Below are 72,089 nucleotides of genomic sequence, written 5' to 3' on the forward strand. Positions count from 1 at the left end.
AGAGGGCACCAAATATAATAAGGACTGAAGAGTTAACAATAATGCTAAATATTGACATCTTTGCTGCTAAGCTCTTCCTGCCATATCGCAAACTGTAACTGATGCATGTCAGACATAAATTGGAGATTCCATGTATACTCTGGAAATTTCTAACCTACATTTTTGTCTTTATAAAGCCTTATAGACTGTTCTGATTTCCTTAAATGTGAGGGCCAAGTAGAGAATATGAAGGAGTCAAGACAAACAAACAAACAAACAAACAATAAAATGGTGGCCACAGTTTCCCATATAAAAAACGTGAATCATCAACGAACATTGACACTGCAGTGTGCAAGGAATAAGATCTAGTAGTATACTGGTAACATTCCACTGTTTATTACTGGCCTACTGTGTTCAACTTTTTTCCCTTTTTATTTTTTTTTAAGAAAATTCTGTCATTAAAAATCTTTCTATAGTATATTTTTTTCTTAGAAAATATAGAAAAGACTAATTTACAGTTATTTTACACATGGGATATCCTCTGGCTTTTGTTTTGGAACAGATATGACTCATTTTGTTCTTTTGCAGCACATGGTGTTACAGAATATGCATTGAAACAACAAACATAAGTCACTACAGCGTAGCCAAAAATGAAAATACGCAGACTTCATACAGAAAAAATTAAATACATGCATACATACAATACAGTGCCATGCAAACACAGTCCATTTTGGGAAGTAAATTATTTAAGATTTGCATTTCTTTCCCGTGTTTCAAACATTTCATGCCTTCTTGCTATACATACATGACATGGCTTTTACATAATGTGACGTTCACTGCAGCTACTGCAGGAAGTGGCTTGCCAAAAACTCCTCATTTCTAAGTAGGGCATTGTTTGGCTGATGGAAATATAAGGTTTTTTTTTAATCATTGACAAGTCAGCACTTAAGACTACTTTGTAACTCCACAAAAGCAGGGAATGTGTTTCAGGGAAAGTATGACAGTTAAAATATCATTCTTTTCCATATTTGTCTCACATTGGTTTCATCGCTTTTTTGATATCTACTGATTTCTCACTTGACACTGAATGACAATCTTCTTCCCTCACACACTCCATTTGTCCAGCATTCACGCATATTTTCTCACTGACATTTGGTCCAATATGAGCATTCCAGTCTCCCCCTGCCTGGTTAGCTGTCCTATACAAGAGCAATTCAAATTCTCAGTGGCAGCACAAAAAAAAAAACAAAAACAAAAAAAACCCCGGCAGTGTCCCTACAATGACAACCCCTTAAGAACCAGCCCATCGCCTGAGAAGGTATTGACTGGTCTGCAATCAGCCACATCTGCTCACATATGGGGCCTCTCTATCACATGCCACCAGCTAGGATCTGCCTGCCGGGGGTCAGTGAGAGATAGGTATCTGTCAGGGCTGTTGACCTTGAGTGTGTTTGTTTTGGGACTGCAACAGAGATTCTTATCAGGCCTTGGCACACAGAGATAATACTGTTTACCCTCTGGGGAGACAGAAGCCATTTAGGACTTTTAAGACTGAATACTGAAGAAAGGTATTTGTGGAATAGAACCCATTTTTGATGGAATGTTGCTTTGAAGTATTAGGGCAAAATAAACTGTTACTTCATGGACAAGACCAGCTCCATACCTATAGGTGGCAGCAGTAGTCTGCGCCTTCCCTTTTGCAACCAATAAAGAACTGAAGTCTTGACGTCACTTCCAGGCCAGATAAGCATCATTAGCCTCCATAGATCAGTGGAATCTCATTCAGGGTGTCTGTTGTCTGTTGTCTTTTCTGGAAACCTGATTTCCTGTGGTCCATGTTCTAAGATCAAGAAATGTCTTTTAAACCAGTGTCATTAGCATCTGAACCAATCGTGACTGTAAAAAGGTTAAACAAAGAATTTATTAGCATTGAAAAAACTGTTAAAACTTAAATTTGAAATCATGACCTTATGCATTTAATATATAATTGCAACTGGTTCATTTCATAGCCTAGCTAGTATTTGTCCCATCATTAACCAACTGCAGTCTAAGGCATGGGGAAAATAGTGTTCGTGAAAGCACCACTAACTTCTATCCGTCAAAAACTGCTCTTTTAAACATCCGGGGGATACAGAGCAACATTAGCATTTGGATTGAGTGCCTGACTAATTATAGCAACATTATGGAACTATTCTACCTTAAAGGGTTTAAATTCATTTTGATGGTACACTGACTTGAAATGTTGTGAGTGGTGTCTATCTCAATCACACTACACAATGGTCTTTCAGCACTATGTAACTGCAGTGAGCAGGTAGCATCACAGCGCAAAATGCTGTCAGGTGATAAATCACAGACAGGACCAACTATCATCATTTGTATTTTCGACGGTGGTGTTCTCAAATCTCACAAAATACCAAGGTTCACCATTCCTTTAAGCGCTTTCCTGATCTCCTCTGACTCAGGGCCGAATGTGGCCCTCAGCTGCTCAGCTGCGTTCACCACCTAGTTGATAAATTCGTCAAGAGGATTATGAATGAGGTTTCTTACTTCTGCAACAAAACCTGGAAGTTCCAGTCTGACTTTAGCTCTCTATTAGTTTATTTTACACTATTCAGAGACAGTACTGTACTTTACAAAAAAGTGCCTCACTGTTTAATTGAAGCCTGTTATATGATCTGCTTCACAAACCTGAACATTAAGTCACTAAATTGTCTTGAATAATTCGTGATTCATGACTCATGTGAAAGTTTAAACTTACTGAAACTTTTTTTTGTTTGTTTTCATAGACATGTGTCAAACAAAAAGAAATTCTGTACACTATTTGGCACCGCTGCAAGTTTTGAGTCACATTCAGACCTTCCAATTGCCAGTGCCATACCAGTCAGCTTTTATAAGTGGATCACAGAGACATCCTTACTCTCACAGAAACGTTTCATTTATCAACCTGCTAGAAAGTCCAACATTTCAAGCCTCGGAAACGCTTCGCTTTTGGTTTTTACTGCTCTGTTGCGAAAACAGTTAAGGATTTACTTAAGTCACACTCAAGATTACCACCTTTTCAAATACTGCTGCACAACAGTCACTTATCACTTCCTGTTCATACATTGCAGCCCGCCGCGGATTCTTTTGCCATTGCCAAGACCTTACATGACCTCAGAATTTAAAGCAGAAATATTTAGCTCCTGCTACTATAAACCTAGACTGTTCTATTCATAAGATGCAATGTGCAAGATAATTCTTCATTATGGACACAGTGTATGCCATCTGCCCAGTTCAGCTGTTCAGCTTTTACAGAAAAGCGTGCGGTGTGCTTTCTTTCCACAGTTTCTCTCTTTCCAACAGAATTTGGTTACCTTTCTTTTTTCGCCGTTATCGAGGTGTGCACAGTAAGGTGCACAGCCATCTCCTGCCCTGACTTATTTATACACTTTTGTATGATCACACTTACCACCTCCACCAGCTTGTCTGAATGTCCTTGGCTTAACAGACTGCTATGCTCCTCACTCTCTTGCTTTGAGATAAGGGCTGCAGGAGATGAACACTGAATTGCTAATATTTAAATGGAGTAACATACTGTGTGTTTAGAATTTACTTTACAGATTTAGCAAGCATACGTTCTGGTAACTAACTTGTTTTTATACACCAAATAGTTGGGAAAGAGCTGTAGAACCATGAGCGTGTTGCAGTTTGTGCAAATGAGATACACTGTCCAGACTGAAGGGCTGAATGACCGACCAAAGGGGCTGCGCTCTACTCTGGCCAGCTGAGCTGCTATTTTGTGGGAGTGACCAGTGCCCACTCAGCAGGGGACATCTCGCACTGCCCCCGCACCTCAAGAAGTGCCTCACCGTTTGAGAGCGCCTCTAATCCACCAAGAACTGACGGATACCCACTGATATTCACTGCTAAAATTACAAACTACTCAGACGTTTGTCACATGATCAGGATTCTCCCTGACTTCGATGCACTCTATCTCCTCCCGTTCTCTCTCCCTCTCCCTTTCCCGCTCCCTCTCCCTCTCCCGCTCTTTGCGCTTGGCCCGTTTCTTTTTCTTGTGTCTCTTTTTGGACGGCGGGAAGAAGGTCAGGAAGACAGGCAGGATGACAAAGCAGTGCAGCACGGTGCAGCCCGCGGTGAGGAGCGAGCACTTGAACAGTGTGTAGGTCAGATTGGAAGGCACAAACACCAGGGGCATGATACCAATCACAAAGCAGGAAGTGTTCTGCAGGATGGCTGCCCCGTGCTCCTCCAGTGCCAACTTGATGCACTGCGTCCTAGTGTGCTCGGTGGCTAGCACAAAAGTGTACAGGTGTGGTGCACAGTGATCCATGGCGAAATTGAGGGTATAAATAAGGCACAGGATTGAGATGCTGTCCATGCCAACGTTCCAGAGGGTCATCAAACCCAAGACGCCCAGCTCCACGGACGTTACAGTGAGGATGAGCCAGAAATTACCCAAGGGGTTGATGACCAGGAAGAAAGTGAGGATGAGGATTGTGAGTACGCTGAATCCTGAGGTCAGGATGGGCGAGATGACGGAGGAGCTGTAGCGGTCCATGAACACGAACGTAGGATTGAAGGCAATGAACTTGATGCTGTTGATCAGCATCAGCGGGCGAAGCTTTTCTAGAAGCTCCACCACCTCCTCGCGCTTCTTCTCCGTCGTCCGTGCCACAAGGTACATCCGCGAGGCAATGATGTCGTACTCATCGGTCTCGCGGTTCTTGGTGAATATGATGTCCTCAGTGAAGTGCTGGTACTCCGGGCTGCGTAAGAAGGAGCCCTTGAGGATGTTGATGAAGTCGCTCTTGGTTGACGCACTCACGTTCACCACCCGAAGGTAGTGGAAAAAGTTGTCCATCCAGGAGATCTTGTTGAAGCCGTGACTCAGAGTCTTCAGGTGCTCCTGCACCGTGGAGTTCCAGTACTCAATGGGCTCATAAATGTAAAACCCAATCACAGGACTGTAGTTACTGAAGTATTTTTGCTGGGTCAGAGCATACGACACACTTGGAGAGTTACTAGCCAGCAGGTTCACAATATTTGATCCATCACTGATTTGTAAACATCCCATGAATGAGAAAGAAGCATAGATGAGATACAGAATGACCACAAAGGGTTTGACGTAAGTATTGGTGATCCATTCCGTGTAGTGCTCACGCAGGAAGTGTTGGATGAAGTGATTCTGGTAAGGGACGCTGTCGTGGTGCGTGGACAAGTCATGGCCGTCACTCATCATGGTTTTAAACCATGTGGGCTGACGGTCCAGATACTCCACTGAGGGGATTTTACAACAGAAAACACTGTGGTAGCGGTTCTGCTCCAACTGTCCGGCAAACACCAGGCAGGAGCCGTAGAAAGAGAAAACATAGAAGTAGTTGACCAGGATGGCAACACACATGCTCTGGCAGAAGATTTTCACAGACTCAATGTTGGTAAAAGGGCTAGCTCCCATGCCAAAGGTGATGATGTAGAGCGAGCTGGTCATGGTGTAGCACACCATAACATCAGCGAAAGCATCGGCAACGCGCTCCTTGAAGGGAAGGTTTTCCCTTGTTCTCCTCCAGCCCGCCAGCAGCTCGAACACCCCTTTAGTTCCATGGCCTGGAAGAAAAGAAAGAGAACGGATTCAGTAAGAATGTTGTTTGCACTGATGTGTTGGCATTGTGTTCACCTGAAATGACACTGACAGAAACATTTTCTATTTCCATGATACACAGTCCTTCCTAAGAAGTGAAATGGTCCATTTCTCTGAAGGTTTTCAGAATATTTCTTTGTACAACTGAGTAACATCATTTGAATACCTTCCCTGAAACACAACATTGGTTACTGCTACACCAAATCGAGATTAAAAAAAAAAACTTTCAATTATAGCATCAATAGAAGAAATATAATTTTGACAATAACCTCTCTTTATTTTAACATAATTGCTGTTGGACTTTGTGGGATGAGTGCAAGCACCGCAGCGCTGCAAAGAGGAAGAGTGGTGAACAGGTCGAAGTGACTGCCCACAGTAAAGGAGCTGCTACAGCCAAGTGATGATGTCAACTCTCACCATTTGTTCAAATTTTTCCATTTGAGTTTCTATGTGTCTAAAACTGATAATAGCCAAACAGACAGAGTGACAAGTCCAAAAGAGAATTTTAAAAGATTGTTAAATGCTCAATATGTAATGTCTGCCAATTGTTGACTCGACCAGCTCTGAAGGAGAGAGTCACGTACAAAGCCAGAACTTATTAGAGGAATAAACACCCCCATTCCCCTCAAATTCTGCTCTGATCCAGAGCCATTAACCAATGAGAGGAGAACTAAGGGATTCGTTTTGCATTTTTTGAGATTCAAAAGTGGATTCGTCTTTATCACTTAACCTGACTGCAGCAGCGTTTTGCAGAGGTGGCCATTGTCGCTGCTTATGTACTGTAATGTTGCCTGCTCACTGGAGCTGACAAGGACATGTACTTTACTAGGCAAATGACTTCACAGAGAGGACAGGGGAAAAGGAGAGAGAGCATTGGAGTCTCTCCAGGCTCCAGTCTGAGTGCTGAGTTTAGTTAGAGGTTGACCTGAATTCAAACAAACTGACACACGAACCCTCTGTGAATGCTTTTGCTTGTTAGCTTACAGCTAATGTACAGTCATCTAGCTGTTCGGGACCAAATCAACACCGCCGTAGCTTACTCAGGCACAAATGTTCACAGATGAGGTAATGTTTTAAAGTTTTATTCATGTTAAGTCTTTTGTTCACAGACTTCCCTGTCCCAAAAGTAGCAACGCATGACAAAATGAAACGCACCGCTACCCCGAGCGAACACAGACTTCTCTGAGTTTGAACATTACTGGGAACATGATGTGAGCAACAACTCAAAAAAATACATGGCAAAGGTATAGTCCTTTTGTTGCATGGTGAATGCTTACATGAGAAAAACTTTAACAAAATCTCCCCTGGTGCATTTTAATAATGAGCTTTATTAGCGACCCTGGAATTCTGCGGGTTGGCCCACTAACCTCAAGCAAAGGTAAAGGTTTTAAAAGAATCTGACAACCATGCTGCCACATTTTAGTCCCGACTGCGATGAATAAATGTTCTGGACGGCAGTCTTCAAGAAAAATATATGTAGAAACATAAGTGAAATTATGTTTTTTTTTTTGGTATTATGTCGTTGGAGATGTCGTTGAAGAACATTGAGGAGATAACTAAATTAATATCAGAGTCTCATCAGCTAAATTATTGGGCCGATATGTTAGGGTTAGAGTTAGGGTTCTATTTAGATGTCTTGTTTTAATATGAAGATATATCTCTGTGGGCTTTCAACCCTCCATCACCATCCATTGGTGTGCGTCAATAAAAGCAGTAAATGTGTATGACAGCCCCTGATTCTAAGACTCCATTAATGGCTCCTAGGGGCTGCCATGTTAAATACAGTCTTTAATACGCATCTGGCGAGGTGAAAAACGTGTCCTGATGTCGTGTGTATTTTTATACCAGCAATGGTGCGCCTGCTAAACAATTTGAGCATGACAAGACCGATTAAACATTCAATTAAAACATACATTCGCGCAGCCTTGGTCTGACTCCTCTAATAGAGACACGGGCTTTCCTGTTTCTCTTCATATCTGAAATAGACCTGCACACTGTCCTCTCTACCATGCATCAGCAACCAGCATCCAAATCTGTCTGCAGCAGGTTCATTCATGTGAGTCAAATCTGTGGGATTTAAAAAAAAAAAAAAATATATAGACATGAATACCCAACATTCAAAGGCATATGCTCCATAGTGCAAAATCTCCCACACAGGAACACCCGCCCACCCACGCTCGCTGCTCATTTATTTGTAAAATGCCGGAGCGGTGTTTCTGGTGGGGGAGAAAACTGCTGCGAGGGAATGTGTTATGAATTCGTGACCACTTGAATCAGTTCAGCGTTCCTTCCAGCATGTAAATATTTCAGTGCGAGTGAACACTGGATCTGGCTCATCCGTATGTCTCACTGCCGGCATCGGCTCTGAAATATTCCTTTCTCATGTAGCAGGTGGACAGCGCTAACCCTGACAGCATTATAAATTTCCCCTTGTCTGACTCAGAGAGAAAAGTTAATTAGCTATAAAGGATTAGTCGTATGTAATGAGTCGGCTAGATGACTCTTCCCACTTTTAGTTTTATTAAGCAGTGCCGCAAGTCAATTAGTTAGCGTCAGTTGGTTTAGAGGGTGTGGAGGGAGAGGGAATTCATGCCCAGGGTTTATACAGCATTACACCAGGGGAGTCCGCATGCGTTTCCCTTCACCAGTTACCGAATAGAATGTTAAGTAGTGAGTCACTGCCGAGACATGATTAGAAAAGCTCCGGGATTCATTACAGTGATTGATCTGGCAGGTGAAGATGGATGACTAACAAAAATCTGTTTACCTCGTATTTAATAGCATGTGTCTTATCAAAGCTGCATTTCTGCATTCACTCATATCTATCAGCTAATAATGTATTTGTAAAGATTTAGAAATAGAGTACTGCAATCATGTATTTTCTGAGATATACTAAAAACATTGAAAAATTAACCAAAAAAATAATTCTGGCCCGTACATGTGACACAACACGCATAATGATCTGGTCTGCATGTAGTTACTTTCATTTCTGAAACAGACAATTTCTCAATTCAAACAATTCTTGATTCGGAATTGATTGTCAATCGAATGAATAGAAAAGCGAGCTCTATTTTCACTGTTTTGCTCCAGTGTGTTGTGCTTTAAACCGTTAATTGGGGTCCTTAATCTGCTGAAACACAATATGAACCCCAACTGGAAATTAAGATAAACGATCGGCAGCCTTTTAATTAAAAGAATTAACAGCATCAGTTAATGAATAAATTAATTTGAAAAACATGCATGTATGTGGATAACAAAGTAAAGGGTGTGCTCTACTGTGTTATTAGTGTTATAAGTCCAGCAGTGAGAGTAGCCTCTCTGCTGCACTGTTAGCTCCGAGGGTCCGTCACCGTATCATACTCTGAGCAGAAGCAGAGTTCTGGAGCGGAGTTGTTTTCTTCACAACAGAGTTTGGTTAACGTGTTGATGCTGCGGTGTGTTTGTGAGCTTGTGAGCAGTTGTCAGCTGTTCTTGATTGTTGCTGACCGCTGCTCTGCTCTTTGAACGTCACATCATTACGTCTGGTGACATGGACATGTGGCCTGCTTAATGTTCATCTTGCAAAGGTAATTAGCCAGTCATTAAATAAAATAAACGTTTTTTCGACCGCTCCCTTGTTTGAGGATCCACTTTAAGGTAACTTTAGCTTCTGCACACTGTAAACTGTCCGGATGCTGCACTACCCTCGCGGTTTCATTTCACATTTTTTACTCATACTTATGAACATTTAGACAATGGATTTTTGCCAATTGTGAATAGATTCTAAATCGCAATGCTTAACCATAACCACCCATGACATGCAACACAGGTCCCTGACTGGAGCTGATCACCGATGCCATGGCCTCATGGTATGTGTCCTAACCACTAGGTCACCAGGACGCCCTGAGAATTTGTATGCTTAATGGAAGATAATGAAAACTTTTTTTTTCTGTCTTGATGACTAGTTTCCTTTCACAATATTTCCATACAAGATGTTGTACATTGTGTAGCATTATCTGTGATAAAATATCATGCATCGATAGTAAGTTAACTGCGTCCTGCTGGAGTTGGATGTGGGAGGAGATACAGGAAACGTACATCGCGACAGCACTGTGATTATTTTCATTATCAATTTATGTGTGGATAATTGATTAATTGTATGGCCTGCAAAATGTTAGGAAATAAAGCCCCCCTTGAAATAAGAAAAAGAAAAGCAGCAAATCCACACAAATGAATAGGCTAAAAGAAAAACAAATTATCAAAAAAACTGCTGATTAAATGGTTAAATCTGCTGACTGAAAGTCTTTACTCCAATTCCAAACAACAATAATTTCAAAGAAACTTGAATATGAACTGGGTGGACTACTTGTACCAAGCAAGATTTGTGTTTCGGGAAGTTTCATGAAATTATTTGAGACCAACAGCGGTCCATAAGATGTAACACCATCAACATTTAAAAGCAGATGACAGTTAGTATACTCATAATTTTAGTAAATAGGATAAAACATTCCAAAGCACTGGTTCAAACCCATCAAACAGACCTGATTTAAAAAGCGTTCAGACTAGTGTTGGTACAATGTTTTGATCACGTCAGCTTTCTAGAAAGCGCAGAACATTTTTTTCTGACGACAAAGGCTTGGGAGATTTCACACCTGTCTTGTCTCTCTATTAAACCACCTCTGTCTTTGAAAGCTCCGTGCTCAAAAGTGAGAAGAATCCCAATTAGAAGGGGTGAGAAGATCAAAAGATCAAAAACAGCAGCACACTCACTGGGGTGATGTGTAGGTCTATTCACATCCATGTCAAAGTAAGACAGACGCTTCAGTGAGTAACATGTTCGAACTGAGCAAAGGAAACAGCAAGGATTGGATGTCTCGTGAATGTAAATGTGTTGCTTTCTCTTGCATTTCCCTAAATCTAACAGGACATGTGGCATAATGTCTTTATTTAAATGAGGAGTACAAATAACTCTGAATTATGAAACATGTTTCCTCAGGTGACGGTTTATTCGATTCATATCTCAGTACTTTCCTTGACATAACAGAGAGAGAGCTGGACTGAAGGTACGGGATGCACCTTTTAAAAATTCTATTTTGCACAAAACAAAATGGCTCTGAAGTGTAAGATGCACTGTAAGATTTGGTCTGGTGACTTTAGCTGAGCATTTAACACAAACTCACCCATGACACTGATTACACAACTAACTAACATAACTAACACTGGACACTGGAGCCCCCCAGGGCTGTGTGCTCAGCCCCGTCCCATTCACGGACATCAGGAGCACTCTATTGTTAAGTACGCTGCTGACACCACCAGCATCAACTGCATTATAAACAATGATGAGAGCTTGTATCAAGAGAAACTCAACAATCTTGCAGAGTGGTGCACAGGCAACAATCTACTGCTCAACGTCAGCAAAACCAGGGAGTGGACTGTTGAAAGGACACAAAGACACACACCACCGTCTACATCAGTGAAGCTGAGGTGGAGCAGGTGAACTGTTGCAGGTTCCTGGGAATCAACATTATAGAGAACCCGTAGTGGTCCACCCTGGTAAATAAAAGCACAGAAAAGTCTCTTTGTAAAGGAATTTAGGGTGGCAACATTCCACTGTCAAGAACTCGGCAACAAAGAAGCGATAGAAAGCGACCTGACTGAGGACACCACTAACTGACATGGTTCATCACTGCTCAGGATAGGAAGGCTCTACAGCGGCTGATTAAAACCACCAATACGTCACTGGTACCATCTACAGAGCATCAGTGAAGTGAGATATCTGCACAGAGCCCAAAGGTTAATAAAAGACCCACCCACACCCACCCACCCAGCCACAGTCTGTTCACCCTGCTGCCATCTGACATCAGATACAGAAGTACCTGCTGCCGTACCACAAGACTGAGAGCAACTTCTGCCTTCAGACTCCTAGAGCCATCTTCAAAATCTGGGACTACAACTTACTTTGTGTTGTTCAGCCCTGCATTGTAAAATGAGAATTAACTGGACCTTCAAATTTGTGTTAGCATAATTGAATGTTCAATATGTTAGGTCTCCTAAAACTGAGATTACTGGAAACTCTAGCTGGGTGCACCAAATAAGCTACTCATTGCGTAGTTATTTGATAGTAATGAATTGAACCAACTGACTGTTAAGTGTTGCTATTGCATGGTTAGCATAACTGATCGAGCAGATTCAGCTTGCTGATATAGTACCCACTTAGCTAGGAGCGAAAGAAGTAACAGGGGACATGGGCAACATATGTAACCTAACACTAAACTGGTGTTAAATGCAAAACACTAAAGCAACTAAAGTATATATATGTATATAAAATTACAAAATCTTATGCAATAACATCTAAATAAGTCATTTAGAAAGTATTGGAATTTTATCTAAAGCTAATATATAGCTATATATTACTTAAAAAACTTTGGTTTGAAGTAAAACATTAGTTAGTCAACTTGCCAGTGGTTAAGTAATTTTAAGAAATTTAGATGCAAACTTTCATCCAATGGGCAAACACGGGAGAAGTTTGGTCAGTGTGGACAGTGCAGGAGCTTAAATCAATGAATTTGTGGGGGGAAAAAAAAGCAGGAGAGAGAGAGAGGAGCACATGGCTTGCAGCATGACTGCCACTCAATGCTAATCAGCTTTGGAGGACACTGACAGTTCTCTCAACGTCTGAATGCTGATAGATGCAAAACTCAATGTCCACTTCTTACTCGGGCCTCTGCCTGTTAGGAACTACGAATGGATGCTGGAGGAAGAGCGGGGGTTGAGGTAACACGGCAACGGAGGTAGAGAGAGACTGCATTCCCGATTATTGCGGAGATAAAACTCAACCAGTGTCGCCGTGATGTCCCCTAAACAGCAGCAGCACACACACAGACACACACAGTGCATCTATCCTCTTAGAACTTTACAGCCACGGCTACGAGTCTGCAGGGAGGACCAGACTCTCATTTGCTGTTGCTCTCGCCATCTTCACCCACACAGAGACACCCCCACTGAAACACACTCTGGAACAAACACAATCACATACAGACAGAAAAAAAAAAAATGAACAAGTCTGCCTCCTATCACCTCCTGTTTTTCTCTATATATGAGACTGCAGGTGGCAAAATGCGCTTTGTGGCAGCTGCAGTGAAAGCCTTCACGACTGGTCTTCAATATCGGAGAACAGCTGAGTGCAACGACTGAGGATTGTGTTACAACAGTAACAGCCTGTTAGCAGCGGTGTCAACTAACAAAAACAACAAACAAAAAAAATGTGCTTTTCAAGCTGAGGCTACTGTTTAGGGCAATGAGGTCATGTAATCTGTATTCCAAAGTGCAATTTTCTCATCAAAAAAAAAAGTGTTTAATAGCTTTATATTATAGAAATCACTGTTTTAGAGTGTCTGGTCAGAGGGCCATGTCACCCCTCCCTTGATTTATGCAGTAAAAGAAAAAAAGTTGTTCTAGTATCCCTGCCCTCTTTATCAAACCAGGACAAAGAACCTCACAAAGAGGCGGTCCTGTCTGCTCGGTGGGATTGGTGGAGAGTAGGATCCAGATCCAGGCCAAGTGATGGAAAAACCCTTGAAAGCTGTCTGGAATAAAAGAGCAGAGTCGTGCAAGTGTGGCGACGTAGAGAGGAGAGACGGGATTGCTTATCTTAAAACGCACACACAGACACACACAGTACATCTGTCCTCTTGGACCTTTATAGCCACGACTATGAGTCTGCAGGGGAGATCAGGATCTCATTTGCTGTTGCTCTCATCATCTACACCCACGCAGAGAGGGGATAGTTGGGATGGTGCCATGGAACAATTCTCTCAGTGTTGACTGCATGAGAAGACGTAGTCAGTTCTGGTGGGTGTAGTCAGTTTCGTTTGTCATTTCTTAACATTAGTCTGTTTAACAGGTAGACTGATCGGCTCTGGACAGTTATCGGGGCCAATATTCAGCATTTTCTGATCATCTGTATCACTCAATACATTTACATGTTGTTAGAAAAAGTCAGACGATTGTGTTAGTCCCACTTAACAAGACTTTTAAAGTAGATATAAACAGGTTAGTCTCGAAGTTGGACTAACACCCAGATTATGCTGTTCGAAGTTGATTTACACTTTCATGTATATGTCTTATTTAGACCTGAACTGGCCTAGGTGTTCTGCACAAGCACCGCCGTCCCTGCAAAGGGCAATGACCCAGATGTCGTCCATGGCATAAATCCATGGCAGGAAGCCGGGAAATACAAAAGAAGACGACGACGAAAGTATTGATAAGTGGATGCTTGGGCTGACTTTTTTATCCACACACATGCGCCTTATTACATTTTACAGTTCACAAACATCAAACGCGAGTACAATGCTTACACTGTACAGCCCTGTTAGGTTTAGACAACTACTTTATTAGGGTTAGGCTTGAAAAATACTTCGAGTTAGGCAGTGATGCCAGTAACGGGTTACTTAGTAACGCCTGTCTGACCACTTTTTTCAGTAACGAGTAATGTAACGCGTTGATATTTCCAAACCAGTAATCACATTAACGTTACTTATTCAAGTGACTGTGCGTTACTATTATTTTTGTCATTTTCCTTAGTAAGAATATATATTTGTTCTTTCTTCTTGTCTAAGGGAGTGATGTCACGTATGTGACAAGTCACGTTTTTCAGCACGAGGACGACTCACGTGTAACAGTCCAACTTTGAGACTAACCTGTTTACATGGGCTTTCCATGGACTCCTCTCTCGTGTAACATCAGTTTCAAGCTTCAAAAACAACTTCAAATCTGAAGAAACATTTGGAGTCGCCGCACAGTTAAGCTTACAGAGCATGTCCCAGTGGACTTCGGTGCAAAAGAAGTAAGTGGAGGAAAGCTGAGTAAGTTGGTCGGGCTGTATGTTGTAGAAGAAAAGGCTGCACTTAAACGGCTGACTCGCCCTCGATTGGTGCCATAATAAACAAGATCCCTATGCCATCAATGCCGTGCTTGGCGTTACTGTTAAAAATGCACTTACAATAAAGTGATTATTGGCAAAACCGATTGTCATTTTTATGTTGCCGCGGCAGGCGTGTTGTCGGCAGCTGCTGAACGTAACTAATAAAGTTACTTGTAATCTAACGTAGTTATTTTTAAAAACAAGTAATCAGTAAAGTAACTAAGTTACTTTTTCACAGTGTAAGCAGTAATCACATTACTTTTTCAAGGTAACTGTGGCAACACTGGAGTTATGGGTAGTCAACTCGAATGTTTTATAGCCCTTGCAATAATAACTAAGAAGGCAGGGGTTTACTGAAGGGTCAATTGTCTTTCCCAATGTAGCCTGGTGCTATGGATCGGTCCCCCATTATCTCCTACATTGCTGCAATTAAGTGGTGACTGTCCATTCAAAGATCCTTATAATTACTCCCACCCCTGCTCCCTGCACCTGCATTATTAACAGTCTAACATGTATTCAGGGTGCTCTATCTAAATGAGAAGCGTGTAATCTTGGTGTAATTTTTTTGACTCCGAGCTGTAATGCGATGCTGAGGTCACTAAAGCACTGCGGTCTCTGTTTGAGACGTATCACCAAAAATCAGGCCACGATTCCATTTGCAGATGCATAGAAGGTCACGGCTGCTTTTATCTCCTCGAGTCCTGACTATTGTTACACAGTTTTTTTTCAGCCTCAGCAGGCACTTCCACTCAAGACAACAGTATTTCTAAATTCATGACTAGGGCCGCTGCTGCTCTTTCAATATGATTCTGGCTATTCCCTGGCCGTGAATACTGGCCTAACTAATGTAAACCTAATCCTTGCCAACAACACTGATGAACTTTTGCAATAACACAGCAGGTACAAAACTTGAAAACATCTGTACAACCTCCGCAGGCTTTTACTGGATCACCTGTTCCCCTTCCCTCTAATGGACAACAACCTGTGCTGTCTGCCAGCCACTACAGCAATGTGTCAGGAAGCAGGGATGGCTAAAAAGAGAAAGAAAGATGAGAAGCTGTAGCTCAGAATGAAAGGAGGAAGAGGCAAGAGGCATCGTATCTGAAGCCTCTCCCAGATGCAGGTACAACCCTGAATGGATTGTAAGAGGGCAGTTTGTCACCGTCTGTCCTGCAGACTATTTTCTGCCGAGAGGAGAGGCGGGGGAAGAAAAAAAAGCCTATAGTCTCACAGCCTGACCACGTTGCTCCGATAATGGAGGCCGAGGCTGCATTTGCCCTCCCCTTCTCCCCTGGCCCACACCAAAAAGCCACCGAGTCATTAAACTAAATTACTGCTGTAAAACTTCTGTGGCACGCAGGCCCCTAAAATACATCCATCACGTGGCGAGAGAGTGTGTCAGGCGCTCCCGCCCACCCTGGATTCTTCCAATCAGGAGGCCTGTTAACCATGCCGGCTTGTCACACAGGTAGGAGATGACAGAGGAGCCAATATCACAATGAGGAGGTCTCGGCACAGAAGGGTGATCCAAACTCAATAAAAACAGATGATGGGAGTGAAAGTAAGGGCGAGCACAGGGGAGCCCAAAAGCAATCTTCACATCCAAATCAATATTTAGGTGATAACACTCTTGAGAAAGCCAAGTCTCTTTAGTTTCTCAAAAACAAAGGAAACTTATTAAATCAATTAATGAATTTCAGCAACGCTTCCTTTACTGATTGGCCTGGCAAATTTTTTTTGAAACATACATTTTTTTTTTAAAGTTGGAGGTGAGTTGAACTGTTTTACATACAGAAGTAACAACTGCTGAAAGACAGTGTCATTGCCCAGACTGCAGAATGAGTTTCACATGGTGCTCTTGGGAAAAAGCATCCGACAGCAATTAACGAAAACTAACAAGTTCAGGGACTCATTCCTTTTTTTGGCTTCAAATCCAGAAGGCTGTGAAAATGTCACAACATTAAAAAGACTGACAAATTTGCTTGTTACAATGCCATGCTGCGTCTGGAAACCTTGGGTCCTGGCTGTCACGTGTAAGTGACTCTTTGTTCACTTTTGGCTTCGCACTGGGCACCAACAGTGGTTTCCTGGGTGAAAGTCATGTGTTTGACCTATCTATCCACTCTGACCCCCTCCGTATGTGGACTTCGTCACCAATTATGCCTTGTCAACTGACTTCCTCCTTTGCTCCCATCATAATAACTACACCTATTGAATAAACAGAAATACACATCATAATAATCTGCCAGCACAGACATCCTATATTGTCATTTTATTGACATTCAAGTCCATTTTCTGATATTTTTGGCATGTTTCAGGGTAATTTCTTGTTTTTCACTGTGTTTTATGATGCTTTGTATGCCTGCTGCTGCTTTCGATTGTCCATGTTTTCTTAACCAGTCCAGTATATATTGGACAGTTTAATTGAAATCAAATTCAGTCCAAAACAGGCCGAGGTTTGCATCATTGACCATCTTTATCTTTCTAAGTGATCTGCGTTTTAGTTGCCTTACCCTAAAACTCTTACCCATACCATGACTTTGTTCGGATATTGTATAAAGCACAAAGGTAAAGAACGTCATGAAGCATAATCTTTTGCAGAATTGTCCTGTAGCCTATGTTTTCTTGTCCCGCAATAGGGTTGGTTTCACATATTGTTTCCATGCAATTCACTTGTTTAAGCCTGATTCATGATAATTATGTAGGCTCTGTATCATTAAATAACAGTCACTTTACTGCATACAGAAATATGCAAACCATATTGAAATAAAATTCCACCAAAGATAAAAAACAAACAAACAAACAAACAAAAAAACTGCTCAGCTTTTAATATCTGCGGGTTTTGCTGCATCGCAGATTGCTGTCTTGTATTTTATGATATGGGACACACTCACCCACATCCACTCACAGCCCCTCCCCTCCCAGAAACTGTTCAGCAGCAGCAACACCATCCTGGATTTTGAGTAGGAGTCTGGTTCAGTTTGAAACAGATTCTCTGGAATAGCCCCCAGGTGTGAAACAGCAAATTTGGTCATTTGCATTTTCAAGTCCTCTCCTTTTGGAAGAATTATTGCTACGGCTTTCCTGCAGCAAAAGATGGCATTCACATCTATGGGTTATTTTGTTTATGCCTCTCCAGCGGCAGGTTTTGTTGTACAAACCAATTAAAATGCACAAGAAGTAACCACGGTGTAATTTGTCAAAGAAGCTTCTCTATGTGTTGAGTACTTCCAGCGTTGAGACTAGGCTGTGTGGTTATCTTTGTTGTTAGGTGAGTGAGCTACCTACAGTCGTTTGTATGCATGACTCCATTTCTTTATAAACTTTTGCCTCTGCTTGTGTCTGCCTACAAATACATGACTCACAAATTGTCTCTGTCAGTCTGCCACATTAGCATGGCACCTAAAACATTAGCACTCCCAGCTGTATGGCAGGTAAATAATCCTAAATGTTTAACAAGATATGTGTTTTAGTTTGTTACACCTCACATCAATAAAATGATGCAAATAAGAACCTTTTGTGTCACTGTTGGGTATGGCATCCCCTATACCAACGCTTATACTTTTAAAATAAAGGTATTACAACTACTAGGTTAGGGTAAGGCACTAAAACTATATTGTGAGGTTCAGGAAAAGATAACTACATCCTTAAAATCATCACTGCAATTTGGTTAGGTTTAGGAAAACATCACACTTTCACTTAGGACAACTTCTTTCTGAAAAGGAATCACTACTGACTGGCTCTCACAGGACTCAAACCCTGATCTACTCAGTAAAAGTCATAAGGATTAACTACTAACCATCCCCAACCTTGTCCCATCGCAGAGTTTTCGCCTCTTTTTACTTTGCATATGACACTTAGACGCTGCCCTCAAGTATACTGGTGGGTCTGTTACACACTTTGTCACGAGACTAGGCTAAGTATTTGTGCTTTGGCTGTATAGCATTTTGCTGGAATTGTATTTAGCTGTTGGGATTTTCACTGAATTCTGAAAACAGAAAAAGAAAACAAGAAGCCAAAAAAGACTTTGGGACGCTTTAATTAAAGAATAATTAATTTGATGTGTTCTCCCCCTTAAAGTGTTCCTCCTGAGGACGACAACAGACGCCAAAGCACAAAGAGTGCAGGGTTACATCCAGCCCTCTAACCAATCAAATGCCTTTTGATTTCAAAATCTTTCCCAAGTGACTATGTTTTCACAGAACTGTCAAGTAAAACCCACATCTACCAACACGAGGCTGAAATAACACAGGAGAAAAACATTGCTGTCACTCTCTCATCTTTGATGTAAAATGACTTCACAAGCAACCAGTGACATGCCGTGCACAAAAATACCAAAACAGGCCAATATACAGTCGCAGGAAGTGTGATGTTCAGCGAACAAAGGCTGGACCTTTTTTTTTCCTGTTGATCCATTAAAAATGCATGATCTCACAACTCTTTGATGCTATATTTAGCATTGTTAAGAGGGGTCCTTTCAAGACCCCACTTCCTGAATACTGAATGTTCCATTAAAAATGGATAAGCCCCCAACTCACCTGCTCATTGACTCAAACAAGTGAAAGTAGCCCTCATCCAGGTCAATATCCGTACAATCGCACATATGGCAAATCTAATGAGAAGGTGGAATGTAGGGGGTGGCATAATGTGGCTTGTTCAAATTAATTACTGGGGCTTGTTTTTCCATCCTGTGCACAATATAATATATCGATATAGCATTCATAGAAATGGTTAAGAAGCATTAACCCAAAACGATGCATAATAATCTAATGTTACTCTCCCTCAGTGAGTGAAAAGGCTTTAATCTAAGGTTGCACATGTATTCCAATCATGACTGCCAGTCAGTTTGCCAGGCTCAGTCGCGTACTCCCAAACTGGGCTACTGTTTTATTTGTTTGGGCATGGAAAAATTGCATGAGTAGCATCAGATCATTTTACCGTTTGTGCAGTTTTTCAAAATTAAAGGTTAAGTTACTTTATTGTGCCTTCTCTCTTCCATTTACTGTGATTGAGATGAAGCGTGAACACTTCATTGACTGAATTTATGGCGAACAAAACCAAATTACATTTCAGTTAATTACAGCTTCATTGAATCTCTTCCTTTCAAATCTTTATCTAGTCGGAGCTTTCTGATAAAGGCCTTGCAAAGCTGTTGCGTCTCCTAGACGGAAATAAAGACCAGGCAAGTTTATGGCTCTGACTGGGCTATTGGTAGATGATGAACCAAAATACATTTTCTGTTACTTTATACTTCCACTTCTTACTGATGGGTTTTTAGATTAAATGCTGCATCAGAGCCAGATGAGGGCATGTTTAAATTAACTTGTCATGTCGACAATAGCATTACAAAAAACACTGATTCAAATAATTACAAAAATGCAAACTGGTGGATCTGATAATTGGCCAGCCTGATAATTGGTCGACCCAAAGCATACAATATGCATATGTGTAAATATATGTATGTCTAATTGACTTTTATCTGTGCCTTTGAGTTCATTTTTTGCAAGAAAATTACTTCTGATATTAGAGTAAATTTTATATCTATTAATAATAATAATAAATCAATAATATTTAATATGACTTTTCAGCTAAATTGCTTATCTAGGAAAATTCCATGAATCTTATTTACAGCTGATAAACACAATCCACTCAAAGTTTCATCCAAATAATGTAGAGTTCTGTTTCTTTTGAGATAACCAGCACAGATAGTGTCAGAAAAGAATACGGTGGCTATAAATCAAACATCCAAGAACTGCATTTTGCAGTTTTGCCAACTCTTAAGCCCAGCAGGCTAGACATTTAAGCTAGCAAAGTTGACATCTTTAAACGCATCATCATTAAAACGCAATGAACAATGCAAGGTGTAGACAAAGTTGTTGCTCTTGCAATTTGTTTATTATTGTATTCTTTACTAAAATTGACTGTTCAATTTTATATCCATACGCAATTAAAAATAACACAACACACACTAGTATTCATTGTGTACTATCATCACTTTTCACTTTCCACCAGTTGTTGGTCGTTTACACTCGACAAGTAACTTACCAATCATGCTGCTAATTAACCAAAAATTATGAGAACTGTGTTTCTTTCCAAGAATACCAACCATAAATACTGACACCAGTCAAAAGCTTTATTTTGCCACCTTATAAAACTTGATTTGTCACCAACAATTGTCATTTATGTTGGCAAAATGAAGGAGTGTAGACTAAACCTGTTACCACTTTCAGCTTGGTTATAATAATCAAGACAATCATGAATTGGTGCAATCAAATGTGTGTCTCTTGTGACTTGGAAACTGCTCCCTTACTAATTGACTTTAATTAACTGTTCAGCCATCTCAATACCAAAGTAAAACGATGCAATGATTGCCACCATCTCTTCTCTTCAGGCCAAAACATGCGAGTGCTGTTCTTGCATGATACAGACCCGAAGCCATCAGCTGGAGCAGTGGACTCCCCATTACTCCCCGTCACACACATCAATGAAGAATAATCCAACTGCTTGATTAATGGCACGTAATATGTTACACTTGGAGGATCTGTAATAAGAAACTCAGTGAGGATACCTTGAGGGTTGATTAGAATTCAGCCACATTTTACTGCATACTGGTAAATCAATAGATTACAGTTAAACCACGCCATGCTCTGAATATAAATACGTTAGCATTGGCAGCATTAGCCTAGAGATGCACTGACCTGTACGTATGCTTGAAAGGAAGGAGGTGTGTCAGAATATACGTGTTCGTGTGTGTGTGTGTGTGTGTGTGTGTGTGTGTGTGTGTGTAGGTAGGTAATCTATCAGTCAGGCTATCTCCTGACCAGGGAGCACTGACAGTAATGTGAAGATCAATACATTCTGACGTAAAGAGGAGGAGCCGCTGCAGTACAGGAGAACATTGCTCTGTATGACACATGTATAAATCTGCACACACAGACATGAACACACACACTTTCATTCTTACCGTCGACGCCCAAGCCCTGTTCAGACCTTGTATCAACCTGTGTCCCGAGTGATCCAATCGCTAGTGGACAGTTTCAAGTAGAGGTGTGAACATCTCCAAGACACATTGAGGACGCATTTGAGATCCGGTCACTCAGACCACGTTCGGAGATGGTCATACTGGGCCTCAGCGAAGGACTGCCTACTCAAGTGTAGTCACTATAGTACTCAGTGACACAAGAAGAAAAAAGCCACACATGGCAGAATGGATGTCACACGATCCGATTTTCATGTAGTTCACTGTAATTTGAGCTACATGTGAACATTTCCATAAGACAAGATCAGATGTTCCTGTATTGACACTCCCCCTTGGGAGAAATCCACAAGTAACACAGCTGAAACAGAGGGAAATAAGTGGCAAAGAATAAAAAAACAATTTGAAAAAAAAAAAATACAATAAAAACTATAAAAATAAGCATTTCATATACTGTCCTTATGTGCAATATATGTCCCATGAAAATAAGTGCAATGTGTTTTTATATGTTGGGGATTTCCAATAAAGAGAGGCTGGTGTACACAACACCTCTCCCAGCAGCTGATTGAACACATTGTGTCACCATTTAATAAGATAACATTTTATTGATAGCAAGCATGTCACACAGCAAACAGTAACTAATATAGGCTACTCATTTGATGCCCGTGGAAAAAGTCACCACAGCTCAATTTTGGAAAGTTTTGGGTCAAGTTGTCAAGACAGGAGGAATTTTATAAACTTTGTGAAACCTTGTCTACAACAAAATGTTAATTAATTTGTTCTCCCTGTTAATTCAGCAAATGCTAAACAAGATATGTCTTTCTTTGTGTAAAAAATATTGTGACGTTATTAACAGCATAAACAGTGTGGAAGTGAGATCCGATCACCACGTGGTCATTTGATATGCATGTAGAGATGCAAAATTCCACATGTGAACTGATGTACTGAGAGCTGTTCTTTTGTAATCAGATCACTCAGGACAGATGTTAATATTCCCTCTGACTCACCCCCCAAAATTGACCAACCCAGGTCTTCTGAATAATGGTATGTGAATGGAGGTAGATGTACAAGCATGTAAGAAGACACACACACACACACAACACCACAGCCGGATCAACTGAGTCAAGGTTGGTGGCAGCAGGGAATACAAATGACTCTCCTGTGATGCAAACGGGCTAACAGATCAGTCTGCAAAGAGGATAATCTGATGTGTCTCCGCTCAGTTGTGTAGCTGCCGTCTGAGCAGCAGACACCGCACAGTGTCTCATGACATCCGCTGGGAATTCATGTTTGGTTTTGAAGCTCTGTTAAGATGCAGAAGTTAGGAATAGAATGCTATCAAAAGAAAACTCTTGAAACTTGGGAGAATAGAGCCATACCTAAGTTCTGTTTCGACAGTGAACATTTTTTTTTTTTTTTTTTAAAGTTCTTACATAACAACGAAAAAAAAAAAAAAAAATGCCAGAAACTACAATAAGTAGCATTCTGATGACCTATTCATGGTCGGACAGTCATATTTTGATTTTGGGGAACTTGCAGGATTGTGTCAAAGATGTATAATGCTGCAATATTCACAAATTCTGCATTGCTCTTGAGTCCTTACAAATCCCACAGCTCCCTCAAGTACACGCTGCGTGACGGGTGGGGCTGCCAGCAGCGCATGCACGAGAGTGATTGACACTTCTCAGACACTCCCCTTGACTCTGATTGGTTGTATTTAGCCAGGAGCAGTGGATTCTTGCAAACCAAATTACAGCCACTGGGTGGAGCCACAGACTTTTACACAGCTGACCTGTATCTTATTCTACTGCCAGATCAATTTGAGCAAATATAAGAAAAAAAAATGGTACAGACTACAGCTTTAACTATGTGCCTTATATAATACCAAGCTTTAAAAAATTATTCTATGTTCTGTTTTATGGCTTTATGGCAGGTTTGGTAGGCTACTACTGTCTCTCTGTTGCTGTAGCCTATATGTGACATACCATACAGTAATAATAACGCATTAAAATTAAAGTTCTCATCTAGATGACTTCTCATCTAGATGACGCTTAACAAGGATAGTTGGACCAAGTTTATGCATGCCAGTTAAAAAATGTGTGTCTCCCTGAGGGCAAATGACAAACTACGCCTATGGTTTATTCTCTCTATTGTTCAGACAAGCTAATAAAAAGAAACATGCAAAGCGAAGGGAAAAACGAGGGGTTTTGCACCATTACAGCACGGGTGGGTAGTTCCTCTGTGGTCGCTATGTTTCACTTTTAATGAGAAACTGCTCCAAATGATACATGGAGTAGGACTCAACCACAAAGCAGTAAAGCACTTTAAATTCCCGTTCCACTCTCTAAGAGAAAATAACTGCACTACTGTGTTGACACACATATGTGTTACCATGGTTACTGAAGGGCCATGCATACAGATTGCTTTCTTTGACAGGTCTCACACCATGTCACAGAAATGAAGTGGTGCGAATGGCGTCTTGAGGTAAACAAAACATTAAACCTCGTCTCTCCTGGAAACATGAGGTGTCCTCCTTACTTGGCCTATGGATGCGATTCCTGCATGCTCTGATGAAACTGCCACAAGCAGAAGCAACATGGACGCTCCTCCTTCTATAAATAACACGCATTTCACATTCATCAAGTGGAGAAGGCAAGCTACCGAATACCAAACACTGAGTTTTATAACTGTGAGCTGAGAAGGGCCGAAACTAGTGGAAAAGCTACATAAAATCAGCCCGAGAGCAAGAGCATGGGAACGGGACCAGGAATAAATCTAGCTCCCAGAATAAAAAAAAAAGATTCTTAAAAAATCCTGCTGTCCTCGACCACATTACATTCTGGTGGAAACATTTGTTCGAGTGTACTGTATGACTCCAAATGGCCTGCTCTTCCAGAAATGCAATTTTTCCATCTGGGACCGTATCACCATAGAGCTATATTAATTGATGTATAGACATGGTTTATGATTCCTCCCTGCCGTCCTTAATAACGACCCTGAAGCTGTCATACCTCCATCATCCCACAGCCACTCAAGGCAATAACATCCATAGATCGATCATAAGTCATCCAGCCCTGTTTATTGAAACAGGCGGGAATTCCCAGAAGGCTTTTCACCGTCGGCTGAGATGGCCACTGCGCGTGGCTGGCTGTGAATGTTGAGTGTCACTATTTATCTTTTCATGGCAGGATAGAAAAAAAATGAATAAATAAATATATGTATATATATATATATATATATATATATATATATATATATATATATATATATATATATATATATATATATATTCATTCTATAAAAACATTGAGGTTCAGGAAGAGAAAAAATAAAAACAGCTTGTAAATCATCAATCAACACTGGCTCTGATAGATGTGGGAGAACACAGAGGGAGGAAACATCTTTAATGACCCAAACATATCTATATATGGTTAGAATAGCACCACAACTTAACAGCTCCACTGTTTATGGGAGCAACCCGGCACATTAGTCCTATGAGAGCCATCATTCGGTACATATATAGACTCTTTTCACACCAGACATTTTGACTCATCAAAGCAGGAAAAGCGCAGACGTAAACAGATAAAATTAACGATGGCTCCATTCATGTCAAAGCCGTGGAACTGGCTCACCTGAATGGAAAAGATCCATTATTCATGTCATTGATTCCACCTGCTTTGACAAGTGGGGTGTCTGCTGTGAGAAGCGTCTAACTACTCCACTTTCCAGGTGGGCAGACATGTTTGTATAGAAAAGACATAAAAGAAAAGGAGCCACTTTTTTTTTTTTTTTTTTTTCAAGAGTATTCAATTGACTGGGGCGAATAAAGGAATAATTCAACAGTCGAGTCTCCACAAAGAGCTCGAAATGACTCGTTTTACTGTCAGAATTCGATCCAATAAAATTTCAATAGCCATCCGCATTTTATCCCCAGCCAAGTTAACTTGGTGTTAAACTGGATGTTATCCGACTTGGTGGAAGCGCGCATGCTCTATGGCACCCCGGCTGGAAAGCCAACCCCAAACATTAAAGTCTGATTCTGTGGGAAACACTGCAACATGTTTTCGTTTTATGTAATGTTTTGTATCATAAGTCATTGTATCAACCATTTATTGGGTTGATACAGTGACTTCCTGTATGCCTGATAATATCATAGTGACGAAGAAGCTTTATCACAACCAAAATTTCAAACTTTTACCATTTAAACTGGTTATGGAACTGTAGTATACGCAATGTTAATGGATTCTAGGGCTGAAACGACTCCTCTAGTAATTTGTGTAACTAGATTACAAACAAAAAAGCCTTGAGGCAAATCCTTTGTTGGAGTCAGTGAACAGCAGGGCAGACGGGGCAGTGGTGGAGGCAGTGAAGTGAACCGGGTGATGATTACTGAAGTTTGCTCGAGTCGACAGCAACAACGCTTAAGTGCAATACAACCTTGACAGTACTCGATCAATACACCTGTTAAAGCTCACCAGTGTAAACATGTAGAAAGTGATATTTTAACCTTCGCTATCTGCAGCCTCTCATCCACCACAAGCACAGAATGGCAGCTTGGCTATTAGTGAATGTTACAAACAAAGCAGCTTCAGGAAAAAAAAAAAAAAGCTGTCTGTATGTTGTAGCTGTTTAGCTCAGTTTTATTTTGTAACAGTATCTTAAAATGTATCTAGACTCTTGTGAACTTTGCCTCCGACTGACACAAACTGGCCCTCCTTCCTCTACCAACAGTACCTGCAGGACTGATCCTGACTGGTGTGTTCTTCATTGTTTCTAAACTTCATTCACAGTTTCTGTTTCCATGGAGATATTGATGAGTTTACAGTGATTTTGCTGTTGTAAATATTACTGTTGCTGCTCTAGAAACAATATAGATGCATGTGCAAGATGCACCATTTGATTTGTCACACTACAGAAAGACATTATTTACATGATTCTGACTTTGTGTTTATGGTTTCCTGTTTTATTTTGAAGTTTTGCCCTCTTGTGACACGTGTTGCTTTTCATTTCCTCCTATAGTGTGATTTTTCCCTCCTGTTTTCTTGCAGTCCTCACCAATGTGCGTTCTCTCCATGCTTGCTCTGCATCTCCCTCTTTAGCTTTTCCCTCCAGAGTCTTCAGCTTTTTGCATTTGTGCTCGTGCTTTTGTCAGTTCGTCCTGTCTTACCATCCTGTATTTCTCACCTTTTCACTGTCTTCTATTGTCTGCCCGTGGTATGTTTTCTGTTTTTTGTTCCTGTATGTTTCTGCTCATCTTTTGTGATTAAGGTTTAGCACTTCTTGGTTTTGTTGGTTTCTTTGTTTTTTTGGATTAGGTCAGCTTTAGTTCATAAAGCTCACCTTTTGTTTCTTAATCCTGCCTGTCTCTCGTATGTTTCTGTGTATAGTGTAACAATTATTGTAATTTAAGATATAAAAAAAGTTAATTTAAGAGACATTTCAATTTGGTTTTGTATGTTAATATTGTTCTTAAATAAATTAAAGCAATTTAATAAAAAATGCCAGAGAGTGCATGTTTTTCTTATCCAATAACTCGATTAATCGCTGGAGCAATCAGTAGAATACTTGATTACCAAAAAAAATGATAGCTGCAGCTAGTCCCAGTATATTTTGAGCTAATTTAGCAGATTCATGTTCAGTCATGAGACTTCATTGACCTTAAGCAAAAACAGAATATTATAATTCAAAAAACACTTGCAGACTGAATTGTAAAAATGTTATGCAAAAAAAACAAAAGAATCGATAAAATGCACATATTTTAAGGCGTTATATTATAAGGGTTTGGTAGTGCTGACATTTAAACTGATACCAGTAACTGGAATTTGATGCTGGTACACAACAGTACCTACTTTAATCTCTCTGTAATGACAAAAAAGCAATTTTCATTTCTAACTAGTCAAATCATTCACTTCTAGGGACACCATATCATGAGTCATATTTCCAGTAACAAAACACGTCAGTCAGTCCTTCTAAGATGTGTTGATTGTAAGATTGAATTAATAATGTGAAGTCAGCAGCTCATTTCTTTTCCAGAACATGTAAACAAATATTGTATAGCAATATATTGTATTGCAGTTTGTATATTGTTTTTTTTTTTTTTTTTTTAATATATCAAAACATGTACTATTACATAAAACCAAACAGCTAAGGAATTTCAGATGCAGTCAGTGGCTGAGTTTAGAGATGTCTCACTCTGTCTTTCTCTAACGTTACTATAAAGATGTGCACACCAAAATTTGGCACCATATGATTTAAAGTTAGTTTGTACTTGGTAGTACCAATGAAATTTGTCGATTACCCTTAACAGTACCAAGTTCTAGTACCCAACTCATTGCATTAAGACCATTAGAGAACTAATGATGATGATGAGGCCCACTGACCTTCATTACATTACAAACAAGCATGGAACACCTGCTATGAACTTTCTAAGGGAGTGCATGGCAAAACATGCAGATTTCTATGTTCATGTCACTTTTCAGATAATAGAACTTGGTGAAATAGGTAAGTTAGTGAACAGCGTGGTCAGAATATTTACCACAGCTATGTTCTTATCCCCGAGGTTGAGAATGAATCCCCACACTCTAACTAACTGCTATGTTTTGGTGGCAATATCCCTCCATACATTCAAAAATGCTGGGACCACAAATGGCATTTTTAGTGCGAAAGTAAAAAGATTTGTGTCTACAAATGTTGGAAGGCATTTGTTGTTTGACTTTACACCTACAATAAAACAAATACATCTGCACAATAGCTCATGTGAGTCAGCCATTTGAAACAATTTATGCTCGAAATGTCAGTCGAGTTTGGCTGAGATGAAAAAGATTGGATTATGGCTCAGCGGCATGGAGCAGCACCATGTCCCAGTGGGATGTACAGCGGCTGCATGTTGTGGTCAGTAAGTTAAAAAAAAAAAAAAAAAAAGCATTTGGGCGGATCAATACACTGAGCTGATTTAGGCCTGACACTCAGCATGTATGTTTCATGAGTCCTGCGACGCTTTCCTTCCTCTCCTCCTCTCCCGGCAAGTTTTTACACTTCCAACAGCCGTCACATATCCAGAGAGAGAAGGAAGTGACAAGCTCGGCTCAGCAGTAATTGGCCGGCTCAAAGATGACACGGCAGAAAGACGCAGGGGGAGACGGACAGGAGGAGAAGCTGCTCCATATTAAACAAAAGGTCCACCCGCACATGGCGGTGCCGGCCCCGTGCAGAACGTCTTCCTCTGCGCGATTCAAAGGCCAGAGATGACACCAGCTTGACTGTTCAGACGGCATTATGGATCAGCTTCACTACGACGTGGAAGGAGGCTTTGATGAAACAGATAAAGGGAAACCATGACACAGCTCTACTTTAACAAGCCACATCCAACTTCAGAGGAGAAACTTCTCCCTCACTTGGACGCGATCAAACTTTGTCCCAGTGTTGCAAAAAGCATCTTTGAGTGTTCCATTACTGCCTGGCTTTAGGGTTGTGGTTGTACCGGGATGTCAAGTACCCGAAAGTCGTGCAGTTTCTTTGTTCCAGCGCTGACAAAAGCCCACCAATGGCATCATAGTGCAACGGCAACACCTTACAGAGATGAACAGCCCCTCACGACACACAGCACTTACCACTTGGGTCAGAGTTTAATTTCTGTCTCGTCAGACTCAAGAGATTTTTTGGCTTTAAGTGCTCACACATATACACCGGCTGCGTGGTTAGCTTTCACTCAGGAGTGGCTTTCAGCTGGCCACTTCACCAAACAGACCTGATAGGAGAGGTGCAGAGATGGATGGAGGTGTTGGCTGTTCCAAACCTCTCCAGCTGTAACCCTGCGTCCTGCGAGGAACCGTTGGTGCTAATGCATTTACATATTCTGTGTTAGAGAGCTGTGTAAGAGTTAATGTAGCTTCACAGCTTAGGTGTCACTGGCGTATGTAACCACACATGGTTAAAAATGTGTCAGCCAAGCCAATTTTCTGTACAGGTCCGTTCTAAAAGTGATTGGAAACTTTTTTGTAAATTCTACTCTGAGGAATATCAGAATATTGGTTCATTCATTGTAAATCATGATAGTCAAATAGCATGCAGTGGCTCATTCTCTGAAATATCTCCACAGTGACCTTTACTTTTCAAAGTATTCAGAACTTTAAAGGTTCAGTGTGTAGGATTTAGGGAATCAGCTGGAAGAAATGAAATATATCTTAGTATATATAATGATGTTTTAGTTTGTGTATAATCACCCAGAATAATAACATTTGTTTGTTATCTTAGATTGAGGCCTTTATATCTACAGTGGGAGCGCATTCTCTTCCAAAGAGTTTGCCATGTGGCACTACCATGCTTCTATAGTAGCTCAGAAAGGACAAACCAAGCACTGGCCTTTCAGAGGGCATTTCTTTGCTGCTGTTTGCAATTAGCCAATGTCTACCTGTCCATTCATATTACAACGAGAAAGGAGGCAGCTCCAGACTGTAGCTGTCATTTGCTTGTTAGCTCAGCTAGCCGTGCAACTAGTGGCAACTAGAAGCTGAATCGGCCCCAGCAAAGACACATAGAGACGGCTGGCTCAGGCAGAGACAGAGGGGTGAAGTGTTAGTGGAACAAGAGAGAGGTTGGACATTGTCAGCCCAGTGTTGGCCTGGTCCGCACGCACCTTCAGACACCTGAGCTATATACCAGACCGTCGGCTCTTGAGGTACAAAGTGGGTTTGATCGATATGTTAAAGTTTTCCAAACACCAATCAGCCCATCCAACAACAAACCAAGCAGTGATGGGTTGAGCCTCCTGCCAACTGACAATAAATTTGTCCAACTGCCCAACCCTAGTACAAAGAAAAGTCTGGCTGAGACAGACAGGCTGAGGGCAGTTGGTCTGCATGCTAACTTCATCTGACACCCCTGCAACAATAAAGACAGAACTGACATAAAATACAGTTCTTCATATTTTGCTGGTAATTTTAGTTAATTCTAAAATTTTTAACCTATTGCACCTTTAAAGGACATCCATAAAACAGCTTAACAACCAACTTGGAAAGCTACTTAGTTAAGATACTGGTGTGGTCTTTACCCAGTAGGTCCTACAACTGCTGACAACATTGCCCATGACTTGTAAGCTGCCAGCACACATTCTTTGGCATCTTTTCTTCATTTTCTTGCCAGCTGCTGTCAATCAAAAACAAACACTGACACTGCCATCAGAATTACTATTGTGAGTGCAAATAGGTGATTTAGAAAGAGAACCAGACTTTGGCACCTTCAGCGGTAGCACAAACAAAAGACCCAATGGCAATTAACAACGCACGATAACCCTGAGGAATACTACAAAGAAAAACTACCAGAACCTCCCGAATAATTGGAAAGATTCTATAAGGACGTCTAATTCTACACATAGGATCTTCAAATAGCACAATATACTCCCAAGAGTTACTGTAGCCTCCACAGAGAAGATGAAGGGAACAAGAACCAACTAAAAAGCCATGGGGCTGTGTTCAGATAAGATAATTAGGTCTGTGGTGTATATAACCAGGACCATGCAGAAGGAGGCCCAGAAGTGTCTGATTATCTCTGCTGCAGGAATGTTTGTTAGCATGTGGCTAACAGAAAACCAGATGCTTGGCACAAAAAATAGAAACTAATTTAAGATAAAACTGGGCCAAAAGACCGTTCACACCATATGATCATTTACTGTAGCATTGTACGACCATCTTGTTGAAATCCATCCATCCTTCCCTCCATCCATCCATCCATCCATCATGATATTTGGAGACACTATTGTGAGATTTAAAGTCCACCTCACAATGAACAAACTGTACTGCAAGGATGAACATTAATATTTGTACACTGGTGAGTGATCGGCCTTAACTAACAACACATAGCCCTCCTCACTGTGGAAAGTTTGCTATCAAGCAGACAAACAAGTGGTAATCCCCTAACAGGAGCGTCAGCTTGCCAGGCTAGTCATATCTTACATTGTTCATCATATTGCTAACTCCTACCTATGATCACGATTGAGAGATTAAGATATATGAGAGAGAGCCCCATGCATTACTGTGGTTTCCTATTCATGCTGGTGAACTCCCATCCCTTCTTCTTCTTCACCCACACACGGACAAAAGCTAGGGCTGCTACCTTTACTGGCAAACTTGAGACTTGAGCTAATAGACTGCGTTTCATAGGCATATTGTTACACTTGATGTCTAATGAAACTGTATCTTGTATCCGTTTTCTTTATCAATTCACAAAGATAGCATACAATCTGCCTTGTTGCACAGCCTCTTTTTTAATTCAGAGTGTCAGATTGAATTTAAGAACATTGCACACTGACTCTCCTGTTTTGTTCCAGCCTAATATAGCCACTCCAATCGAGTAATCCCACAGAGAAGAAATGTACTCATATATCCAATAATAGTAAAAACAACAGCAACTACTGCTACTAATATTTTAATATAGGACTGACTAATACAGCACTTTTAAAAACCCATCCATGTTTTCTTATAGTGTGCGTACACGCATTCACTACCAGTACTATAGAGAATAAGGAGAAATAACCACACATGGGGAAACTGATTGGTTCAATATGTATCTAATGATAAGTGACTCATTTACCACTCATTTCCACCTCTACCTAAATTGCCCACAGTCACTAACAGGCACTGCTGTATGAGTGTTCGCAGACTCGGTGACGCAATCTAATTGCTGTGCCATTTCTCCAAATCTCTGCCATCGTTGCTTGTAAAACTCTGAAAAATCAAACTGTAATTACGTATTAATGCATTCGCTTTTAACGTGATTTCCATTTAACCTCAATGTTGAATTCTTTAAGACCTGCAAACCTACAAGTTGCCTCTTTAAATAATTTTAAAAAAAAAACTTAACAAAGCTTTAAATAGCGATGACATCTCAACAGAGGACGCCACGCGGTCAATTACAGATGGTGGATCAGTATCCATTTCACCCCTCAATGTCTGGCCTGATGTGGCGTTGATATAGTGATAGGGGTGTGTCTCAGTCAGGACCTCCCAAGAGGAGGGTGGACATCTGCTGCCTCTGAGGTCCTGTCACATGAAATTACAGACTTAATCAAGTCCTCTCCATCTCCTTCGCCCTTCTCCACCTCCCTCTCTCTGTGTGACTTTCTCTCTTTCTTCCCCTCTCCTCCACCTCTTCCCTCCGTCTGTTCCCTCTTCCTCTGCACTCCCGTCTCCTATACATCACATACATTTTTACTCGCCGCTCTTTTCTCCTTGACTCTCCTTTTTAGCCTCTCTCCACCACCCCTACCCCCTCATCACACCCCCCCCTCCTCCCCCGCCTCTAGGTCATAAGGAGCGGATCCAGCCTCCTGTTCCCGAGTCTTACTTAAACTTCAGTTATGTCAGCCGGGCCTGCAGCAGCGCTCCACCAAAAGCCCCAGGGATCCGGTGACCTTAGAAGTGCGCGGGGGAAAAAAATGCAAGATACACTGTAGTGTAAATGGCCAAAGTACATCAGATATAAGAAGGAAAGGCAGCACTTGAATCGGACACTTTGTCGTTTGGTTTGTGGACTCAAACAAATAATTAGAAATAAGTCATTTTGCTCCTGAAGGGGATTTCAGACACCATACGATAAGTGTTTTCGCAGCGCTTTTTAATTTCCGCACAGCAAACGTAGCCACTGTACAGATATAAGCCGGAGTCTGTTTAATATCTAATGTCACTGGCACACTGACTGAAGTCTGTTTATTCAACTTGTCACGCAAATGTTGCTTCAAGCGTGGCCACTTCAAAGACTCCTAGGAAAAGTTTTTTTTTAGGCAAAACAGCATGCTGCCCCTGTGAGTCTGGGCTGCGTTCTCATCTGGCATCATGCAATAAAGCAATGACTGGAAAAAAGCAGTGCGGATATATTTCATCCTCCTAAAAAAACAAACAAACAAAAAAAAAAAAACGCACCGAGAGGCGCAGGAGAGGAGAGCACCCCGGGCGCGATGTGCTGTAGGAAATAAACGGCATTGGTGGCGACGCACTTTTTTCGTTTTGATCAGCTGTGTGCTCTCGTGATCAAAAACGTTTATCTGAAGCTCAATTCTGAGGCTGTTCTGTAAATGTTGGTTTTTTTTGATAAAAAAAAAAGTATGGATATGGCTGCAGATAATTTAGTTGGTTTAACAGATACAGATAATGACAATGTGTATTCTCATCCCTATTCCATACAATGATACTGGCTATATCCACTCAAGAAGGAAGAACCTGATCTTGGATCTGAGGTTAAGGTTACAGAAGAAGGCATCCGCCGGTCACTGCCAGAGTTTGGTATTGTGTGACAGAAATATTCTGATTTAAAATAAAAAGTTGAATTATGGTTACCAATGTATCTGTATCTAAATCCACAGTCTGTGAGGGAACACACACTCCTGGTAGCCAGCGCAGTGCACACTGACTTGGTGTAGAAGCTGCTTGCTTGTGTGTTTTGTTGACATCTGACCAGTCCTTTTGTTTTCCTTTGGCGATGCATCTTTCCCTCCATCTGTGCCTCCTACAGCAAATTCACCACTGTTTGCATCCACTCGTGTCTTTGTATTGACTTGGTTCTTGTGGTATACTGCGTGCGTTTTCCTCCCTCCCCATGTTTACAGTCTGTATCTGCACAGTCACTGTGTTATACAAGCAAAAACTAAAACCCTAGAAAAAGTTTTTTTTTTGCGATTTTGCAATGAGAAGTCACAGTAATGCAGCTTTGGGTTTCCACTGAATAATAGATGGAAACAAATACACTGAACATGAACTCAACTGGAAATAGACAAATAAAGACTCACCATCCAGGGGTTGGTACCCTATGAACCTCTCTCTCACTATGATATTCAGTCTGACTCAGGGCTGGATTTTTCCCAGAAAAAATGAAAGTTGAATTACGACGAAAAACTTGTCAGGCAATAGATAACCAAAACAGGAAGGGGCATCGTTTTCCCTGGTCACTATACTCAGGTAACACTGGAACGACGGAAACACCCCCAAAATAGATAGAGGGGGCAAAGATTCTCAAAGAGAGGTCAAACTAGAGTGAACAGGATGGAGAGCACTGATGTGTTGAAAAAATCTGTCCCCCTGCTGATATGTGCTACCCCTTACCACCAGAACATTTTAAAACTATCAGTCTTTCTACTGGATCAGTTAGTAACAAAACCTGGTCGTTTTACTCTGCCTTTTCAAAGCACTTCGATCGGGATTGCTGCTGCGAGCCGTGGCCATATTGCCAACGCCGGCTTAGCCATAGTGGCGCCAACAGTAACACCACAGGTAAATAGACAGAGAACAGTGTCACCACTAAAATGTGACATCAAACATGATATAAATATATTTGTATCAGACCCTATCATGAATTCTAGCAGCAATTTCCATACAGAATTCTGGGATTAAGATGTGTGTTAGCCTTTTGTGTTGCTCTTCATGATTGATATACCCCGTTATAGAGTTTATTATTAAATCCGCGTCGCCGAGGATAACATCACCTGAAGCTCAGTGAGATAATGAAAAACTCTGCACGACAAAAAAAAAAAAAAAAAAAAGCGTCCTTAATGCAAAAATCACAGAAAAAAAAAAAAAAAAAAGACAAGCATACTCTCCTGGCAAAAGAAAGTGCTGCACACATGGACACACAGAGTAGAATACAATGAAGGGCTGGCATCCCCTCGGAGAAAAAGCCCATCACAATTCTGCTAATCCCTTCCCCAATCAACCCAATGTCAGAGTCAACCCCTGATAAGCCCCTTAACTAACCACTGCACACACACACACACATCTGAAAAAAAAACAAAAAAAAAAACACAGTGAATCCCACTCACCCATGGCAAAGAATGGGATCCCCAGCAGCGTGGAGTTGAACTTCCCGTCTGATATAAAGAAGATCCCTGCGGCAGTCACGTTGGCGATGCAGATGGTCAGCACCCCCAGGAGGCCCAGGAACGGCTTCCCCCTCAGGCAGTCCCGCATGGAGCTGGAGATGGTGGCGGCCAGGAGCACCAGCACCAGGCTGACCAACACCTCCCCCTTGGCCAGCACGCCCGTCTGGTGGAAGTCACGCCACAGGCTGAAGGAGGTGAGCGACTGGATGTGGAGCTGGTCGGTCGCGTGGGGCGCCTCTGCCGTGGACAGCCGGCTGACCAGGGCGCAGAACTCGTTCTCCCAGCGCTCGGCGATGACATCCTGCACCACGGGTCCGTGGTTGCGGAGGTAGTAGGTGATCTGGACGGCGCGGGCAAACTTGACCTGCTGGTCGCGGCTGTTGGGTGAGAAGGACACGCCGCCCAGCTGGTGGCCGATGAAGGACACGCGGCCATCCTGCAGGGGATTTAGAGATATCTCACGTTAGCTCTGATGAAGGGTAACATTTTTTTTTAGAAATAATATACCATTCGATACGTTTCCAGTGCTCCTGGCCACACCCCAATAACTTGAATTCAGCAGACGGCAACACTTTTGTGTGACTGGAGCCTCCAGCTGTTCGACATAGCAGAACGTTCCAGCCCACAGAGAATGGCACAGCAACAGTTTTCTGCCCTATTTGCTCTCATTGTTGATTTACCGTTGACTTGAACTCACCTTACAGCTATGGACAGGCCACGCTGTGAAGGTTGATGTGCTGCTCCACTGTAATGAGCAAATTAATTTGATTTTACAGCACATGCACAATGTTACAGTGACACAAGTTTGGAGATAATGTAATTGTGCAAGTAGAATTGGGCAGCGCAGTGAAGAGTTCAGCGAGGCAGCTGGGACAATAAAGAATGTCTGTCAGTCTGTCGGGAAGAAACACAAAACTGCTGGGAACACCGTTCTCATATTTAAGTTGAAATGCTGCCAAGGCAGCACTGCAGATGTACATTATGCCTCAGGTTACAATATTTCATATTTTCAGCTAGTCTGTGAGCATCAGAAAAAAAGGAATACGGTGACCACCGGATGACACCGACTGAAACAATAAAAAATGCCTCTTGTAATTTAGCTGCTGCTGGTAACCCAAAGGTCTCTGAGTGGATGTTCCAAAGCCTGTAAGGATTACTGTGTGCAGCCAGCCATATGTTAGTAAGATCCATTCAGGAAAACAGGTGAAGAGCACGAATACCTATACAATTATTTTATAAAGTTGGTACAAAAAATTTGTGGTTTCTAAATTTTAAAAGCGAGTGAGCCATCTGGAAGCACATCAGTACACAAATGCAACAAACTGTGAGGTTAAAGTGAAACTTTGGGACAATTATTCTTGGATTTTTAGGCAGCTTACGTTAACACTCTTCCTGAACCAGGTCTGTATCAATAAAGCTCATGTGCCTTTATTGTTTTAGTCCCTGGTGGTGCTAGCGAACGTTTCCACAGTTAGCATGTTTCCCGCCATTTCACACCATCAAAGGTGTCAAGCCAGCTTTCCTGCAGCTCAGGCAGAACTCTTTATCACGTGCTGTCATCTCTGCTTAGCTGCTGACAGCGTAGCGTCCCTCACCTATCCACTCTCTGGTTTTGCTGACAATTTATTAGCAACAGTGCGCCGCTAACTGTGGGCCACAGCCAACAGATTACAAATTACTGTCACTGTTCTGTTAGATCTCTTACACAGTAGCAGGGAAAAAAACAAAACAAAAAAAACAGACATTCACTATAACTCTCTGACAATCACAGGTAGCCTATGCTATCTCACAAACATAGCTGGTTGAAATGGCTGAAAGGCGTCATGGCATCTTACTGGTAACCCTGGAAATCTTTAAAAAAAAAAACAAAAGCATGTAAAGAATTCTGTTAATTGCAATCTTCTTAAAAATGACAGAACACAGTAAAGGTATGTGTCTGATACAACAGTTTAGCCTCAACACTCCAGTGCTGATTTATTTGGTTTTTCTGTGTTAACTAGCCATTAACCAAGTCAGTGTGTTATTTTTGAGAAAATCATTTAAAAGCTGTGTTTATAAGGATAATAGTTAATCAAACGCCTATTTGCAAAAGAGTTTTTGTGTCTTTTGTTTACTAAGTAAAAATTGTTAACCAGGAAGTAATTAGGGTACTGTGGGGCACCGTATGTCATGTCTGATACAGAAATACTTAAGGAATCAGAATTAAAGCAACATTCTATTTTCCTTCAACATTACAGCTTTAAAATGATTTCAGTGGTAAATCCACGGCTGTTCTTGCACCATGCTTCTTAGGTGAGAGGGTGTGACATCTTGAAACAGGACTGTTGAGCCTCGGCTGGACAATAAAATCACATTATGATGTTACCCTCATGTGGGCTGACATTAGGCTAACATCACTTATGTAGGAGGTGCTTCAGCGGGAGGCAGAGATCATCTGCCAGTGATACTAAAAAATCCGAGTATTTCTTTTAAACGGACATCTCTGGGCTCACGTCGGATTTCATGAACTTGCTGGGAAGCACGATCTGGACGAGACCAGCGCTGAGCGTGACTTCTACCTCACAACAATTACTAATCACGTTAGCCGTTTTCCCCTGAAGATAACATCTGCAGCCATAAATAATAACTGTTACAGCAAGCCCAGCTAGTCAGCCAAGCTCCCAGGAGGCGCTGTCACCTTCCCTGTCCAACTCTGAGAGAGGTGCATGCAGCAGAGTCAACAGATGCCTTATCTAAAACAACATTATTGGAGATTACGACAGGTGTGAGGCACTGCAGATGGATAAATGTTTGGTTTGTTCAGCTTTTATTTTGTAGGCTGCTGTAGCCTGATTATTGCAAGGCCTTTCTGAGTAAAACAGACATATAGATATATATATATATATATAGATCATTGAGGATGCCATGCATTAAGATGTATCGAGATGTTGCTTGATGTTTGACTGTGTTCGCAAAAAGTTTTCAACTCACTACCTTTTCATCATAAGAGATGAAGCTAATCATAACAAATAATAGGCTGACATTACGGTGGTGTTTAAATCAATCCCAGTCCTTAAACACAGGGATGCTAAATTAAAAAAAAAAAAAAAAAAAACAATTCTTGCGTACTGTTGCTTTGCAGATAGTTAGTTCACAGACTGAACATGTCTAACCAAGACAAACACAAATGACTGAGGTGAAGCTACAGTCCATTTCCTGAATATTATTATGATTAATGCAATCATGCACTTATATCATATCCTTATTCACCAGGTTTGATTGTATAACATCTTAAAACACTGGCATGATGAATACCTCCCGCAGTGCATTTAATTAGGAGAGCAGGCACACCCACACAACGCTGTGATATGAATTTGAATTCCTGCGTGACACTGGTTTGTTGTTGCAACCAGAACAATGTCGACGTTAATTTGCAGCTTATTGTAGATATGATTTATCTTGTTATAAACACAATAATCCTGCACAATCAAACAGCCACAATATGCTGTTTCACAGTGGGAAGCGTGATATAAATCTCTTGCTTCTAGATAAATAAATCCCCCTGATTGTTTGGTTCAATTTCTGTAAACAATTTACTGCAGTGAGAAAAAAAGAAAAAAAAACGTTGAGTTATTCTGCGGTGGCATTATGTGGACAACTGGATAAATTGCTGGCAGTGGACGCTGCACCTTGAAATCACATAATTGATAACATTCATAGGTCAACAGCCAGATTTCCTGCCAGACTAAAACATTTTATAACCGGCTATCTCTAATACAGTATATCAATTTATTAGGCAGGATCTGCACATTATTTTGGTGCTACATTATTATTCTCAAAACACTCCCACTCAGTGCTTCAGATTTGTCATTTCATGACAGTGTACAAGTGTGTTTATGTAATGTAATCACTCAGTAATTGCTAAGGGAACTCAGAGAGCTTTAGCTCTAATTTCACTTGTGTAATTGCACAAAGCTCAAATCAATCCACCAGTCTGACTTTCCAGATAAAGCATTTCAACTGACTCTCAATAGTCACAACTTATCTGTAAACTTCTGTATCCCACACTGGGCCAATGCATGCTTAGACTGTGCTAGTGATCAATCGATGCTTTCAAGGTCTCCCTTTGTGAATAATGAGACATAATCAGGGCAGCAGTTCCTGTATCACCTGCAGAACGTCAGTTCAGTAGAGTTTCTGAAAATGCTCAAGCTTTGTTTTCTATTCTTGTTTTTTGGCACCCTTTAGCAAAGAGAAAATATAGTTGTCAGTGTGTGTGTGTGTGTGTGTGTGTGTGTGTGTGTGTGTGTGTGTGTGTGTGTGTGTGTGCGCGTGTGTGTTTGCAGGAGAGGGAGATGAAGAATCAGAGTAGGTGGGGGATGGGGCCCCACACAATGGGAAAATGTGTGTGTGGTATCTGTGAGAAGTTGAGTGATATGTGAAAAGAGGGGAAGTGACACCTCTCGAGCATCTTGAGAGGAGACGGAGGCGACTGGTGGAGGAGGTGGAGGAAGAGGCTTCCAGGTTTTCCGAACACATTCAAACAGAGAAAACATTCAAGAAAGCTTTTGTGCTGTTACTTACTTCCAAGGCAACCCGATTAATAATTCACAGTATGAAAATCCTTTGGTAATTCCACAAATTTCTTATGTCAGAGTATAATGTCGCCTGTGGCTCTGGCGGAGTGTGTTAATTGATTGCGTTACAAACAGCGTTACATACTGGGAACATGGAGTCTTGAAGGCGCGGACATTTACCAGGGAAGATATGTTATAGAGTTGCATTATGGGAATTGGAGGAGCGTTTGTGGAGCTCGATTCATACTCGGGTCTGCAGAACAACTGTGCTTTCCTGTGAGTCTACATCAGTTACGCTGGAGATCGTCACACAGGACACACGAGGATTAACTGCAACAATTGTCGTTTTACATGAGACATAATGCCAGCAACTGTGTGGCATTATGTCTCATGTTTTATTATTTGAAATGTGCAGCCAAATGTTACAAAGTGTTTTATAAGTAGTGACGCCCTGATTTAGCTGAATTCAGAATTCCGACTGATTTCATCACGTTGCTCTGAAAGTGATCCAGAATTAAACCTTTCACCACTGTGGTCATCGCTGTAAATGTTAATGTTGTTTTAATGTTAGAACACTTTTTGAAACAATATATTTCTAGTCTTTGTTATTGTTCTTGCTGTGGACAGCCCTTTTAAGATGGATTTTCCTTTTTACACATTAATGGTTGCTACAATCGGTCCTCCTGCTCATGCAGGCAGCAAAGACCTCCTCCTGTTCAGTGTTAGTGATGGGGGACAAAATCCACACTCGGCCCAAATTTGGCTGAAGCTGAAAAGATGAAGCTAGTCTTTCTTTGATGAATTTCTGCCTTCTTGCCTCCACTGACAGGAGGCTGTCCGTAACACAAAGTGAAAACCTGTTCATAAAAAGACTTTAGCTTTCAGTGGGCATCTTTGAGACTTCTGAGGCACCAGATAAATTTCTTCTGAACTTAACAGTCACAACCAAAGATCTGTCGTCTTCAGCCATGTCATAAATGTATAAAACCAAACTGAGAAATAAGAATCGTTTGTCCTGTACACATAAACCTACTGAGCCATATCACAGGCTAAGTTGAGACGCACCTAAACTCGATAATGTAGCAAATTGTTTGGACTGTGGATGTGCCACATGGGGACTGCAAGAACTGTGATTGGTCAGCAAGAAGTGCTTTAACCTTCACCCTAAAGACAACTAAAAAGTGAAGGCAACTTTGTTCAGCTCTCTTCAGTAACAAAGATCTTGTTAAAAACATCTTAAAACAATTATTACTCTCAATTAATTAGAGAAGCGGAACACCGAGATTGCCTGGGAGTGGGGCCGCCAATGTTTCCATATATCTTTATCGTGATATGAGATGGTATATCATCGTAGATTTTGGACTGCTGTATCATGATATAACATATGGTTCTTACAGTTACATTTTTGGGGGGGAAATACCAGTGGTCATCCCTACAATATTGTCCCAATATTTATATTGAACTATTCGGTTAAAATGACTCCTTTCAGTCAAGAGTCAAGGGAAAATAGAAGTTACCCGGCTGTAACTTGACTGTGGGGAATATAATCCAAGCAGGACAAAACACAGTCAAATTATTGTTATTATTATTATTATATATTTATCTATTTTCTTTTACAAAATTCTGTTGTCCAACTTATTGATTCCAAGTTTTTCTGTTGAGATCCTTGATGAAGGGCAGTGTCAGGAGACATCTGAGGACTGTATTGACTGTTTTTTTTTTTTTTATTGCCATGTACCCAAACGCACCCTAGGGCAAGCCAGTTATTGACACGCACACACAGCTATCCCCATCAGCCACTTCCCGTGCCTTGTCTGTGCTACCATCGTCCAATCACAGCCCCTCTCCTGCAGCTGTCACAGACCTCCTTCTGCATATCAGCTGTTTTTTTTTCCTGCTTTCTCGCCCCTGCCTATCTCACCTCCAATTGTATGATTTATTAAAGAGAATGGCGGGGGGGGGGTGTTAAACAAGCGCTGACCTTAGCCTGACATTGCCATGCAGCATACACCCCAAACTGCCCAATAACTTAATTCAAGCACTCAATTTCACCGTCCTCTCGTGAATGGAACAAGAAGCTTGATCTTGTCAAGCACAATATTATTGGTGTTGGAATAATGTAATGAAGAAATAGCACACCTCTGCCTTTCAGAGGTTATATACAAGGCAGCCCAAAAAAGGCAGACTTGCTCTTTTATAAGGTCCCTCATCATCACAAGCAGATAATACAGTTATCCCATTACCTCGAAGTATCAAACGGGTATATCAAGATAATGGCTGGTCGAGACAAATCTCGATCTTAATCACAACCACGCGACATGACAAAATACTACTCAGTGATCCAAATTGAATTATGGGCCGTTATCTTAAATATGATATAATCTGCCGATATCAAACATACATAGCCTGCACTGTATATATCTCTTTATCTATTCTCTTTGTGTTTAAAATAGGTGAGATGTTGTGCTTATGTGGCTCCCCCACTGGAGAAGCCAATCATAGATGTTTGGGTGAGCTCTCAAATCAGGACCAGAAACCAACATGCTAAAGGTGGACGAGATGTTGCTCGTATCAGTTATACAGCACTGAAGGCCTTTCTCAATGGATAAATGTTCAGCAAGAGTTTGATTCACCACTTCATGGTTTGTTGACTTACTTGGTTACAAAATAGCCAGTAATAGACATATGGCTCATCCAATCATCTGCCCAGTATTTTTTGAAAGTGCCTGCCTTAATCCAAACAGCTTCTAAGTACGACTTTGCAGATTGTTCTGTGGAACAAACCATCTGGTGCACCACGTTAGGACAGAATATAGCTGCAGTATTAAAATCTTTTCATAATTCGTCAACCATTTGAGTTAAATGTATCCAAACATGCTAAACTTTTCTCTGGTTATAGCCTCTCAATTGTCACGTTCTGTTTTGCGATTAAGTGATTTCCGGCTTAACTTTGAAGTTTAGCCCTGTGTGTTGTGTTGCTTTTCGTTTGTTTCTTGTGTGTTATTTCGCCAGCCCTCCCAACTGTGTGCTGTTTGTCAATCAGCTCTGTTTATAGTCTGTGTGCTCCCTGATGTCTTTGTCAGCTCATCCTGTCAGTCCCCCGAGCCTGTTCCTGCGTCTCCCCATGGTGTGTTCCCTGGATTTTGTTCCTTGATGTATGTTTCTGCTTGGCTCTCATCAATACTGGTTTGAACTTTGCTTTTGGCGTGGACTTTGCTTGGGCTTTAGTGTAACTGCTGTGTATTTTCGGACTTTGCACTGTTTTTTTTTTTTTGGGATTATATCACTTTTTGATTTTCAACCGTTTATTAAAGCGTGCTTTTTATTTCTCAATCCTGCCTGCCTCCTGACTGTCCTGCTGTTGGGTCCTCACCTTTTTGCTACAACATGACATCCATTGTGTGAATATATTGCTTTTCCCATTTTTTTTTTAAACTGAAAACTGAATGTAAACTGAAAGCAAGCCATTCACTTTACTCTAAATGAATCAATTATATAGAAAGAAAATCTACATCATTAATCAATAATAAAAACAATTCTTAGCTGCCACCCTCATACAGAAATTGCAAAGAGTTTTATATGATTAATATGTCTCGTTCAGACAAAAGAAGAGTCTGGAACCATGCTAGGATTTCTGGCTGTATGGGACGTTTGTGCATTTATTGTCTGAATCAAAAGTATTGGAGAAAGTCAAAACTGAACTTGATGATGATGCCACAGGGAAAGTCCCCCAAGTGACTGCAGACCCAATTACATAACAATCCATCATGTCTTTGAGATATTTCAGTCTGGGCCAAAGTGTTGGACCGACTGTCCAAACAACACTGCCAGCCCTGGAGCCCTTCTGCTAGCACAGTAAACTTCAGGTTTCTTATTTCAATGTTTTACTTGTTGTGTGCTTATGGTTGACACATCATTGTTACCCATCAGCCCTAACCCTAATACTTACAAGACACAATGCCTATTGGGAAAATGTTGCACATCTATAATGGATCAGGAAAAACACAAGTTTAACTGTGGCACTTCTGAGCTTCTCTAATCAACTACAACACAGGTTAATCTTTGACATTTGGGCCGACATAAGTTCATATGTGTATGACTTGAGACACACTGTGCCCTCACTGTCAGCAAGGAAAAACTCAATATATGAATTTTACATATAAATATTTGGGCCCTATTGGCTATCAATGGATAATGACATTCCCGCATGGCCATATGTTCAATCTGTTGCTGTAACAACTTTGGCACTTCGTCCAGCAATCAACAAGCTCTAATTAACCATCGGACATCAGGGTGCTGATGGTGCTTCCTGGTGGCATTACTGCGGGATGAAACTACAATACAAGGGGGTGGCAGGTATTCCCCATTCTTCAGGTCTCAGTTTTTCATTTGAATCGTGCTTATTTCTTTAAATCAATGGCCATTTCTATATTGTATAGTATAGTTATACTTCATGCGTTGGAACTGTCCAGATTGCTCATCTAACCCTGTTTGCGCTACGCTTTTTTTCCCATCATAAACCTTGATGTATTTTTATACTCATAACATCTGACGGTTTTAAATATATTCCACAACTGACAATACAGCAGACAGAGCAAAACAAAGAATATATATTTTAAGCATTTTCTCTGGGGAATGGAACTAAAGTTCAGCTCAGCAAAAAGTAGGACTTCTTTTTTTCTCTCTCTCTTTTACAAAGTCTACGTCTGTATAACAAGCACAGAAATAAACCCCGGCAGTGACATCAAAGAGGAGGATGAGGCATAAGAAGTCAGGCAAATGAATTAGCCCAGACAGCTCGTCAAACAGGCAGACGGAGAGAAGAAGGATCGGGGGAACATGGAGGGTGCAGAGTGCCAGATACAGAGTGAGGATAGCTGGAGAGGAAGGAGGTCACACCAACCTTCAGAAGCAGAGGAACTGTAATTCATGTTGGAGAGGAGTTAATGATAACGTGTCCGCACGTGCACATACATCACGACTTGAAGGGTGAGTTCAACCAAATTACCGGAAGGAAAAAGGAAACAAAACACTTGTAGGATTAATGATTATTAGAGCCTGTGTGTCATTATAGATTGATTACTAGGGCATTTCATTTTTATGTCAAAAATTGCAAATTCTAGAGCAATTGTAAGGACTTAGTAAAACAAACACTTTGTTTTTTGGGGGATCGGGGCACGCCATCTGAAGACATCCCCCTTATTTTTGGAAACTTTGAGAGATTGTAAGAACAGTTAGTCAAACATTTACACGACTAATTAATCAATAAGCTAATTAATCAATTGACCATAAGAAAATGGGAATCCCATCTTAAGGTCTTCAGCTAACTTTCCTTCCCCAAAAAAGTGTGTGCGTCTAAAAACCCAAAGATATTCAATCAGTTATGACGTAACACAAGGAAGAACAGCTGACTCTCCCTGAGACCATCAATTATTTGACATTTCTTTGCTTGAAAAACGATTCAAACTATCAAATCCGAAGTACTCGTCAGCAGTTTGTCCTTTCAGTGACAGTGTCCCAGGATAAGTCACGGGCACGGTCAGCAGCTCCCAGCGGATCTACTGCTTGTGTCACGTCAAAGACTGAACTTCATATTAGTCTGAGTGTTATGACGCAGTAAAACAATAGGTCTTTTCAACAGCAGGCGTCTCGACATGTTATAGCACGGCAGCGCAGGTGAACTGAATGGCATTAAAGGAGCACTCTGTAGTTTTAAGTGAAGACATGTTAATGAGAAGAGAAAGAAAGATCTTCATTGACTTTTTTTTCTGCCTAAATAAACAAATTCTCTCTGTTTTCATGACTGAATAAACTGAATAAATAAACTAAACTTGAAGGACAACACAATTTCAAACTGTTTTGTGGCGGACCCTGCCACCTTTCTCGCTCCATACAGTGTCCTGGGACCTTATTTTCCTCTGAGAACAGCTTGATTATTCATTTATGGAGAGAATAGGTATTTCTAAGTTTGTATTATTACCTCATTGATATTCTCCAAAATTAGAGGTGCCCCTTTAACCTGAACAAATAAATGTTTGATTTAAAGGACACACATGTTTTTCTTCTTTTTCTACTTCAAAAAGAAAAAAAACAAACAAGTAATTAATCATATAACATAAGGTCCTCCAACACAAATAAATGGTTTATAAATGCTGGTAACCTCTCAAAAGCTCCCTGTCATTCTTCATTTTTGAATCTGTGGCATTTACAGACACCAGATTCCTCTTGTTTTAGTGGGAGATACAATGTGCAAGCTGAGCCTTCAGCTGCGGTGACAGGCTTGAGAAAATCCAAAATAATCAAGAAACTAACATACGACTGTACGTAAGCGAGCTGGACAGCTTTTTCAAATCCTTCATGTGAGGACATTCATGATTATTTTGATTCATGGTGATGCTGATCATGAAAATTCACCACAAGCAACACATGCGACTGTTTTTGTATCACAATCTGCGATCCAATCCTCTGTTGTTATACATGAAACACTTGCATCGCCGCTCACCGTGCATATCTAAATCTCATATTTATTTCGGGTGTGTTTTGCGGTACAAGTGTGTTTGTATATCGACAGCATTTGTGTTGCGTCCCCGCTTTCATGCAGAACATCAGGGAGGTTCCTTGCGTGATCATTAGCATTAGCATTATTTCATTGTAAATCTGACATGTTCATGTCATGTCTGCCTCTTTACAACCTGAAAGAAAAGGGGTCTGTGCGGTGGGTGAACATGTTCGCCTCAGCGTTTTGCACAGTGGCCTGCTAAGGACTGGTTAAACTGGAGGGGGAAACTACAATGATTGGTTGAATTGGTGGCAAAGTTGTGGGGACTGAGTAACACTGAATTTGTAAATTTGAATCGTCGTTAACTTGAAGTTTGAAGAGACCATCACAAGGGTTTAAAAAATGAAACTATGTCTGAGTTCACGAGTCTCACAGCTTGGGAAATGAAGCCTGTCTGTAGTCTGGTGGTACAGCAGCAGATACTTCTCTATCTGTTGTCAGATGGCAGCAGGGTGAACAGACTGTGGCTGGGTGGGTGTTGTCTTTTAGTATCTTTGGGCTCTGTGCAGACATCTCACTTCACTGATGTCTATGTGCAGTCTATGATATACTGATATAGTGATATACTACTTTGAACTGGAATAAACTGGCTTATTACGGACAAAAAAAAAACTGCAAGAATCCCAAATCAAATTTGACGACCACAAGAACACACTCTGTGTCCTTTAACCTGGATATCAGGATCCAAACAGTCTGCAGCAGGACGATGAGTGGCCTCACTGCTCCACTCTGGGACGCCTCGCGCTGCTGTGGAGCAGGTTTAGGAGACACTGGATATGCCTGTGTCAGTTCGTGCCCACGTTTGGGAGAAAGCAGTGTACAGCAGGGCTGAACGCGCTGGTTGTTATAGAGACTTAAGTCCATGTATTGTTCAAACCCGCAGTGCTGTGAACACCTCAAGGCCACAAAGTAGAGAACGGAGCGTTCATCGTGCATCGGGTTCGCACACACAACCTTGCTCTGTATTTGTCGTGACAGTTTGACTGTGATGACAGTAAGGGCAAACCTGGAGTAAATAACTGCAAATTGTGCATTTGGGCATTAGCTTTTCATTATAAAAGACCTGATCAGGCAAATAGCAAAAGGTTCCAGACCGGCACCAACACTTTGCTGAGCAAATAACCACTTACATCAGGGGTTGGGTCGGGGTTATCATGATCATGACCAACAAATACCCTGCCATTTAAAAAAAAAACAAACAAAAAAAAAAATAACAGAGCTATGTATCATCTTCTGACTTATCTGTGGGAGAATAAACACAACATGTGCACTATTGGCTCTAATCAGAGCAGCAGTCAGCTGAGGAGCAGTCATGGTGAACAGTCTGTGGTCATATTTGTTCTGAGTTCCACAGTTCCATAGCTGTTCCTAACAATGCTGGGGAGACGCATACAGTGACTGCATGATGTGACTCTACACTGGCTCGCTCTGAGTGGGAAAGCAAATCGGTTCTTAAAGGGTTCACAGGTTGAATCAACTCTGAACCGGCAGGAGCACCGGGCCAGAACCGGCGCTGGGTTCATTTGGGTGGAAACCGACGTGCACCCGTGCGTCTACGTGCAGCATCTCTGCATGTTGGGTCGCGTGTTGCTACTGCTCAAAGCGTCTGTGTGATTGATGAGGCTGCAGGTGTGCAGTCAGATCCCACCGAGGGCCACGATCAGGGTACCCGGGGGTCCATTGGCTGCCGGAGCCGTGTCATGCTGCATGTGCAGCCGGGAGAAGCAGGAGGGAAACACTGCATCATGGAAAAAAAAAAAAAAAAAGACAGGATATCCCTGTGCCTGAGTATGTGTGTGAGTGTGTGTAAGAACAGAGGGGCTACATGCAGCCAATCAATGCACCTGCACCAACAGGGAGGGTGAGAGCCGTTATGGAGAGGCTTCCCTCGCCTGGCTGATGCATGTAGCAATCCGCAGCCCCACACACATCACAGCCTGAGCGATGCGAGCCCGCTGCGTTCATTCAGAAAATTATGGCAAGCTCGGAGGGCCATCCTATTCACATGCTGCCCGCTGCCTGCTGCTGCTGCACTGTCACCGGGCTCTGGTGGAGACGGATCTCGAGTGCGGCTGACATATGCGGTGTCAAATCTCACCTTTAACGTTGTGTTGGGGTAGCTCACGGGCACCTTATGGAAAGTGCTGTTGGAAAGCACCGCCTGCCTGATGTCTTCGAAGATGGTGATGATATCATCCAGGAGGCAGCGCTTGTCCCTGTGGCTCAAGACGCAGAGGTGCGCGAACGTGTAATTGAATCCCTTGTAATTGACGCGCAAATCCAACACCTGCTTGTGGACCTGCAGGACCTGGTCGGCCAGCTCCAGGATGTTCCCCCCGGACTTGGCCAGCAGGATCAGCCTGCCATATCTTCCAGGGGTGTGCAAATCCGAGTACAGCTTGTGCTTCGACTGGTCGATGGGAAACAGGCTGTTGGCGAGACTCCGCTCGATCTTGGCGAGGCTGTGAGTAGGGGCGACCAGCACCTCCAGGTCCGTCTCCGGCTTGAATCGGCTGAGCACGGTAGATCCGAAAATGATGGTGAGGACGGCGGGGACGGTGAGGAAGAAAACGGGGTGCCTGCTAACGAATAAGCCCAGCCAGTAGAACGAAGCCTTGAGCCCTCTGTGTATCACTTGCCGCAGCATCCTCCACAAAATCCAGCTTGCAGATGCCCCGTCTCCTCCGATGAAGCACATGTGACATCAGACTCCGTTCCCCCGGCTTAGTCCAATTCGTAAGAGAATTACACCAGGCTACACCACCACCATGCACACACGCTCACACATTCACACACACACACACACACACACACACACACACACACACACACACACACACACACACACACACTCACGCCACAACACCTGGAAAAAACAGCACTGCAGCAATCCGCGGCAAGACGGACGGACGCGCACGGACGGGGCAGACAGTCAGAAAAGCATCGCGCATCGGGCGATCGAGACGAGTCCGCGCTGTCCGCCTCTCAAGCCATTCCGCCTCCGTGCGATGGGGAACGAGCTGCGAGTCTCCTCCGCTGCACCGGCTGCAGCGACGAGCCGCGGCGGCGTGAAGTGCATGTGTGCCTCCCCGTCTGCCTCCACAGCGCGCACAGCAGCGGCGGCGCCTGATTTATGTACTTAACTGTAACCATGTGGCGGGGGTGGGAGGGGGAGGAGGGGGGGGATGGATGGAGGATAGAGGGGTGGTGGTGGTGCCTGGTTATTTTAGGAAACAGCGGAGGCAACAGGCAACATGAGAGTTGTAAAAAAAAAAAAAAAAAAAAGAGGAAAGGAAAAAAAATAATAATAATGTTCTCGCAGGTGGCTTGAATGACCGGGAGCACGCGCACGGATGAGTCAGTGTTGGCCTCATGAATGGGGAAAACCCAGCGCGTGCCTGCTTCCATGCTGAGTGGTTTATACAGGCCAGGCAGGGCGGTGTGACAGGAGCAGGCGGTGCGGACCCCCGGGTGCTGCGCGCAGGAACAACATGCCTGTTTAAGTGCTTTGTCACGGGGTGATTACTCCAAACACACACACACACACACACACACACACACACACACACACACACACACACACACACACACACCCTACATTCCCATAATACCACTTGTGTTAGTCAGGTATATCATTTGAAGTGCTCCTCTCTGTGTTGTTGTATGTGTACCTAAATGCAGGCAGGGGTGTGAATGCAGCAGCACATCTCTGACACAATCCCCACAATTACATTACCTATCACCAGTGTGAGAATGTTACAGGACATGCTAATTGGATCCACCCCGTCCATGCATATGGCAGTGAGGGGCAGACGAGATTTGACCTTGAGACGCCTCCTTGTTGGTGGAAGTATCAGCGCTCCAGCAGCAGCAAGTGTTGAGAACAATCAATGTGTTCAGCCTGACTCATCATCAGTGGCCCCGGTCCGACCACCAGTGGCAGCACTGAGTGCTCTGCTGGTGAGCAGCACCATCTTCAAATGAACATGCTTTCATATGAATTACAGTAAACCATGCTTTTTTTTGTTTCTTCATGCACACCTGATTTATTTTTCTTTTTTAAAAAGATCAGAAACTCACAAATGATTAGTTGATGCCCTCCAGATATGAGGTCAATGTTCTGTCTCGTTATAATTGATTCCTTCTTTGGACACTCGATGAATCCAGTGTTTGCTAAGGGCATCAGATGCCATGGTGTGTTTGGTGTGTTTGTTTTTTTTTTAAAGGAGCACTGTGTAGTTTTGCTCAAGAAATTCCAACTCAGAATTTTAATGTTTACAATTTTAATAAAGTAATGATTCTGACTTTTTTCTACAAGTGAATAAAGAGGCTCTTCTCAGAGGCTCTTCGAAGCTTATTAACATTTCTTCACAAAAACCTTTTCACATTTGAACATTTGAATGTGAGTATGAATGTCTGAGAGGGTGAAATCCTCAGGTTCCACCAGGGAAGGAACCACCATGCAACCACAACAGTCCTGGACAGGGCTGTAGGTCACCAGGTTAAAGCGAAACGCTCGCCAAAACACAACCTAGGCTTTTTTTTTTAATGTACCCGAGTCAAACCTTCGTATAAATACATCTAATTATGACGAAAGTGCCACTTTTAAGAGTTACCATATTTTCGGTTTCGGGTCAAACTCATTTACAGTGGGAGTGCTACATGCACTTTTACCATAGCGTGTTTTTAAAACGTTAAGAAGGCTCGACACAACATGAAACTTTGCTCGTAGTATCACCAGAATCTCTACACATGAACACGAGCATTGAGGACATTGTTTGCGTTCACAGAGTTTACTAAAAAGAGAGTTTTTGAACAACTCAGGTTAGAAGTAGCTTGTTCTGCTCCCCAGTCATCATGGCTGCCAGAGGTATCGATCTCAGAATACAACATAAAATGGAGGAGAGTTATGGTGGAAAGCTACTGTCTTCCAGCAACAACTATCCACGCGATATCTCATGTGACTTTTCCGGCTTTTGATTTTAGTATTGCTTCTTATATGAGGCTCCTTTTTCAACTTCAAGGTCACTATTGTTTTTCGCTTACGACAGAACAATGAATGGAATTAAGCTTTAGGATTGGTCCACCTTAATTGTCCTCCATGTTTTGTCGCATTTGGAAATCGATACTTCTCTACTGGCAGGACGGCAGCGAGCGGAACAAGCTAATGCTAATGTGAATAGTTGGATCCACCCACTAGAGGGCTCCGGGACAACGACAAGATTTGGGGCCCCTTTTCAGGCCTCTTTCTGCATTTTTCTGCTGGCACTTTTGGCTACACCGAGTCAAATCGAGCCACACTGATTTCCTTTTCCATCGCCAGTTATACTGCTCCGAGTTGAGCTGTGCTTCACCCGTGAAGGACCTGCTACGACCAGCCATACCCGCCTCCAAGCAAGGTGTGGTGAAATCTCGTGACTGTGGCCAGTCCGTAACAAGCCTCAGTCTCGCCCTAAAATTGATACTGAACTCATGTCTGTGCAGGAAACCTGAGAGAAAGATGATTTTTAAAAGTCAGTGTGTTCAGCGCTCAGTACTTCTGTTGCTCCTGACTGAATCTCTTTAGACATCTGCTGTGATTTACTGTTTCATCGTGTTCACTTTCAGATGTTTCAGGAGTCATGTTTAGTTACTTTTCTTTTCCTGCGATGTTGCTTCAAAATAAAAGCTCCAAAAGTATAGAATTTAACAGGGGGCTTTTATTGGGAAAAAAAGTTATAGGAAATTAAACGTGTTTGTAACTGAACTACCGGAGCTTTGTAGCCAGCTTGAGGTGCAGCACTGTCGCGCAAAGTAAAATGGAGTAGAGCCTGGCCTGCAGCTGTATATGGAAAAACACCATCTCATACATAGTCTCCAACCTATTTTATCTGACTGCCCTTATCAGGAAAACGACCACATATGTCCACATTTAGTGAAGGTTTGTGTCAATGCTCGAATTAAAAAAGCACAGGACTTTTACGCAGGAGACAGCTGTTCATGTTCCGTGTGAAACCAGACCAGTCAGCTATTTTAACTTAGTGATGTAATGAAGGTATTTCACATATATACATGTGAGCTATGCACGTTCATGTAGCTGAAGTTACCTTTGCAACATAGTTACTTAAAGCCAAACTAAGTTTCCCCAAACCTAACAGAGTAGTTTTAGTGCCTACACCCAACAAAACTGCTAGTGTACAATGAAGACCCCTCACATTACCAGATAATCTCTGCCAAACATCATAGGACCAGAATTCTCTTCCTATGTCAGGAGGGGTGGATCTGGATTGAATCAGCCCTAAACTCCTGTAGTGTGAGCCCAGCTTGACTCTTCTCCTACGTCTGTGGCATTACTATGTCATGACAGGTGTGCTGCTCCGCACCCGAGGAAGCACAGTGTCAGGTCTCATTTGATCTGACTGAGCAATCAGCATTACCACAGACCAAACAAATCTGCCCCATTTGAACAGCATGTTTTCAACGGTCACCACACTCTTCTAATCAAATTACCACAAAAGCAATTGCCACACAGTAAACCCAGGGCCCGGACAAGGAGGTTCCACGAGCCCGAGGCAATTGCCTGCATTGCCCAGCTGGTAATCCAAATTTGGGATAAGTATGTTTTTTGATTTTCATTCTCAAAAACTACTTCCTGACTGGAACCTAATTTGGATTTGCGCTAACAACAACAGGCTCCAACAACAGTTGCCGCCTGCTTGTTGACCATTTTCACAGACGTGGAGTAATCCTCGTCCTGGTCTAACATTTTCTGCTGAACATCTCATCACTGAAAAATCAATTACAGCTCAGGATTAGGATTACTCGCACTTGTTACACTGTAAATACCATTTGTATAGTTGCGGGTTTACAGGGTAATCATCGCTGAAGCCCCTTCCCATCTGTATACAAAGGAGGCCAGTGAAGAATCTCCCAAACCAAGATCTCATTGCATAATTGTCAGAGACTGATGTGATTGTTAATGACCCAGGCCTTAATCCTGCCTTTGTAGATCCTGATGTTCCAGGCAGCTCTTATAGTTGGAGCAGCAGCGGTGGTAAAGTAGCATAAAAAGTAGGCCATGTACAGTCGCTACCTCTGCACCTGAATAATTTCTTGGCATGAGTAGAACCTCACTCACCAGTCTGCCAGACAGGCCTCCCGAGCAAAAGACGCAGCAGCGTTGTTTGTTCCTATTTGTTTTCCTTTGATTATTGAGGCTGTGGTCAGTACATTCTGCAGATTTAAATGACAAAGCGACGGCCCTGCTCACCAGATGTGCACAAAGAACGCCGCGCAATTCACGTTGGTGCAATCTCGCTGAATAAATCATTAGAAATTCAGGCTGCTCGGCGTTCCAAAAACTCATTCTCGTGAACTGCCTCCGCTGCTGGGGACCTGAGATAAACAACATTGTATTGTGGCACACTCACTATCAGCTGGGCAAGAGAAGCCTCAACAAAAGGCCTTTATCTTGACACAAAGCATTGGTATCAGAGAGCTTATGGTTGGCAGATCTTGAGCGGCCCGTCCGGTGGAGAACCAGAAATGGGAGCAGAAGACATTCTGAAAGTGTGAGTATATCAAATGTTAATGCTTTAGCTTTTAAAAAATTCAGCCATTCATATTCATGCCATGCCAAATATACTATGCTATGATATAGCTGGCGTATGCATCTTGCTTCTAATGCATGAATCCTCCTCTGTATGCACAGTTTGTGGTAATATAAATGCTTTATGGATTACTGCTTTAAGTGGGTGAGAAAATACTGTGTACTCATTCTTTTCTCATTCCAGGACAGTAAATCCTCCCTCTGGAAGGACTTAATTAAAGGCCACACAGTGACCACATTCCATTTAGCCTCTGATGGGATGCCAAGTGCCTCCTTTAGAAACCAAAGTCTCTGAAAAGTGGAGACGGGGTCACTACTGGAAACCTGACAGTATTATGACAGTCATCTGCAGTAAACCAGTGAGCACACGACAGCTTCTTTTTTTTTTCTTCATTTTTTTTAACCATAATAGACGATGGATGTTGTCACTGAGATGCTGTACATACATTATTCATAGCTTTGGATACGGGCCAAACCAAGGGGAAACTGATGTTATTCAAATATAGAATCTGGCTGCGCACGGACGCAAAAGTATCAATATCAAGTCAATATCTGTAATGATGTATGATTGTTACCAGTTATGTAAAGGCACAGACTAATGATTAAATGGCAGCAGAAAGTTGAGTGCATGTCAATTTAGACATCAGTGACATGTAGAATACTGCTGTGATCTAAGACATATTACCATACCCAGATGTACCTTTGGTATCGTACCTTAACCAATCAAAGCCCGTGGCTTAATCCAACCAGCCAATCACAGCAAGCAGACAGTACACAACCCCCTTAAGCATTGAAAGTAGTAGGCATATAATGGATACTATGATGATAACAAACTTAAATGACGATATGAAATGTGCCAGTGTATAAGGGTCACTATTGATGGTAAATCAACAGAGAATTCGTACATGAATTATCATCTGCCCGCTACAGCACCAAACAGCTGAACGCTTTGCTTGTGTTCACCAGCTAAAGAGCCAGAGAGTTCTGTCAGGAGTTACAAAAGACCAAAAGCTGAGTTCAAAGTAGAGATAACATTGGATTTACATTCATCAGGTGTTTATAAACCTTACTCCACATGAACCATAATGTTGCTCTGTGACTGCTGGATGTGGAGCAACAAGCAACGTTCTGCTACGTTTCCACTGACCCCAAATAGCCAAAAAAACAAACAAAAAAAGTTCTTAAACTCATTACCTCATTGGTGACTCAGAACTGTATCCAAATGTACAACAGACTTGTCTCAAGTGTAAAAAGTAAAGAAATGGTGTTTGGCGGCCTGAGACCAGTGAAACACAGTGACAAATTCAATCAAGTGTACTAACCAAGTTTATTGGTGTAGGCTGAGAGTATTTCCAGCTAAGGTGTGTATTTGTATGTCTGCGTTATTGTGTGATTATTTGTGCTGGCTTCAGTTATTCAAATGAGGTACGCTTCTGTATGTGTGTTAGCTTGTGCCTCTTTGTGTGTGTGTGTGTGTGTGTGTGTGTGTAGGGTCTGTGTCACTTTATGAAAGTGATTTTCTGCCTGAGTGGCAAACCCTGGCGATGTCCTGTAATCCTGCAGGGCGCTCCGAAGGCTCCAGTGTCGTCCTCGGTGCTAATCAGAGTCATTCATCAGCACCTCCACAAAGACTGTCTCTCTCACACACACACAAGACAAGGCAAGACAGCCCTCGCGCCATACGATTCTCAAATGCAATTTTATTTACTAAAACACACTGAAAGAAGCGCAGGCAGACACAAATTCAGGCAGGTTTTCATGCATGCATCTATAAACAGCACTGGTAATGTCGCAGCCACACACGTCTTTTGGAGGCTACAATAATTTTCTTCTTTGTGGCACTGAACCTTAATTTTCCCCTTCAGAAGACAGCTTAGCTAACTGGCAAACAAAAGAAAGTCTCTTGTCAAAATTTTAATGTAAAAATAATGATTTCATTTTCTCGTTCGCTTTTGACAAAGGCAGGGTCAGTGGAGCTAACTGGTTGGCTAGCTGCAGGCTAGGTAGAATTTTATGCTTTTACTTTTTCTAGGGTTACTCTTTTTAGCAACTGAGCAAGCCTTCCTAAAGTAATTTGCCTCTTTTGTAATGTATTTTCTCTGAACATCAGTAGCCTATCATATGATTTGGTTAAAACGTCAGTGCTTTTGTGAGTCTCTAGGGACTCTGATGCTCCTGTGTTAACAGGGGTAACAACTTGCAATAGGGATGGGAGCCAGGGTAGCTGGCAGCTAAGGAGGGATTTAAACTAGCATTCATAGGAGGCAATATATAAAGATGTGTAGTCTCTCCAACCATCTGCGCTAGTGGTACGTGCTGTCAGTTCTGAGGGAATATAGTCGGACCAGGACGGAACAGCACAGCCTTCAACAAAATGCCAGTTTGAGAACAGGGGCGATAGCAAAAAAGGGCCTTAACCAAGCTAATAGCTAATGGCAGCTCCATTTAGCTGAATTTAGTGTTTAGCAACAAAGCTATCAGTATCCAGTCATCAGAAAACTCCATTAAATTATCTTGGTACCGTCTGGGCTCAGTCATTCTAGGAGGCTGCCTATGGCCCCAGTCTGGAGGAAACCATAGCAATAGTAAGCTGTTACCGGGCCCCCAGAAACGCTCAACACTCTAGCGGTGTCTTCTTTTCATACACCAGGCAGTGTCTGAAAAATTGAGAGATTGTTTTTTTGGATGAAAAACTGTTAAACGCCCTTAAGTGCACGATGAGTCATCAACGCTGTGTTCTATCATTTCCCCGAAAATTATGCACTCAAAAAATAACAAGGTTTGGCCGACCTAAGAAGCACCATTTTTCCCGTTGTTGGGCATGATAATATATACAGTAAGACATATTTGATAAAAACACTTAAACATGGATTTTAACATCTTAGGGACATTAAACTATATTGTGAATTCTACGAGAATATTCCTACGAGGGCAGTGATACAGAGCGTAAATTATTTTCATTTGTGGGCGTTCGCACACTAGATCTGTGCTAGGCTATCCCCTCTTGTCAGCATTTTCTTAAGACTGTACTTTACGAATTTGGGTTACACAGAAACTGGCCAGGGAGTTGCAGCAAAGCATGGCAGTTTTCCAGTGGTTGCCAGACCCTGCAAACACATGGTTGTAAATTTAGAAATTTGTCCACATCGTGTGGAGGAATGGGATTGCGTTCGCGGGGCTGAATGTGTCCTCGTGTCCATTAAATCTTCTAATGGTTCAAATGTGGCAGTAGTTTATCATTTGTATTGCCAGAAGAGAAAATAGCTTTGGTCCAAGCAGTGGGAGTGAACAGAGGATGCCTCAATGTGTCAGTGGGCTTGCAGGACATGCAGCACCACTGTACTATTAGACACTAAGTCATGTAAAGCAGTGTGAAACACATGATGCATTTATGGTGAAACAGTTCGCAACCATGATTAAGACGGAAACCATTTCATTGTAATTTTACAAATACAAATACATGTATTATTATGTGTAACATATGTAAATTAGCTACTCTAGTATCACCCTGTAATAAAACCCCACAGGGAATGTATTCAACCAGTTACAGGCCATAGAGGCCAACTCATTTTCCAGCATGAAGGGCAGTCTATATAGCACTGCATCACATTATCTCCATAATAAGGGCAACCTAGAGGGCATTACATGACATTCCTTTAGCTGATACTTTTAACCAATGTGCCTAAAAATAAGTGCAATTCAACCATTTGGTTAAACCCTCTCCTTCAACCAACATATCAAACAACCAAAACAGCCTTTTTCCATCTCAGAAACATAGCCAGCCTCTGTCCATCCCTCCCCTTCTCTGCTGCTGAGACTCTCACCCACGCGTTCACCACTTCCAGACTGGACTACCGCAGTAGTCTCATCCGCGGCTCATCGTCCAAAACACTCAAGAAGCTACAATATAGCCAGAATCCTGCCGCTCGTCTTCTCAGACACTCCCGCACCCGTGACCACATCACCCTTGTCCTCCATAACCGCCTCTGGCTCCCCCATCCAACAGCGTACTCACTGAGCTCCTCAGCGCACTCCCACCAGCACTCTCAGGTCTGCTGACACAACCTCCTGTTGTATTGTATTGTTTTCATTGTTTTGTTGTTGTTCTTTGTTAAGGAAAAGGAAAAGCGCTTTAAAAGTACAATGCATTATCATCATTATTATTGTTATTTTAATCCAAGTACATTAAACCTAACCTAATTGAATTTGATGAATCGCTTCATTGCTATGCAACATTAAGGCCAGTACCCTTGTGTCAATGGACATATGCTCCTGATGTTTTGGGAATGTGCAGGGGCCAGTTGCACTTTTTTCACATTTTCTTGCACACTGGCCCCCCATGAAGAGACTTTATCATGTTTTATCTACCACAGGGGCATCCACGGGGGCTCTTTTCAACACATTCTCACCCCCAACTCACTTTGTCACTTAAAAACAGGTAAACCTGTGCACATACAAACATGTCCCTCAGTCTCCTGGAGGAAAGTCCTGTGTATAACCCGTTCATCAAACCCCCTGACATGGACTTTTCCCACTTTTTTTACTCTGCTGCTCTTTAGGGGCACCTCAAGAAATGACACTAGAGTGGTAATTCATACAGAGAGGGACATCAAAAGCTGAAGTCGTTGGTTGCAGTTACACGAGTGAACCTCACTGAATCTGCTGTTTTTGCTATCATCTTAGTTAGGTAAGATTGATACCATTCGCATGTTTTTACATTAACTGTGAAACTAGCTTCAAGCTCCCCTCCAGGGTATTTTGATTTTCTAATGATATTTCGAGTCCTTCCATGGCGATGTTGAGCCACACTGTCCGCCAAACATTTCTTGCCAAATGACTTCACCCAAAGTCATTTTCTGTTTATGGAGGGACATAAATAGGCTGGTTGGCTTAGCTTGAAAAAGAGCATGGGGAAAGAGCTAACCTGGTTCTGTCCCACGGTCACAAAATCCACCTACCAGTGCCTTGAATGCTTTCTGATGGGCACATTATTTCTTGTCTGTGTATCCATTCAAAAGACCAGATAGTTTTTTTTTTTGTTTGTTTTTCTGTTAGATCTTTTCATCTAACTTCTCTCCGGGATGTAAGTCAGCTCTAGTTTTGTTTAGACAGAGTGCAAAGACATTCATTCTTTCTTTTTCATTTTTTTTTTTTTTCATTATTTCTGACAACACAAAGTATTTTAGTCCAGGCTCTTTTGCTGAATTTTGAATGTCAGCTTACACCTTTCATGTATAAAAACGTCCGATTCAGATCCTGAAATCAAATGGATACACACATCTGCCTCCCTGAAAATAGCTCAGAGTCAGCAGAAGGAACGTCAGCCAAGTGTCGCCTGTATCCCAAAAATACCTGCGCACAGCGAGGTTTTAGGATTCTATTTCTGTCTCCGCTCTATCAATAACTTTTGGGCAATAGTGACAGCTAATGAATGCACCCTTCTTCCTGCATGACAGCACATCTAAATCTGCTGAATCCATCCAATTGAGCATGCATGGCGTGCACAGCAGGTGTTGTCATTGCTGTCCCGGTTGATTGACACAGTTAATATCCCCTCAAATGCACGGACACGACGCCGCCTAATTATGCAAAGAACAAAAACACGGACCTTTTGTCAACGAATTCATGCTTTTATTCACTTCAGCTTCTCCTCTAATGACCATTAATCTTCAGAGAAAGACTTCTTCATCCAGTTTTAGCTAAATTTAGCAGCCTCTCGGGCCATTCATTCTCCGGAAATCTTAATAAGACGAAGCTTTCTCATCTGCCTATTAATGTGACTTGGCAAAAAAAAAAAATCTACAGGGTTTGCATAATGAGGGTTTGGTAGCGATGTCACTGATTGATTCTGCTTGTACTCGACTGTTCCCCGCAGACTAGACCCTAATGAGTCCTCCACTGTTCATAGTAGGCCCACTTAACCCAAATTGGGTGCCGTTAACTGGCCTTCATGCCCTGCTCCCCCTGGCTAAAGTAATCATCTATAGTTTGCTGTCTAAAATCAGAAAGCTCCTTATGGAGCAACAAGCACCTTTTTAATAACTATTTGTGACTAACTGATGCATACTTATTTCCGTTTCGTCTGATGATGATGATTGCTCTCAATTTCATATCCATGTGTAAGAGAGAGCTGGATGTGGATGTCTTCAGCCTAGATTAGCATAAAGACTGCATCTACTGGTCCAGACTGGGAGCTTGGGTATCTGCTATTTCTCCACATTCTGTACAGAAGTATATCGAACTTTACACACGTAAACACAAGTAAAATTCTTACACATTGCATGTATTGCAAATACATTGCACAATGAAAAAGGTGAGTGATACAAGTTGCAGCATGGTTGTTGAACTTGCACGGGAAGAGAAATCTACAAAACAGAAAAAATACATTTTGATATATGAAAGATGTCAGCATATTTTTTACATCTTTCCTATAATTTTGCTTCAATGATATATTACAAAATACAGTATAATGAATGTAATGACTGTATAACAAAATGTTTAACTCAACATATTTTGCACATAATTGGATACATAATTAAATATATATTACAAACATAAGCCTGTTGAAACTCTCACATCTTTATCCGCTTATGTTCATGTCATATTATATACTGTTATACTGTATCTTGTATCTAGGTGGAAAATATTACAACACTATTTAACTGACACAGTTAATACTAATAATAATACAAAAATAGATTGCAATATATTTTCTAAATATGTATATACAGTACATGGAAAATAAGTTTCTGTAAGACTTTGTCAAATGTAATGTAGGTGTCAAAAAAAAACAAAAAAACATCACAACATCGGAAAAATGTGATATGTTGAAAACTTGGATATGAGGTAAACATGTATGTGATCGCAATCCTATCCTCTCAGCGAAGTTACACAGAGCAGAAACAGGTGACAGAGACACAGTTCACCCTGTTACAAGACACTGTGCCATCACCATGATTCTGAAGATCGCTACTCATGAATATTGATTGGTGCAGCTTTCAAAAGGTTCAAAAGGCCCACTCATGAAAGCATTGCCCTATAGTGCTACTAGTGGTCAAAAACTCAAACTGCTCTCACTCCCAACTCCTCAAATACAGCAGCTTGATCAGTGGCCCTCAGCGTCTAAATATGAAGCTCTACCTACTCCTCTAGCAACAATTTTGGATTCTGAGGGCTCCGTTAAGTTGGCAATAATAGCTTACATGCAATGTCTTATTAGACTTTCAAAATAAAAGTTGCATAGAAACATTTCACGGACTCTTGGACTGCAATTAGGTTAAGTTTAGACACCAAAACTACTAAGTGTGTTAGGTCTAGGAAAAAAGCATACTTACTCGTAACAAGGTCACATTGGTAGTTTACCTAACATAAGTTATGTAATTTACTTATGTAACAACCTAAAGACAAATCATCCTTGACTTTTGGTCACCAATGGAACAGGAACTTGGGTCTGTGGCGAGACAGTCCAGGGTATGACGCACACAAAACCATCCCAACACCCTCAACTCTGACTTTTCTCGTTCTTTATACTAACGCACCGCAGGGGTGTAAATAAAGCATCAAACTTAGAAGCCTACAGGCCACTGACCAGGCTGCTGCATTTGATGTGCAGGGTGTGAAAATTGGCTGCAACTGCATTGAGCTCCCGTAACAAACAAACACCAGGTTTATTTAAATGTTCTCAGCTCACTCTTAAAAGTGTATGACTGAAATTGAGTTTCAGCCCAACATGGCATTACTAAATAATGCCATATGGGTCTGACACAAGTGTTTTAATTGGTTGCCAAATGATCATTAGTAAAAACCCTGATGACTAACTGTTGACAGTGCCTGATTAGCTCTTATTATACAATCAGCAGTTTTCTGATGTGCCACGTATCCATTAAAATGTGCAGCGTGTCCTGCATCGCTTGACTTTGTTCCTTGTTTTGTTATTTTGAAAATAACTGAGGAAACACAAATGCATTCTATTAATAATTGATGTAGGAAGCATATGAACATGCAGTAGTGCTTGCACTTCAGGACGATGCCGAGCATGTTTTATGAATCTGCAGATGCAGTACATAACAACTCCCCGAAGGACTGAATTTAAACTTGTGCAGGAGGGAGAGAGAGAGAGAGAGAGAGAGCCAGAGAGACCCTTCTGGGTTTCTTCCACCACTCACCCACATGAAAAGAGCGTTTAATCCTCAGAGACAGAGCAGAAAAAAAAAAAGTAGGTAGATGATAGAAGTCAACCGCTGCTGCGTGGGGGATGGAGGAAACCCTGTGCATAGTTTGCATCTTTCTGGCCCCTGGGCTTCACTGACTAACACCGCTTCACTGTACTTGCAGGGAGCAGAGAGAGCACTGAGCAGCGATGTCCTTGTGAGAGTGGGACTTACAGGTAGCAGATAGAGTACATACAGGGTGGTTTTTCAGCTCGATAAAACATACCTCAGTGTCATACTCCCCGAGCGCGGATCGTCCTCTCCCTCTGTTCTTTAGAGGTTACGAGCCGCTGTACTGACAGTCCCTGAATGGAGGGCTTGTCACCTGTCCTCCTCGCACTTGTGCTAACACACACACACACACACACACACACACACACATGCACGCACGCAATGCACCATGAATCACCTCCAGAGCAGCGGTCTGTCAGTGCGTCCACCCATTTTACGCTGCACTCCAATCTGTCAGGCCGTCCTTTTAATTGGTAATGGGCCCACTCAATGGCTCTTCCATTCAGAGGAGTGACACTGGGAGGGGATTGTCCTCAGTATTTCCTGGAAGAAAATCATAGAAAGTCTTCTGGGTCCGTAAAATGGCACATTAAAGTCTGTTTACATGTGTAGTACTACTGCATATGTGTGAAGCAGTATTGAAGCCTTTTGTAACTTCAGAGGAAGCTGCGTGTGATCTGACAAATTGCCTCCAGTGATGTCACTCAGTTGCTTTGTGGGTACTGTAGGCATCGGCTGTTGAAAAGCCGTCCATTGATCTAACACTGCACTCCTACTGTATAACACTGGTGGACTCACTACAGACAGTTTAAAATCAAGTGATTAGAATTCACAAGCAGAACCAGAGACATCGCCTTCTTTATCCCTTGCATTTATCTACCTTTTCAAAACCTTTTGCCTACATTACCCACAATGCATCTGATAAAATGAGTGACATCACTGGAGGCAATTTATCTACACTACACTACATGCAGCATCCTTTGGAGCCACATTAACACCTTTATACTACTTTTTTTCACATATGCAGTACTGTAGTAGCCTACTCAAGAACCAAACACACTTCAGTGTGTCATTTGGTGGATTTACACACCCAATCTGTTTTTCAGTGCCTATACATGTACAGCGGCCATCAGTGATGAGTTGCTTAATTACAGATCTAAGCTAAATATGAGGTGATAGAAAAGTGGTAGCTCAGTGGACTAACGGACTAATTGCTGGGCTAGGTGGTGAAAGCTAACTGCTAGTTAGCTGGGAAGAAATATGGTATTTAGTCAAAATAGAAAATCTGGTGAACTACCAAACAGCTGTTGAATTACTGTAGCTGAACAATGCTAGCTATTATATGGGTGAATTATTATCAACAGTCCAAGTTAATAAGCACCAGCAGGTCAAAAATCCCGCCAGGGTGATTGAGACCCCAAAGAGGAGGCCAGCTAGAGTCATTTACTGTATACAGGTGGTTACATTTATCAATATATTGACATGTTATGACCCAATTCTTTATAACAGGGACAACCAAACACCACATAAAAAATACAGATAGAAGATAGGCCTAATTTTACACTTTTACAAGGTGCTTTTATGCCTAGTGTAGACTTTTTGATTGATTACAGTGGAAGCGTAGCATTGAAGCAGCTGCTCCATCCATGGTCGACGCTCTCAATGTGGCCGGTCTGTTAGGCTTACAAAGGTCAGTCTAGTATCCACTACGGTTTCAAGTTGTACAGTGAAAATCTGCACATCAAAGTTCAGTTGACAGCGGGCTTTCACAGAATCTACATTTTTATCCTCATGTGTCATACTACAGCAGACATGGCAAACATTGTTCTAGCCCATTTCAAGCAATCAGCTTCCTGGTATTTCCTCTGATTCATTCATACCTGGAAAATGCTCACTTCAACCGCTTTTATTATAGGCAATCCTCCACTGAGTTCAGTCGCTTTGTCAAACCCTCATAAGTGGCACAGAGGGAATAATAGACATAAATCCACTTAACCCACAGTTCCCCAGTCAGAGCAGGTTGCAGCGATAATTTCTGCTTGGTTCTTTATCCATCAGGTGGCTGCAGCACTACAAGCGCTGCTGGTTTTGTATCATCGGCTATTCCTATCATAAATTTTATACTCCAAATTGAATCAATGCCTTTGCATACCCAACTGATCATGAAACACCTTTGAAAAGAAAGAGCAAGCAAATGCAGTCATGGTGGAAGAGTCACCTTTTGTGTTGTAGCAGAGGAAAGATCCCAGCAGTGTGCCATTGTTCTACAGAGACAGATGTTTTTGCCATGAAATCTTTAATTTGCTAAAGGAAAACCTCTGGTGTGTGCCCACGCACCAATACATAAATGGTAATCTTGGGCAGATAAAGCAGGCAAATCCAATCAAAATGAAATACTGAATTAATTATATTAAAGGTGGTCTGAAGGGAAGTTTAAGAAGCGAAGTCAAAGATCACACTAGTTTTGCTGCCCTCAGCTTCTTAGGCGTTGAGTAAAACTCTAAGAGCCTGGATGGCAAAGTCCCAATTGTCTCTAAGCTTTTTTTTTTTTTTTCCTTGAACTTGCCAGAATGGATCTTCTTCAGGATCTGGAGCTATGCAGGGGGCTCATAAAGACGCACAGCAGCTGTGATTAAGCTGGAAGCCTGCATAAGGTGCGATGTACTACTTCAACAATGCTCGCAGAATCGCTGACTATGATGGCCATTGTATACTATATACATTGTATACATTGTATACTATACTAATATAACTAATATTGAGACATTCTGAATAATGCACTTGTACTGTATTCAAAAAGGACATTTATGTTGAGGTGCATTCATACAGTTTGACCTCAGAGCCGTGGGTTTAATGCTGATCCATTATGTTCGCCTCACGTCTATTCTCGTAGTGCTCAGCCAGGTGTAAAGGGCCGCACACATTCTACAAGGAACATCTATTCAAACAGCATGAGGGAAGAAAAGTTTTTGCATACCTCTATGGAAAAATGCATTGAGCGAGTTAGAATTTAATGGATTTTTAAAGCGTTCACTATTTCTATGTTATTTAATCATATCACCATGCTTCTAATCAGGAGTCCCAGGGGACATATGGCTTTTGAATCTTGAACCCAACAGTGAAGAGAACAACAAAGACAATCAAATCATCTAGAACTATGGGTCATTCCCTGAGGCAAAGAGAAAAAAAACAAAAAACACAACATATTTATGTTTCTTGTTTGGTGGCGACCTCTAAAAAAGAAATAGTATAAAGAGTCTGCACAGCGAGGGGGTCTGGGAAGGATGCTGGGTCAAACACACAGGACTTTCACCCAGGAGACCGCTGTTCACGTCCCATGTGAAAGCAAAGTCAATGGTAAGTTGTTTTGGTTTAATAAGGTAGTGAAGTAACTTTGGACATGATGTTGATACATTCATAACTTGGGTTACAACATTACAAAAATGCTATGGCAATGGCGGATGCAGCAGTCTTCATTTTATCTCCATTATTGCTAAAACACATTCTGCCCATGGCATCATTGGAAAAGGAAGCGGGTGTTTTGGATTAAGAGAAGCGGACTGAGACCATGATGGCCCATGGGGTCTTTCGACCATCCAACCTGATCGTTGGGACCGCCCCAGGGAGGAAGAGAGTCAGAATAAGAGCAATGCTAATCCTTCTTGCTAATGTCTGGTCACAGGAAAAGGAAATGGACAAAATGGAACGCAGGCTGCAACATTTATCTGGCCTACATGTAAAAACTATACTATACAAAACTATATGTCACACCTGCATTGCAAGGATTTGTCATTAATTTAATCACTGAGATCTGAAGTCCATGCCTGAAACTGACTCTTTAGAAGTCTGTAGAAAGTCCACTTGCGGCCCCCTTCGGGAACTGAATCAATTGTGGGTTTGGACAGCCCTCAGCACTGCAAGAATGTGGGAGCTGCGAGGTTTGGACATTTGGATTCAGCCTCTTTGTCAGTCAGAAGGACACAGTCGCCGTCTTGCCGCTGAGCTCTCACCTCTGCCTTAGTGGAGGCTCGTCACTCTCCATGGTGCTGAATGCTAGAAGTGGCGAGAACCTTTCCCAACAGTGCCACCTCTGGATGTGTCTGCTGAATATTCCATTGTTTAGCTGAAACTGCTGTTTTGAACTGGGACTACATCACAGTTTCTTCCAAAGCAGCTATCATTAAGGTCCGTAGAGTAGATAGCATTTTGATATGATATGTCATTTGTGTTTGCGTTAAGAGGGAGTGTCATACTGAAGACTGCAGTGCATCCCAGGTGTGCTTATAAAAAAAGTATTTCTCTGAATAAGCCATGCCACAATGAGCTGGAGAAAGCCAGGGCTTCTACTAAGGATCCTGAGCTCCCTGAGCCCCCCCCCCCAAGGCTTTATTAGGCCTGGACAGCCCTGTGTTACCACCACCTTTGCTTTTATTATGAAGCCTGCACAGGCACAGAGGGCTAATGGAGAACACCAGGATAGATTTGAATTCATGCATGTGCCTACCAACACCCCTGATCTACAGCACAGACTGTCAGAAATATTCCTGCACCATGAAGAACATAAATAACACCACTGGTGGAGGTGATTGTGTAAACTGGAGGTATAAGGTGCGCTTGTCTGCGCACGGAGAATCTAACCACCTCCAGGATGCACTGCAAAGCAGTCTTCGTCAGAAAATATAGCGCCTCGTTAAATGACGTCGGAGCAGTCATTCCCGGCCTCATTAATCATCAACGCTTGTCGCAAACCGATGCACCTCCATGCTGACATAGCATTTCTGGAAATATATGGCCCCTCCAGCCTGGGGGGGAGCGGGGGGGGGATGTTTCTCCGTGAAACCCTGTTCCATCTTCCATTCGTGTCTTGTGGCTGTTCCCTGCAGACCTTCACCTGCGCTGACTCTTGACCTGGAACCTCCTCTCCAGCTGTTCTTCCGAGTCTCGCCCACCTTTCTTCCAATTCCGCCACTTGCTGCCATTCTCCCTCCATAAATTCTGTCACTTTCCCTCAAGTCAAAACACCGCCATCAGCGTCGAACACTGCCATCGGCCATCAGTCAAACAGGGAATGCCTCCTTTAAAATGAATGAAAGCTGCTCTGCTGCTGGTGCACTGTGTTGGTGTTGCAACACAATTCAAGTAAAAACTATAAATATGCACCAGTGGGCGCAGAGCAGTGTTTCTCATCTAATGTTAACTTCCCAACATCCCCCAAAACAGTTGGCCTACTTCAATAGTATATTACAAATTATGGCTACATGAGATGACGGTCTTGCAAAAAAAGAAGCCTCACTTACTCAATAATTATTGTCTGTTATTGTTGCTGTCTGAATGTATTTTCCTTCCTTTCCACTGAAAATTAGTAGCCTAATAACAGAATGCAGTAGACCTACACCAGGCTTATGAAAAAGTGGATGGTGGGAATGTTAGTTATTTTAGAGTGAAGGAGTGTTTTGAAATTCAACAAAGACAAACCATTGAGCCACATTGGATGCACTGGATGATGTCATTATAATGACATTTCAAAAAATCAAGGTTACAGTCCTGTACACACATGCTGAAGGCGATACAACACCAACAATAACAATATTAATACTGTTATTAGTAACACTAATAATAATGATGATGATGCTTTACTTTTGTTTGATCTTGTCACTCCAACAAAGCATTGTATCTGTTATACATCTGGACATGGTAAAATAGCAGCACATAATTTGGTCATGGATAAGAGCAGTGTTCAAAAAATGAAAAAGGAAAAAGTGATGGAACCAAACTGACAGGTAGACACTGAGGTTGTAGAAAATAAAGTTGACAAGGCTATGACAGGTGGAACACTGCTTTAGCTTGTGCGCAAAATATATTTCCAAGAGTAATGCTGGAACAACCTATGAGCGTGTGACCTTTAGCCTAGCTTAGCATAGAGACTGAAAACAAAGGGACTCTCTAGATCTCTCCAATGTAAATAAAGGCACGCTGACGCCCTCAAAACCCCATTAACACGTTGTATCTTGTTTGCTAGTCTGTACACAAACAGAAATGTAATGAGGCCCATGTTAACTGTTACAAGGAGTTACCTTCTTATGGAGGAGTCAATAGTAAAAAGGTGCAAACGTAAACTTTTCCCATTAGAGCTTACACCACTCCTTCTTTTTCCATTCTTCCACCTCAGTATTTCCTCTTCTCGCTACCCTTACCTCCCTTCACACTCCCTAAGGCCTTAGAAACCTTCCCTTTACACCTCTGCTGGCTGTCTTCTCCTCCGTCCTTACACATGTGGGAAGTTGCTAATTAATTGACTAGGGGTTTTCCGGTGGAGCAACCCTTCCCCATCTCCCCACCCCCACCCAACTGATGGTGAATAATGCAGCAGTCGTAATGGACAGGACGGATGAGATTTTTCTTTCTTTTCCTCTCATATACTTTACCTTTTTTTTCTATCACCCCATCCCTCACACTCATCTTTCCCCTTCCTTTATGCCATCCCTTTCTCCCTGTGTCATTAAACAACCCCCCCTTCCCTTCCCTCCCTCCGTCACTGTGGTGGAGGTGACTCATTGTTACCGCTGTTGATCTTGCAGCTGAAACAATCTGTCTGTCTAGGTGAAGGTCACTGGATTGTTCCGAGGGGGGTTAGGGTTATAAATCCATGGCTAAGTCAGGAGGAGGACACTGAATAAAGAAGAGATCGTCGCTCATCTGCAGGGGTTACCTGCAAAAGAGGTGAATGGAAATTATGAACTACAATGACCACTTCCTACTCATCTAAGTTGATGATAGCACTAAAATAATGATTTGATCTAAAAAAACAGGAATATGTTCAGGTCTGACCTCTACGCCACTTCTAAAGTCCAACAGGTATCAGATCTCTGCCAAAAGGTTCCTTAACATGATTTGAAGCAAGTATGGAAGCTCGGACTGGCAAAATCAGTTCCATCTCCCAAATGTTAAAAAGAAATGAGCATAAAATGTCTGTACACTCTGAGGTGCAGACCAACGTTGGTTCCCCACTTATGCGATTGGTGAAGGAGGTCAGATAGATTTGGTTAAATAATAAACTCCATCTCAACTCTTTTGCTCGATTTTCAGTTTGAGTTAACTTTTAAGTCAAGTCTTTTTATTTGTATAATGCCACTTCACAACGTTGGGAGTAGGTCGAGACCATATTATGCTATTTAAGGCCATCCATTTAAAAGGGATATTTTAGGAAAAATACGTTCATGTTAATGATTTGCAAGTAAATCTGCGCAAATGTTTTGTGCCAAGTTCAACTTTGCTGAACTTTTGAGTAAATCATGTCAGGTTATTTGTTCTGAGGTCGAACAAGCTCCCTTTTTCTTTCCAATAACTTTTATTTTAAATTGAATAATGTTAAATCATGAGAATAAATGGCCAGCGTGGAATATCATGATGAACGTGTTAGCAGTTGGTCCTCCAACAAGCCCTGTATTTAGTCACTGGCTCGAGCACTGAGAACCAAATAGCTTCACAAAGTGCCACAGAGGGCGTGACCAGGCCTTCACTGATGTCCAGCCAACTGGAGGGAGGAAGTGGGTAGAACTTACAATCAGGTGAGGTGATGTAAGTTAAATCGAGTTTATTATGTCCTGTCAGATAACTTTGCCCTCCTATGTCAAGTCCAATGGCAACAGTTTGCTAATGTAGGTGTTTAATGTGCTACCACTGGTAATATAATAGTGTAAAAACTGAAGATACAGTCCAGGCACTTAAGGAGTACAATCATAGTAACTCTTAGGTTTCATGTTGTCCTTTACTTCATGGGATTTAATATCAGCCTTCTAACAGCATCCTAAAAACTCAGCTGATCTGCAGACACACAGCGAGAGAGCAACAGCACCAAATGTTTCAGCAAGTGCAGCGTGTTAACACCCAAGTGACCAGCCAATCTTCACTGAACCTTAACCATGTGTTCATAATTGTAACAATGACAACAAAGTAAACCAAACAGCTCCAAAAGAGTCATTTTAACCTACACACCTCTTTTCCCCTCCAGACACCACCTCATCCCCTCTTCCTCGGGTTGGAGAGGAGGGGAGTAGACTGGGTCTCTCTCAGCAACTGTCTATCTACGTACATAAAGATGAAGAGGATCACATGATTGACTGTGAAATATTTTGTTCTTTTTGGTGGATTTTGCTATTGCTGCCAGCAGCCACGGCAAAACATTACCAGTGAAAATGCTGGTGTTTCATGTGATATACAATACATGGTGTTTTTTTTTAAACACAGTACAGACATTTTGTGTTTATATGCATTATATTGTCAATAAAACATGTCCATATTCGCATTCTAATGTTTTTGTGCGTCCTGCATGAATGCAATGGATGCATGTTTGGTTGCATATATATTTTATGTCTGTGCACACAGTGGTAACTGAATAAATGAGTGAATTTGTGGGTGTCCGAATGCATCTGCGCCTGTTTGTATTTACACATTGCTCCAATTCATCATAATGTCAGAGCCACACTGTGTGTGCGCGTGCATGTGTGTGTGTGTACTAGCAGGCCGAGCTGGATTAAATCATTAAACTCATCAACAGTGCAGATCCCATCTCCTCTTTATCCTCACGGAACACACACACAGACACACACACACCATATACAGGTTGGTGTACAGCTGTGTGTGTTTGTGTGTGTGAGGGGGTTGTGCACACAAGCAAGACAGACACCACTTGATGAAAAAAAAACACACACTGCTTTGTACATATTCACAGTGCCACCCACCCACACACACACATACACACACAGGCATGCACATACACACCAGTGGGAAGGAAAATTCAGAGATAAGAGGCCGGAGAGGAGTCGGGATGTGATTTGCATTTATAAATGGAAATTGTTTGTCACACACTCGGTTTCGCTCGCATTCCTACCAGACTGAGGGGGTGAATTCTTCCATGCATAGAACCTGAGGAGAAGACAGCGCAACGTGTCAATTTGGAAGAAAAAAATCCTGTATATCACAAGGTAATCAACTGTAAAAAAGAAAAAAAAAAAAATAGAATCGCCAAAACTGTCAGAATGAGGCTTTCACAGAACACGAGGAAGAAGATGGATCCATATGCATGATCTTGTTTGCAGGCACTTGAATATTTTGGCTATTATAGCATGAAATGTTTTCATCTATTACTATATATATATTGTATATATGTGTGTATACTAATTCTGTGCATCTAGTTTTTTTGCATTAATCTGGTTCCAGACAGCCCAATCACCAGAATAAATGTGAATAAACATGTTACACCTTCATGTTCCTTTGGGTTCAGTTTCCCATGTTATCTTGTGACACAGGTTTACTTATGGTCTGGTTAGGTTTAGGCACAAAACCACTTGTTTTAGATGATATCTTGATTTCTCCCATAACACCTGGCTTAAACACCATGCTGGTAATTGTTCTGAGGTCTTGTTAATTGTCACATTTACAATTGTCGAAATCCTGTGGTCCATCATCGAAAACATCCAGTGCCTACTCACTTTAAAATTGTTGAAATGCAGTCCTGAACAGTTGTCATTGGCTTGCCAGCCTTCGGTAATGACATGTTTCCTACAATATGTTAGGTGGCCAGTGATAATTAGGAACGCATCTGTGGTTTGCAGAAACATTAACTAAAACACATCATGTGTGACACTTTCATGCACACAGTACAATTATTATTTAGTATACATTCATTTCAGAACATTTAGTATACATTACAGAAATCTACTTTTCCAATTTCCATTAGCAACAAGACAAAAGGCATGAACCAAGTGACGCTGGCCCAACTGCGACAGAATCAACGGCTAATTAA

General features: G+C 41.8%; 1 protein-coding gene across 1 annotated transcript; it reads right to left on the reverse strand.

The window, feature by feature from the left end:
* Positions 1–703: 703 nt before the first annotated feature.
* ptchd4 (patched domain containing 4) lies at positions 704–49,560 on the reverse strand. The gene is made up of 3 exons (XM_037087188.1): positions 48,573–49,560; positions 35,300–35,795; positions 704–5,583 (listed from the first exon to the last, which is right to left on the reverse strand). Exons 1-3 carry the CDS (start codon positions 49,170–49,172, stop codon positions 3,902–3,904), a joined length of 2,778 nt encoding a protein of 925 aa, XP_036943083.1. The 5' UTR covers positions 49,173–49,560; the 3' UTR covers positions 704–3,901.
* Positions 49,561–72,089: the final 22,529 nt, after the last annotated feature.

This window comes from Acanthopagrus latus, chromosome 22 (assembly GCF_904848185.1).
Source record: "Acanthopagrus latus isolate v.2019 chromosome 22, fAcaLat1.1, whole genome shotgun sequence".
NCBI lineage: Eukaryota > Metazoa > Chordata > Actinopteri > Spariformes > Sparidae > Acanthopagrus > Acanthopagrus latus.

Excerpts from the sequence above, each read along its gene's own strand:
- ptchd4 (XM_037087188.1), bottom strand. The coding sequence starts at position 49,172 with ATGTGCTTCATCGGAGGAGACGGGGCATCTGCAAGCTGGATTTTGTGG. Across the intron at positions 35,796-48,572 it reads ACCCCAACACAACGTTAAAG|GATGGCCGCGTGTCCTTCAT; the intron begins GTGAGATTTGAC and ends AATCCCCTGCAG. Across the intron at positions 5,584-35,299 it reads GATCCCATTCTTTGCCATGG|GCCATGGAACTAAAGGGGTG; the intron begins GTGAGTGGGATT and ends CTTTTCTTCCAG.